Source organism: Ischnura elegans, chromosome 7, assembly GCF_921293095.1.
Source record: "Ischnura elegans chromosome 7, ioIscEleg1.1, whole genome shotgun sequence".
Classification (NCBI taxonomy): Eukaryota; Metazoa; Arthropoda; class Insecta; order Odonata; family Coenagrionidae; genus Ischnura; species Ischnura elegans.
In genome coordinates this window covers 26387440-26459528 of record NC_060252.1, presented here as the reverse complement: position 1 = coordinate 26459528, position 72089 = coordinate 26387440, and the positions used below count along the sequence as shown (strand labels likewise).

General features: G+C 37.8%; 1 protein-coding gene across 2 annotated transcripts; it reads left to right on the top strand.

Annotated features, from left to right (window-relative positions):
- Positions 1-53083: 53083 nt before the first annotated feature.
- LOC124162239 (ETS homologous factor-like) lies at positions 53084-70877 on the top strand. Of its 2 annotated transcripts, none has more exons than XM_046538703.1 (7): positions 53084-53922; positions 64720-64933; positions 65448-65759; positions 66255-66380; positions 66764-66883; positions 68831-69026; positions 70219-70877. In XM_046538703.1, exons 1-7 carry the CDS (start codon positions 53863-53865, stop codon positions 70349-70351), a joined length of 1161 nt encoding a protein of 386 aa, XP_046394659.1. In that variant the 5' UTR covers positions 53084-53862; the 3' UTR covers positions 70352-70877. The 2 variants fall into 2 exon arrangements, with proteins under 2 accessions (XP_046394659.1, XP_046394660.1); XM_046538704.1 differs by having other exon boundaries at positions 53085-53536.
- The last annotated feature ends 1212 nt before the right edge of the window (positions 70878-72089 follow it).

Below are 72089 nucleotides of genomic sequence, written 5' to 3'. Positions count from 1 at the left end.
TCCACCAATTTTTGATAACAGTCGAGAAAATTATTGGCTTGTTAATCACTACCATGGAATTGACCATGGGTTGGGAAATGTACCATATTATTATTTAAATGATATTATCGAGAATGAAACAATGAAATATAATTTAATCTTTGCCAAAGGATTAGAAAAATCAGTTGCGATATCCACGCTCATTAATCGCCCCGTTATAGAGCTGGAAAGATTTATTAACGTGCCTAGCCTCAAAACGCTTCCAGAAGCAGAAGGGGTAATGTGTAGTCTCCGTGTTCATCAGACAAAAAAGTATGCGTGTGCAGTAAAAAATTGTGAAAAATTACAGAGATGGATTAACGAAAATATTGGTGTTAGAAAATTGGATAAATTGTTGCAGGAGATGAAAATCCATGTATCATCAGTATCACCCATGAATTGTAAAAGAAAATTAGTATTAGATGGTGATTGTTGTTAATTTATGTATAGTGTCACTGTTTGTAAACTTGCATGCATGAAATAAAAAACAAAAAAAATTATCTAACACCTCTATCTCTTTCATTTGACGAATTATTTCCTATCGGACCCAGAACCTCCATCGATTAAGGGGAGGGGGGACGATGATGGGGGGTGGAGGGGAAGCAACTTGGGGAAAGAAAATGACGGTCGAAAATCTTGTGATATTGGGAAAACAAACGAGAAGTGGAGGGGTAAATAATTGAATAGCGAAAATAGATAAAAGACAAAAGAGAAACAAGTTAAGATCAATAAAACAAGTGCCAGTCTATATATTAGGAAAATAAACGAAAGGAGAAATAGTAAATAACGTCAGAGAGAGCAAATGATAAGCGAAAATAGATGAATAACGATACGAATACGAAAGGGAAACAAATGACGATCAATAAAACAAGTGACGGTCGATTAAAAAGTCACGTGATAGCGTAATTAAAGATGGTGGAGCGTAATTAAAAATGGCAGGTGCTGCAGGACGCTTTTTTTCACCCTACTCGCGTGATTGTTGCCCTCGACTGCACGCATCCACATCACGTCTCGGTTTAACCTCTCTTCAACTTGTCTCCCTTCGAACTATTGCAGTGTACCTCGCTGCACGTCAATTGCATCGCCAAGGCACTGTTAATTTAGTAGGAGTGCCTCGGTAAAGTAACAAGAGTTTTACGAAACTTTGGTCACACAATAATTTGAAATACTTTCAATGATCCAAAGGAAGAAGGATTCCAATGTGCCGTTTTTTTTAGGTATTTGACGGTAAAATTAGGATAACTTAACATGGGCTCTTATGAAGAAAGGCAATTTTTTCGACCTAACAAGGCTGGTTGTAACAAGAAGTCGTTGAGACCAAAGGCGCAGCGAGAAGGGGGTTTCGGGGGATAAACCCTTCCCCCCCGGAACTCAGAGAAATTTTAAAATTTAATTCATTTTACTGAATGGGATAAATATTACTTATAGAATAGTGTAAGGGTTAATAAAATATCCCTCAGAAAGCCGTGGAACTCACCATTTTGATCCATTTATCATTAAAAAATTTCTGATACATACACCTCCCGTATTCCATACCCCCCATAGTTGCTCCTAAAACACCCCCTAGCGTTAATTCCTAGCTGTGCGCCTGGTTGAGACGGCGCACAATAGAAGCAGAATTTTGTAAATCTAAACATGTACGGGAAATTGTATGTCCATGATAAAGTAAGAAAGATATTTGCGAAACACTGTCTGAAACCGGCAAGGCGGCTGGGAATCTCCGGTACCAGCTTCGCAAAACGAAAAAAACCACTGAGCCAATTTCGCCTAAATTACGCAAATATATTTGGTTTCTCGGCTTTTACATACGTCTTGCATATATTTATAAATAAATATATTTATTTAGGATTTACCACTGAGGTTGTGAATATTTTGTCGAAAGCGTCGTCAACAGTTTAGTGTGCGAAGGTTGTAAGCAGTGTTGGAATTAGTCAAGTTGACTACTGTAAATACCTTACGACGTTTGCATTGTGCTGAGGTGCAAAATTGCACTCATATTTCATTTCAAATTGTTTCCTTTTTTTAATTTTTTTGGCGAAATAGGTAGCACTAGTGCATCACTTGACTTCAACCGGTGTCGCTCTAACTGCCTTAATCCTAAATCACACGATATTTTTTTTCCATTCCTTCGGAGGGACAGCTCCAGCGATCGCTTCAATGATGACAGAAAAAATGGTCGTTTCACGCGGTAATTTTTCGCGATGATTCGAGGAATGAGATTTCCATTCAACAGTGTTTTATAATTTAATTTGGATTTTCTAATGTAAAAGTCTGTGTTTAATGACTTTGGACGACCATTTTTCAATATATTTGGAATAGATATATCCATCCTCAGGGGATTACTACCATTCAGGATAAGTACATGAATTTGTTGTTGTTGTTATGAAAAACAAATATTTTACTATATTCATAGTACAGGGTGGCCAAAAATTTCTATCCATAATCAAATCTTAATTTTAATATAATCTACATTTTTAATGCATTTACTACACAACTCAGAAAATTATCCTGAAATTAAAAATAAAACCTTTTTCTTCAAAATTACAGCTCGATAAATTAGATCCAGATAGTATGCTGTTGACTTGAAAGAGGCTACCAGTAGAATAGTATCCACGAGAAAAGTTTGTCCTGAAGCAAGACTATCCTATAACGTGAGCCATGGAACTGTAACCATGCATAAAGAATATTAATTTAAACTCAGAATGGATTTTTTTCACTGTGTGATCGTGAGAATGCATTGCTCGCAAAGAATTACGAAACTTGGTCAAGCTTGTCAAAAAATCCTTTATTTTTCAGGAATGTGTGGTGTGATCGAGTAAAAGGTTAATTCTGGAATTTTCATAAGATTGGTATTCAGTTCTTGTAATATCTGCTTTCTTATCGGATGATTTAGCTTTATAAAAATAATCATTTCTCCTCACGCATTGACTAAAACAGATAAATTGGTCGATAAAGAACATTCTTGGAGATATCGAACTCTGCCAGAGTTGAGGCATGTATTTTTGTGATGATGTCTCAAGAAGTCACAAATAAGCACTTTACACAAATAAATATCTGGAAACTCAGCCAAAGCTCATGAATATATCATCAATATATCATGATCATTTATATGCATGGAAAAATTGTAGGTAGCCTATTTTGTAGGGATGACGCCTATTTTTTTATAATTAGGCAGTTGGCGTGGAATACCCCAATTTCAACCTTAAGGTAGTCATAATGTAGCATGAGTTTTGAGTAGAACCTAGCATATCGACTGCTAGCTGCTCTTTGGTTTTCCTTGGTAATTTTTCCCATGTATGCCTTTGACTCCTTTCTATTTCCCAGGTAACTCTTTCTCTGCCTACCAGTCCCTCGTGACGCAAGCGAAATTAGCCTTGGGGCGTTTCCCCAAATAACCATTCCATCCTTTCCCGTATGTCCACGGTAATTACCAAAAACGTTACCGCTAAGAGGTGTAGCCGTGAAGGAGTCCTCCGGGGCTGAAGGTAGTTGGTCGATCGGGCACTTGCTATTCAGTTCCACACTTCATCGTTTGCTGTCCCGTTTTCCCTGCAATCGTGGAGGCAAACATGGCCAATGGACATGCGTCACCACAAGCTGTAACTCAAAAGAATGGGACTCCGGGCCGCACTCTCAACAGATAGTCACCGAGCAGTGAAAATCAGGTGGCCACTACGTTCCCTGATTTTAGTTTCCACTAAGGTTCCCGAATCTGCAATGACGTTAATAAATGTGTTCAATCAGTCCATAATAAGGCCTTCCGTCCATACCCTCTCCCATCTATAACGTTATCAGTGCAAAATCGTCGTAGGTTTTACCTTGTATCATAGCACTTCTATCAAAATCTAAATCTACATAATACCCTGCGAGCCACCTCTAGGGTGTTTGGCAGGGGGTGATCAATCACCAGCATGCAGCATGCATTTGGACTCCCACATGCACACCACACCGTCCAAAAAACGTTCCGTATACTAACAAACTATACTACTATATGCTGTTAGAAATAATAATTGAATTAAGAAATATGCATTAATTTCTATATATGTTAGTAGGCTAAACTACAAGTCAGGCAATCTATTTACGAGTTCTATTGCTGCCGTTATAATCTCTTATTGATCGTGGAAAAAATGACATTCTGAATCTGTCTGTTCTACAATCTATCTCTCTTATTTTATTTATATGATCTGATCTTCCGTAGTATGTTGGCGTCCGTAAGATATGGTTAACTTCGTCAGAAAAGACACTGCTCTTGAATTTATCTAAAAGGTTCAGTCTATTTTTCAATCTAATGTCCGACAGAGATTCCCATCCGAGTTTATCTAAGAGGTCAGTTGCACTAACAAGACTATGAAACGACCTTTCACATACCTGGCAGCTCTTCTTTGCACGCGTTCTAACTCTGTTATTAAGCCTTTTTCATTTCACTTCCGCATTATCAGGACATTTTCTTACTATCCATCCTGGTATGACTATTTTGGCCACTGCATTATTACTGAAAGGTACATGGACGCTACGTCATCTGTTGAACATGTAAATATTTTCAACTCCTAGTACGGTTGGTAATCGTCGGTGGATATTATATGAGTGGGTTGGAAGCCAAGGGGTACAAGTGATTTCTTTTTTCTATTCACAGTTAAGTATAGAAGTTAGGTATAGAAAACAAACGAGATCAATAAGATATTTTGTCGTGCTTTTGATTTTCCACTCGATGTCAGTATAGAACTGATACTCACTCGTATCCTTGGGCAAACAATTTTTGTGTATTTCTTCTAATAATTAACTTTACCTAACTCTGTTTCGAAAGAAGTTAGTTATAATAAATGATAAAAATAGCTTCTTGGACATACTGGTGTTGTGTTTATTGACTAAAAATGAATGATTACGAGGTTAAAATACATTAATAATTATTATTAAAAATTATTTTACTATCAGTAATTTTTGTGCTAAAAGGTATTGGTATTTCCAGAAATAAATCGTTCAATATCACTGAAAATACTCGGTTTTCTAGCCATATTATTTTATATATTTTTATGGAAAATTATGAATAACTTGCTAAAGCCAGGTGTTTGATTTTGAGGTTCCAGAGAGCCATGCACCGTAAATACCGAATTCATTATTGATTTAACATGAATAATTTATGCACCATGAAGAAAACAGTACAGTCAGTGTTTTAGAGTGATTTCTAGCTGTTTTCTAGCTTGTATTAGATGGCCCGCCGCTCTACACCAGCGTTGCTATTAAAATTCGCTTTTTGCTTTCTTTTTATCCTCTTCAATGGCATAAGTAGCCCTCGTTGTTTACTTGACAGAAGTCAGTTTAAAATATGCACACGTCGTATTGCAAATTAAATGTTTTCTTTGGCACAAAGGTGATCGCGGTCGTCTCCAAATCATTTATCCTCTTTACTTCCTTATCGTGAAACCGATCACGGAAAAGGATCTTTATCTTTGGAGACAATTCGCTGACGCATGATTGAACTCATATCCAACTCTTTTTCGGTCATTATTGATTATTCAATTTTTCCATTCGTCTTCGCGTTTAATTTTTATCGTTTCTTCTCGGAGTATACAGTAAGATTTTTAGACAAAATTTTGAAATCTATATTGCCTTCAAATAAGCTAAAATGTTTAAAAATCTGGACTCATTTCTCCGAAAATCTATGTACTGAAAGGATTTTTTTCTACAAAAATTCTCCAGTATCATCCAAATATTATCCAAAAATTCCACCCCTGCGAAAATATTGTGACTGCTAACGCCACTAACCAAAATTTTCTTTCATTCGACCTTTTTTAATGTGGCAAACTTACTCAGTGGATTCAAGTAATTCGTATTCCCTCTCTTTCGTAATTTACGTTTTATAATCTGCTGAAATTGATATTACATTACGTGAGTTGTCAGCTGTACACCCTAAAACAATAAACTGTAGCTTTAAATTATCTCGCCACCGAACGGGTTGGGTGAAATTGGCCGCATGAGGAAGTGGCTACTGAATTGGGGTGAAGAATATAAGGTTTTCAAGAATTAATTGCTCCTAAGTGAGACGCCAAGTAACTTTCTACCACAAACTGGCATGATTATCTAGCCAGATCATCTAAAATTTAAATTTTATTCATTGATGCCATTATAAGTATGTGGTGTAAATTTTGGCAATGGCCCATCCGGTAAAATTCTCCTTCCTTAATTAAGTTCGTCCTTAACATCTTGTTAAAATGTTCTTACTTCCCACTCTTCATAAACTTACTTATCTTCTTTATGCAGATAAGTTTCTCGGGTTTTCCACCGGTTGATGTTTTCCATGTCTCCTCATGGAAGACATGAAACCATTCTGCACCTGATACGCCGGGAAAACCTAAGATCGTATATCTTCTTTGTGTTTGAATTCGATCGTAAAATGATATTTTGCAATCTTATTCCATTCATTTTACATTTTTTTTATTTAACCTGCGTTTGAATATGAAAATTTCTAAGAAAAATAAAATCAGTCGAATTCTAAATGATAACCCTAGGATAATTTTGAAATTGATTACCCAAATTTTTGTAAATTTTTAACATCTCGAAGGGAATAAGCAGGCCGTATTGGGAATTGAAAAGGGTAGTACCATTTCAGCGGGAAGATATGCCGGCATGGCTCAGAAAAGGGTCCATGTAAACTTACCTTCACGGGTAAATTACTTTAATAATAATTAACAGTGTATAAAAGTATCTATATCAAGAAAGATTTGGTGCTTTCCCGGCGAATTTACTACGAGAAGAGTTCTCGTGATGGCCACTGGGTCAGGAGCAAAAAGCTGGCCAAAACCTCAAACACGGTTTTTTTGAGCTAGGAAATCGAAACTTCGCATACATATTATCTAATAAATTGTGCATGACTTGCCAGATTATTTCTTTCCTGAGCATTCGAATTAACAATATATATTTGAGGTCAAAGTTGAACAAATTTAGTGGAAAACAACCGCCCTAGCTTTTTTCTGAAAATAGCCAACTTTACCGTCGTGCAGTGTTTCATCGGTCAATTAAACTATTCATGAAACCACTGCACGAGGGTAAAGTTGGTTATTTTCAGAAAAAATCTAGGACGGTCGTGTTTCCCTAATTTTTTTCAACTTTGAACTAAAATATGTTGTCAACTTGAAGGCACAGAAAAAAATAATCTGGCAAGTAATGCACAATTTATTTGAAAATATGTATGCGAAGTTTCGACTTCCTAGCTCAAAAAATCGTGTTTGAGGTTTTGGCCAGCTTTTTTCGATTCTAGCGCACTTTGAACTGTGTGACGTTTCGATGCCCGACCAGGCCACCTTCCTCAGCGCTTTGAGTATCATTTCATAACCAGATACTCTTGGTCCTGAAGACGATAGTCGAGTCGTACATCGGGCAGAAATGCAATTCATGACCTGGTGGCGATCCCGAAAAGTCTTCACGTAGCGTATCTATATATTTTTTCTGTGATTCAAACTCGATTTTCATTTGGCCTGGTCGAATAAAATTTGGAAAATGTGCGAGATACGCTGTTTCGAAAAAAAAATTACTTTGGATTACAAATAAATGAATACCTACTTGTAATTTTCCGTGATTATAACATTTATTGCGACCTGCGCTATTAGATAAAGTAGTAGCATTGTCATCTAAGGCGTAATAAATTTTATAATAGGGGAAAATCGCAAATATTTATTTCAGTATCGAAAAATTCCAGTTCATCGCACTTAAGTCTTCGAATTTTATTGTAAATGAAAACCTGCGATACGCATCGCACAATTCGCAGGTTACTGTGTGGATGTATACTGGCGTATTTCATCGAGTCAGGATGAGTTATGCAAAAAATAATATTTGCTTGCCGCCACCAGTTGCTACCGCGCGGGTCGCTCACCCCGACTGCTATGAATCGCACGCCCTCGAGCGAGCCGGGACTGACGCCTTTGGGTTTTGCCATCTACGCGCGCGCTGCCCAAGACGGATGAGGATGGAGGAGCAGAACTCGTCCCGGGGTAGAATAGGTGGTCGGCCGCCTGGGGATGGGTGACCCCCTTGCAAATCTTTCTCCCCGCTTCCCATTTGCATATTACGACCCACACGAGCTCGCGCAGGTTTTAGAGGTGTTGGTGACGTATGAAGACGTCATAAAACCTCCTCCGTTGGCTTTCTTTTCACGTTTGCCAGAGGCTTTCTCATATAGTGTTTCGTTTTGGCTTGCTGTACGGCTTTGATTTCGCACGGTGAATACACACCAGATCGCTATCCGGTATATTGATGGGTGAAAAAAAAACTTCGCGATGAATATGTGAAGGGATTGCGGAGTGTTTTTTGGTGCAGTCCATTGAAGGGCAATTACGAGGTTGTCGTGAGCTGGTTGAAACGCGGTAAGAAGTTTGTAGACACTAGGATTAGGCTATTGGAGTGTAGTAAAATAGTGGGACGCATGGCTGCTGACAGAAGGGTCTCTGGTTGAAATTCATTGAATCCTTTAGCCACGGGCAAATAAAACCTTGTTTGTGCGAGGTGGCCTAGTAATTGAAAAATCTATTCGATCAAAATCGCTATATAGTATCGCTATATATAATAGTGTATTAGTTATAATTTGTAATCGAAATGAAAAGCTCGACTTTTCAGCAAAAATCGAAATTATAACGAAACGATAATATCGATTAATCGAAAAAAATCGGCGCTCGACCTTTTTTTTTTTTTTTTTTTTTAAAAAATGCAGTTAGTACAAAAAAATTTATCGTTCATTTGAAAAAACTCGAAATACTCATTTGAGTTGCAGAAAAAATACAAAAAATCTACTCGGAGTACATGCCTGAATTATTAGTGGTAAACATTTACTAATTCACGCACATTAATGTTTTGGGATCACCGCTTGGAACAGTGCGGCTTCAATAAAAATTTTAAGTAAATACTTTCTTGCGTACCTTTCCAATTTTACCGGTCTTAGAGGAAAGTCTTTCACATGGAACGGATGAAGTTATCATAAGCCGGATGTGAGGCTGCTGAAATCAAACGAAATGGCCAAGATCGAAAATGAAAAATCGATTGATCGAGAATCGAAGATCATGACTCGATCTCAATTGCCTCGATCTTTGAATATTAAAACTCGATTTAAATATAAATCGATTTTTCCATCTCTAAGGTGGGTCTCGTAAATTAAGGAAGTGGCCTTCTACCCTGAATCTTTGATAATAAATTGTCTATGGTTTGATTCGGTGTGAGCTCTGACCTCACTTATCCAAACCAACCCTCTGGTTGAATCACTGAATGAGTAAGCTTGACAGGCGTACTTTCCTATATATTCCATCTTTATAGTAGAGTTATTCATTAAGTCACTTATGTGTTCTGCGTGGATGCTCGTTGAAATATTAGTTATGATTTTTATCGTAATGAAAGTAATTGTCTAACACTTTATTTCTACCTACCCAGGTTTCGGCACGTACTGCCATTTTCAAGTTATTTCTTTGAAAATGGCGTTATGGACTTCCTTGGAAATGGCATTGCGTGCCGAAACCTGGATCGGTAGAAATAAGGAAATGTGAAAATAGACAAGTACTCTCATTATGTTAAGCATCAAAGATTTCTACCAAATTACGCCAAAAAATCCTTGACATTAGTTATAAGCATCACCTTAAACTCATAGATTACTCATAGACGTGCAATATTTGTATTGATTGCATACCTGTGATTTTCCGTCGCTTTGCTTTTGAATATCTCCTTCGCCTGGAGTCCATCGTTGTTTCACTCCCCATCTGCTAGTTCTGAATTATCTGTTTATCTTTTACTGTTCGCAGGAATACTAATTTCACAGAAGTCACGTATTTGTTCGGAAAAATATCTCTTAATGATCGTTTCAGTCTAATCTGGAAATATAATGTGCTTCTAAGATGACGATCTGAAATATTTATTTTCTGATTTGCTTAAGCAATCGAAGATAGTTCGTAACCTGCCCAAAGTTGTGTAAAGAACTCTTTTTTCAGTGGATGTAATCATATTCACTATGAAGTAATTAGTCGTACATTCGACTTGAAAGCTAAATTAAAGTGACTGTAGCTCCTCTTCACTAGGTTTCCAACGAAATATCTTCCAAGCCATTCTATTCATCGTCTAAGATAGACGAAAAATACCACGATAGCTTATCGATGGGCTAAGTCCTAACAACACGTTTCTCAAAAATAGCAACTTTTCAGGAGAGCAAAAAACGTTTAATTTTTTAACTTGCACGCTGAAATTAAAAAACAAAAGTTCATAAAAATGAAAAATAAACCCTAATACAATACCTCAAATAAAACATTTAATTGACTTTTTTTAAAACCTGCCTTTCTCAGGAGAGAAACTTCACAGCCAATATATAAGTGCCAAAAAAAAGTGAAAAATTGTACAACAACTACCATAAAGCTAATAAAACTGTAGAAGAATTCATAAGTAATGCTCCAATTCAAAGCCTCCTGCAAAGCATAACAATAACGCTACAAACAGACGTTAAAAACATCAATCTCCGTAGCTTGCAACAAATCGAGATATTCTTGAATAAGCAGCTAAAACATGTAGAAAAAGCTAAAAATGAGGATACCACAAGAAATTTAGTCCCTCAAGAAATTCATTTCAAACAAAGAGTTGTTTTTTGCTTGCATTTTATTTTTTAATGTTATTACACTTGGTATAGGATACCTGTCCCAAACCGGCCGACTTTGAGATAAGTGTTGTTAGAACTTAGCCATCGTTATGCTTTATCGTTTCAATATTTTTTTTGAAAGTTGACCGTGAGATAGGATGGCTTCTCATTTAATCGATGCCTAAAACTAGTGGACTTGATCCCATTAATACAACTCTCACATTTGGTTAGGTCCTTCTGAACTTGGCTGTAATGGTGGTTTAATTAATCGAATTCGTGTTGATGGAAACTTTTAATGTTGATGACTGGCATCGACAATTTTTTATCGTGCGATAAGAAATTTACGATGGCCATTCGAATACAGATGATAAATTCACTGTCAATAGTGACTCGATTATCAATTTTCCGTCGATTAAACTAGTCCGTTGATAATTGACAACCTTCGTAACCCATTAATAGTAGAAAACCTCCAAGTCCCCGAAATATTCGCCTAATTCGAATGGTACATAATGTATTCGATCTCTCGTAAGTACTCCCATTATTCTTCCCTCCCACTTGTCAATGGGCACTTGGATTTATGATGTCCTGGAACCTGGGAACCACATTGTACTCTTAATATTCTGTCGTTCTTTTAGTGACACGCTTCTCGGAAGGTCTGGGCGAGGCGAAGCATGAAATGAGATGGGAAGGTCGAACAGGTTGTTGCAATAAACACGCGGGTGAGGTCGGCCAACGATTCGCCTCCCCGTGAACCCCCGGGAGGTGTTTCAGATGCGAAAAAGCATCTGCTATATTGTAAAGAGATCATAGTTCTTACCAGGATTTGGACATAATTGTCTTCACGATGAATCATCCCATATTGGTGTTATATCCCGCCCTCTGCCGTCATCATTGCCGCCTGTTTTCTTGATTTTTCTTCAAATTTCTCTTTCCTTCCATATGTATTATTATTGTGCGAATACCTGTTTGTTCCGACAGAGAAACTATGCCCATTGGATGAGACCTATGGCCGTGCTAATTTATCTTTTTCCTCTATATTTAAATGTCTGTATCTGACATTATCTGATTTACTGCACGGAAATTTCAGGGAAAGGAAACTCATTGAATTCGCAGGTGTCTCAAGAAGTTCAAAGTCTGGAATACCTACTGATGTTCCCTTTATTATTAAATTTTCCTTTTACTAGAAATAGAACCAATTATCGATATGCATTACATAGATGATATCTACTTGAAATATATCCTACTAAGTTATGTATTCCTTAACGCATGTTTATGAATTTTCTTAGGATTTCTAAATGCATTTTTTGTGTGTTCTAGCTTTATTGGCAGATTGCGTTCATGAGTAGTTCGCAAGTTTTGCCTTTGCATAAATGTGGAAGTATAATTTGTTAGTATTCGTTACAATTTTATGCCCGTGTGGTGTGCATGTGGGGATCCTCTTGCATGCTGGTGATTGATCACCCCCTGCCAAACACCATGGAGATGGCTTGCAGGGTATTATGTACACGTAGGTATACTCGTTAAAAATTGAATTTTGTCATGATTACTTTAATTAATAAGATATTTTCACGCCTGGAGCTTTAAGTAGTTTAGTTTTTTTACAAAAGAATCCACATCGGAGGAAAACTCCTTGGCTGGTGTACGCAGTAATGCAAGGGATACTGGTTGGAGTCAATTACATCCTCAAGAGAATTTTAGCACTCAGTGAACTCACATGTGTCTGTAAAATTTCAAAGATTTTAATACTGTTGTTTCCTGTATCATTAAGTGTCCTACAGCAACATGTCAAACATTGAAATATTTAAAACATAATGAAACAAAGTTAGCTCGAAAAAGGAGGATTTTAAGAAGAGGATTACGATTTAGCCTCTTACTGGCTTTTTGTACCTTGATCGGTTGTTTATAACGATATCTGAGGCGTCATTTCTAAAAGTAGCCTCACATTATCACCTGAATTGCATTGTTAATTATAAAAATATTATTTCCATTGCATTACTCATGCTAAAGAACTTCTCTTGTGATAATTTTGATCTCTCGTTCTTAGTACTTCGATTATATCAGGATTACACTCAGTGTATTTTTACCCTGCCATTCCGTGAACTGGTAAATTGTTCCTTATCATTTTATTCGGTTTTATGATAATTTATGATATAATAACCGCCGTTCGAAGAGTGCCCTCTCGAATTACTAGCTCTATGTTTTCGCTCTGATCGAGCTTAGATTATCCGTATCTAGTCCGTTGGCGAAAAAAATGCTCATTATAGCCCAAATCATGATGGTTTTTTAGCGATAGGCAGCACGGGTTATTCCAGGCGCTGCAATGTTACGCTATCGTTACGTTTACGCATTTATGATATTATGTGAGGGTGACGATTCACCTTCCCAGGTTTTTGGTTCTGTCACCATATCTAACTCTCATCATCTCCACCAAATGCCTGAAGGTCGGGGAAGCCATAAAACCGAGAAAGCCTTGGCAAATCGTGAAAACTCTTCGTGGAATACTTGAATAGATTTTCAAGCTGTTGTGTTGCGTTCAGTGATCCCAGCGAAATGAAATGCTGCCAAATATTACGCGAGCACTCAAATCACTGTGACCCAGTGTCGTGGCGCGGAAGAGGGGCTGAGTGAGCGAACCGCCTCATTCTCCGATTACAGAGAATACCCTCAAGTATTAGATTTCTTGAGTTTACTTTGTGAATGATATCGACAATAAATAAAAGCCAGGTTCCAATTTAGACCGCTATCTTGCCCCCAATCATGCTTCTTATGTTAGCCATGGGACTGGGTAGCATTTCGAAGTTAAGTATTTTAAAATACGTATTTGAAATACATTTGTAATTTGTATTTTGGTATTTCAAATACGCGACCGGAATGTGTCTTATACTTTGTATTTAAAACACAAATTTTTGGTTTTTTTCCCATTCTAATATAAAAAACAGAGCTGCTTCTAGAGTACTTTATAAATCTTAATTGGAAAATACCAACTATCTAGAGTATTTTACATTTCTAATGAAGTAGCTCTAATAACACTTCTGAAACTTTATGCTCCAGAGATTGCTTCTTTTTCGTTAGAATCGTCTTCTTCATGTTTGCGACTACCCATAACGCGCCAAGGCATGTTATATTTTTTTTAAGATCTCTTAATTTCCGCACAAATATATTTTGTATTTTAAAAGGCATTAAAATCCTATTTTTTAGTTTGTTTTTCAATAACCTAAGTCGAAAGTATTTTGTATTTCAAATATTCCTCGGGCTGTATTTTGCACAGCCCTGGTTAGCCACAGCTTTGAAATTTGATTTTGCTGTGCCAGGCTACTCGTGCCCCAGAATAGATGATAATGTCGTAGTATTTTGGAAAAATGACAACTGAAAGCACTCTTGGGTAACATTATTTTTTATAGGAATAGTTTACCTAGCATTCCTCTTAATTATGTTCTTTACGTGCTATTCATATTTTTATTTGTTAACCAATTATACGGAGTTAGAATTAGAATTCAACACTTGCGAGTGTTGAATATCTAATCCGTGTAAAAGTTATGCAACACACTGTTCGTTGCAATTTTTGACGAACATCGCCTCTTTCCATTATATTTTTCCGTGTAATTCACGGATTGAATTAGTCGAAGCCGTCTTATATCACGGCTTTCGATGACCACCGTCGAAAATCGCACATTGATATCCATGGAATATATTGCTAGTTACCTACTGTCAACATCGGAGCTCATAATTGAGTTGAAGCGCGAAAATTGCCCAAAAATATATTTTTACCTTTGACCGGGATTCGGATTCGCTCCTCCAGAACTCCCTTGACGGAAGACCCGGGATTCGAATCCCAGTGGATTCAAATGATTTATCCCGCGTTGGAATTTTCTTATTTAGACGTCAACTTGCGGACGACTTCGTAAAGGTACTCCGCTGTCTAGCCCGCGCACATATCCTTGAATAAACCCATAATTGAGTTTTGCGTTCGAATCTTGATGGCCAACGATGGTTTGAACGAGCTCACCCACAAGTGATTTCGAATAGCGACCGCCAATGTTTTGAGGCCTGCTAATTATTCATTCGTGGAACTAAGCGGGCGCATTCGGTCCGAGAATTTAGCGGCCTTACCCCCCCCCCCCCCACTCCCTCCCTCCCTCGCTTCCATTCCAGAAAGAAACCGCGGCTCGCTCTCAAACACTTCTTTATTTTTTAACCTGGGAGAGTTGCGAGAAAAACCTCACACCCTCCCCTAACTATCTCTTCTCAGGTAAAGCGAAGGTTATCTCGACCCTATAGTTCGGGTGTGAACGTTCCTCGTGCCATGAAAAAAAAAGTATGGGCTGAACGTCGTGGGGTCCGCGAATCGTTAGTGCAAACCGATACCTTCTCGTCAGATTGCAATCTTTCGGCCGGGTTTCTCCGAGAATAAAGACGTTATGCCAAATCACTGATTCCCAAAAACTCGGTGTGTGGGTCGAAACTAAACTGTTAGAAGGTGAAGTACTAGGTCCCTCCTGTGCGAAACTTTATCTACATTTCGTTTCGTCTCAGAGTTTTATTTTAGTTTCGATCTGAAGTAGTTTTGACTCCGATTTCGTTTCGACCCTGAGTTTATCTCCATTCCGTTTCATTTCTGCATTTCGCTCCTAGGAACGAAACTATTGAAAGTTTTACTGGTTTTAACTTTCGTTTAGTTTTTATTGCCATCCCTGGTTAGGACAACCGGTGTTTTGTGATGCCCTCATGCCTAACATCTATTCGCTCAAAAAAATCAAAGGATCGTATCGTTTCTCTATTTTCTTAGCTTTGAGGGCGCATTAATGATGGTTACGGATTTAGAAAATGAAAACGTGGCCGAGGCTTAACTTAGATTTGATTTCTTCGCGCTTAGGTCCCCTTCGGACCCATGTTTTGGGATAGGAGTGGGGTTGTGCTTGTGGTGTTTTTGCCTTTTGGTGTCTTGATGAATGCTTTGAGGTACTGTGAGGTCTTAAACAAATTTTACCTTGCAATAGGGTAGTTTCCTTCATCAAAGAAAACGAAAGGCATTGATTGCGATTCGTTACCCACCATTAGTGTATTCATAATACACAAATTATTTGGTTTTTGAAATACCGGTTTAGACGAATGGCAAGGGTCAAATTTTATCCTCATTTGAAAAAGGCCAGATTGGCGCCCATACGATTCCACTCCGCATGACGTCACAGGGACCTAGTTTCTACACGAGAGGATAGGAGTTATACATCGTCTGAGGTTACCAATGCATGCATGAGGCACAGAGCTCAGGGAAACATGTCTTAATAATCACCTATTAAAACTGGCTAAGTTCGGAAAGTTTTCTTCGTTTGATAAGGTATTAATAAACCTTTTTTAAGCCAAGCGCTACCATTCAGCAAGGTACTCAGCTATCCGCTAGCATCCTGCGACGTATCAGCGCTAAGCCTCGCCTCAAGGTCACCTCACCGGGCGGGAGGGGGAACCAGAAATACGACGTACGGAGATATTTCCCGGCATTCATACTTAAGCGTCGCGTTTTCGCGCGCTTGAAAATTTTCACTTTTCATTTAATCGCGAAAAATAGATGCTGTCATTTAAAAATCTAAAAGCGTGAAATACGTACTCCAGGAGTAATAATCTTTCGATTAAAGCAATAAAAAAATAATAGGAAACCACCCTATTCAGAACAAAAGACGAGGAATGCTGCATGTCAGTATCAGTCCACATGCATCCAATCGAACTCTAAGATCTCATTGCATCATTGGTTGGGAACAATTTTATCATCCTCCATACAGTCCCGACCTGGCACCAAGTGGCTACCGCATTTTTTTTAATCTGAAGAAACGACCAGGAGGTCAGCGCCATAATGACGATGAAAGCGTAAAAACAACACTTTTGCAGAAGGCGGCAATTTTCGATTACGACGGTTTAAAAAACCTTGTTGTTCGATACGCTAAGTGCTTTCATATTGAAGGCAAATATGTGTAAAGGTAGTTAAAAGTGAGGGCGGTAATGTAACAAAAATAGTTTTCAAAGTTTGCTGTTTTTTTTAATATTTCAAAGCGGTACGTACTTAAAAAACGCGCCTAGCGTTATTATAAAATAAGGTAATATCAGAATCATTTTATAGCATTAATTTAAGTGCGCCAACGCTCAAATTATTGACTGAAGGAATATTTTCCGAATTCAATTCTTAAATTTGTTCAGGATGTTGTGTACATGGCTGGAGTATTTTCAAACAATTATTTTGGGGGAGAGTAATGCGTTGAGCTACTGACCTAAGGGTCCCGGTTTCAAATCTCGGGTGAAGCCTTCGGACACCGCTTAGGTGGCATTCATGAATTACGTGAGGCGTTTAATGGTTGAGGGGGTCAATCCGATTCTCACGCAATCCCACGTGGGGGAGAGAGGGGCTTGTGGCGAGTATCACATATTTTTTTCCGAAAGAAACAGTGTAAAATTGCGGTATCAGTAATTTAAAATACTAGTCTTGACCAATGTTAAATGAAAATAATCAAACAAAATATTTTTTTAGGAATCCAAAGTAATGAATCATTGATTGATGCGTGAAATTTCCAAAAATGTAGTTACTCTGAAAATACGCATTTTGAACAATCTCCCGTGAGATTAGAGGGGGAGGATAAAATCGATGGGGTCGAGCCAAATCTCGCGATATCTCACAAAGGAGGGAGCAGGGGTCTAAAAATCGCCAAAAATTAACGGATTAATTAATTATGGACGTCCCATTATAAAAAATCTACTCATAGTGCGATGTGGCTCATGTGAAGTAACTGGCCCCCTTCCGTAAATGCGTGACATTCGCTCGCCTGTGGCTTATTCTGGGGTTAGCTCTTCCCTCATCAATCCAAACCAACCTAACGGTTGAATCACTGTGCTAGTAAGGGTTGATTTCTACGCAATAATTAGGTCATTCATTCGATTTTGTTCGCTTTACAGGAAATATTGTAGGAAGTCATCGTGCTGGACTAATTTATGCAGGAAGCGCGTGGGTGAATTTTTCTCGGGAAAACCGAGTCGCCGAGAGTCGCCATTTGACGTTGCAAATGCGTGTGGCAGAGTTTTTTTTTTTTTGTAAGTCGGTGATAAATTGCAATTTAGTTTCCTCGTTTGGCTTCGAATTTCAAATTCCTCTGATAGATTACGTGAACATTCTTCCTCATAGCGACGTAATAATGAATGTATGATGAACTATTTTGATAATGCCTAGTCATTTATTTAATAATTGTAGAGCAAGTGCCCTGATTCTCGTGGTAATAGACTATATTAACGGCATGAAATAAAACTGTAATTCATTAGTGCAACCAAACCATCTTGCTGCCAAAAATGTTTCGAAACAAGGATTAACACTTTAAATATCACACTAGCTTCTTTAAAAAGAAATGCGTTCATAATGATTGTACGTTGATTTTGTAATGAGCTGAGGATCACTTTCGAATGAAAGAAAAGTTTATTTTTCTATGGGTCGGAGTCCCGCTGAACATAATAATACACAATAAAAGTCCCTTTTAATATATTATACAAAAAAAATTTAGCATAAACAGTTGTTGGAAAAATAATAAAATGTGTAATAGCTAATATAAAAATGGATGAAGATAAATGTAATTAAAAATCATTACTAGGCAAGCAAGCTGCTAAGTCAAAGTGACTAATTGGTTGATTAAAATGGAGAGAGCTGTCTCTATATTGTATTGGTTAATCTCAAGTATCATCTACGTTGTAGAAATAAATTTAAAGTCATTGTTCCACCCTTATATACTCCTCTAAATAATGCTGCGATCCGCCGTAAGGTTAGTACCTCGGTTGATTTTCTATATTTGCAAAAATAAATTCAGACTTTCTCTTCTCTTTTTTCGAAAGAAGCACTTTTTTCCAGACTTTTTCTCTGTGATGCATCATCTAGCATTAATTTTCATCCGCCATCAGGCCATAGATTGATTAATTTAGAAAATATTTTTTCGTTATTTTTATCGTTAAAAGTATAAATGATTTTTTATCAATCTGCATATCTCTTGGTAAATGGCATGTCTTGTGGACGACAGCCCTCGAAATTTGGGGAAATTAAAATTTTTAACTTGTCATGTTATGATATGGAAACGATACCATTCCTTAATTTCGAATATCATAGTTGTGCTCTTGGTAGAGTCAATTAAGGATCTACAGGTTTAAGTCCCAGAGATATGACGCTGCTTTCAAGACCTTTTGGATTGTGCTCAATAGGAATTTTGTCACAAAACCAAGGCGTGTGCCAATGAGACACGACTACATATTCTCAGGCACTGCTGCTAGCACAAAAACTCCAATTTATTGCTATTTATTTGCAAGCCGGGAATGAAAATCTACACTTAGGTGCCACCATCACACTATCTCAATTCTATTATTGAAATGATTAAATCAGCAAAAATATATCCATTACGGAAAATGAATCGACGACTTCGAAAAATGGTTGAAAAAGTCAGCGCAATCTCAAAATTTAGGATGATTAGTAAATAAACCATTGCAGATTCTAATTACTCAAAATGCGTCCATTATTAGTTGTATTTTCTGATATATATTTACTGAGGAGAAATACTTTTTCGTCATTTCTTCCATTTATTAAATGGATTAAAATGTGGTAAAAATGTTATGTAGAAATATATTTTGTAAAATGGTCCATGGATGTTTACTTATAGACCATTTACTATCCTGAGGTGATTTTTTTAAATCCAAGTATTGGACCTTAAGTGATCATCATAGATCTAATATAAATGAGATGTGATGCTCAATAAATATATTTTAATGACTAAAACCGTATATGTTAAATTTTTTCAATAATAATGGTATGATTAATTGTTCTTGGACTTGTCCATTGAGAACAGAATGGGGTTTTGCAATACAAAAGAGCCCATAGCAGACAAATAACAAAAATTTGTATGGCGAAATATATAAGGATAAAAGAGAAGAAGTAACTACAGAATTTATGGTCTTTTTAATTATAGATACTCGTTGTGAATTGTTTTAATGATTTGTTTCGTTCCGCTATCGCTCATCTCCTGCCCGAACTTGCGATGGGTCAACTCGCCTCGATGTTACCAGCCCGGGCCGCCGATGAGTATGTGTTTTTTTTATCGCTCCGCGTGCACTTGATGGAGAAAAAACTAGGCAAACAGGTTAGAAAGTATTGCAGACTCCTCCGATTTGGAATTATACACTTTATTAAATTGTATATGACGGCTACGATGGCGTGAAGCCAGTATCTCAACCGAGTTGGAGTTGGGCAGGTGAGCGGAGTGGAATAAGCACCCATGCATGTGTGTGCAGGGCACACCCGTCATTATCGCTCGAGGATAAGCATTGAAGAGCGAAGAAAAGACCTCGCAGAAGCCGTGCACGTCTCCCGAGAACTGGAGAGGAAAAAACCCTCACACTCGTAGCGGCATGCGGTGGCGGTTACCTTGTGAGCTCGCATCTAGAGGCTGGGCGAAAGGAAATGTCTCCATAGAGGAAAGCAAGTCCGCGATGAGGAAATGTTTTGAAAGAGTTGATAATGCAACGGTATATTTTCCGAAATATCCAGTTTGATATCACTCAAGTTCTTTGGTCTTCACACATGGTGCATCCTTTCTTATGGCGTCTTTTTCTAACAGCAGTGGTTTTCATTTTTTATCGTAAATAAAATATTTTGTTTCCATCAAATACAGAACGATTGATCAGTACCATGAATTGTAAACGTAATCATCGTAAACAAATGGCATTTTCCTTGGGTGGACTTAATTTTGAATTTGGGAATAATTATAACTCCTACATATTTTTTATAGGCCATAGACGAGGAAACACGTATGTCATTACTAGAATCATACTGGGGGGTGAAATATAGGCATAATGATGGGAGAAGAACTGAAAAGAATGAATAAAATAATTTATTATAAATTTATTTCCAAATTCCCCGCAAACAGCACACAACGGCCTTTCCAACATTATCAAAGCACGACACAAACATCAATATCCCGAGTAGGGAGCACCTACCCTGGCGGGACTCGAATGCACTCCGGTGCAGAAAGACTTGACCTTCGAACTGAGTAAAATACAACAGAAGGCTGCGCGGTTCGTCAAAACCGCTACGGGCTTGCAGACAGCATTATCCAGATCTTAAGCGAATTAGGCTGGGAGCCGCTGGAGCCTTGGAGGCTGCGCGCTAGGCTTAGATTACTTGAACAATTAAGAATGGTTATCTTTAAGAGCGACACGGAGAACATAATATTAGAGCCGCAATATATTTCCAGGTCCGACAGAAGCGATAAATTAAGAGTGATGTATTGCCGAATTGATTGATATGGGAATTCATTTTTCCCCCGAACCAAAAAGGACTTAAATAATGCTAGTCCTAATTTCCTTAGAGAACTTCCTTTTTATGTAAAAACGGCTGGTGTCCAAACACCCCCAGCCAAACACCTTTTTAGGATGCTTGCTGGGTATTATGTAGATGTAAATGAATCTCCGCCCTCGGATTTGGCAGGCAAGGACTTTTCCCCACCGCCACCGGGGCCGGCGATCGGATGATTGGGTGCGAAAAATAGAGATAAAAGTCGTAACATGGATTGGAAATATAACCTTTGATGTAATGCTTGTCCGAATCATAGTGAATTGGTATAAAATTATACTGGTTTAGCAGGAAGGATGTCATGAAGTATGTGGATTTACCGAAGGTGGCGTCTATGAATTTGGAAAGAACTCATGAGGATGTATAGGCGTTTAAAGAAGAGGCGATGGTACAAATTGATTGGAAATGATGCACTTTACGATGCGTTTTACGATGTGTGGCTTTAGATGGAACAGATACTATGCGAGAAGAGATTTTGAATATTATTAATAGCTTTAAAAGTTTTGGATTAAATTGTAAATGTCAATGTTTTACACATGTGGGTGAGTGTGATTCACAAAATTTTCAAAATGCCAAATGTTTTCAAACTATGGTGGACTACCTCGAGAATTTTTTTTGATTTAAGTGCCCCTCCCCTCTAAATTAGGTAGATTTGTTGGTAGAACTAGTGAAAATATGTATAGATTAAACCTTTTCTTAATGCTTCCCTAACTCATCATTCGTGAAGCCTAACAAAAAATATATAAATTCATTTTATGGATAAAATACCTTATGCTAGTTCTCCTACTCCGTGTATTAGTCGTTGGAGTTGAGGAAGATCAACGTGCAATTAGGAATTCAAGGCACGCCCGTCCATGGACGTCAAAAAGACGTGTGATGATTCAGTGGTGTAACTACTCCTTACAATGCATTCGGAGAATATAAATATTGTGAGACTGGAATTGGAGGTATTCGAGACGAGATGTCATTGAACCTATTCTGCGCCGCACGCAAGCGTCGGTTATTTTTCCTTTTCATGCCTAAAGCTCGCTGTAGCGTAGTGATGGAAAATGAATGGAAATCGAGATCGAGCCATGATCTTAGAGTTTCGACCAAAACTCAATTTCTCTACTTCGATCTTGACCGTTTAGTTTGATCTAAGTCAGCGTCACCATCAACCTATCATAACGTCCTCCGTCCCGAGTGAAATACTTTTCTCTAAGGGCGGTAAAATTGGAAAGGCACGCCCTCGATCTCCAAGAAAGTATCTAAATCGGTTGATTTTTCTTAAAAAAATTGTGAAGGCGACTATTTACGCGATAATCCCAAAACTTTAATGTGCGTGCATTTGTAAATTTTTACTACGAATTATTCAATCATGTGTTCTGAGTAGATTTCTTCTACTGCTCAAAAGTGTATTTTGAGTGTTGTTCGAATGAATGATGAACGTCTCTTTGAACGACCTTTTTCCTTAAACAGCCATAAATTTTTTCGATCAATCTAACTTCCGGTTCTAATTTCGATTTTTGTTGAAAAGTTGATCACTTCATTTCGATTGAAAATCGGTTTTTCGAAAAGTCAATTTCGACCAACATTTTACCATCGTTAGTGTGGGGCTAACGGGGAGAGACTTCTGAGTGTGAATTACATTTTGAACCTCTTTTGAAGGTATTTAGACCGTGGTAGCAAAGCTGAAAAGGTATTCTCTCAGCATATGTGTTCTGGTAGTGAACGAAATGGTTTGAAGAGAGAAAACGTGTTTGTAAAATAACTCACCGAAGTGAATTTATTAACAAGAATCCTACCAATTATATAAGTAAATAGAATATCGGTAATATCGGGGATACTGTAGACCTGAAAACTTCCGAATCCTTGCGAATAATTTAAACAAATGTTAATCGTAATTCCTCGTTTAAAACCTTTCGTATCCAGTGTAAGTTATGAGATTAAAATACATATCTCTTTTCGTTGTCGCCAATGGGGTGTTGGGATTTATTTAACGGGAATTGGAATGTATTCCACGAAAAAGCATCTAAAATCATTTGAAAAACACTGGACACCATTAGCTTTTTTTAAATCATGAGTTATTTAGTTTTACCTCTGATTTTTCAGTCTAAAGGTAGGGTAGACTCTTTTTGCAGATCATTTATAATTTTTTTATGTTTCTCTCCTTGCACTAAGCCTTATATCACGATATGCGTTCTTACCTGACTCTACCAGCTTTAGCTATTTGGAAGCAAAAGTGAATTTTATACGGTTATTTTCTTTGCTAAACGTTTCCGACTCCACTTTGTTAAACTACGGTATAGGATAAGAAAATTCGCTTGTACGTTTCTCGCTGATACTATTACCAAATATGGTTTTCACACTCTTATGATATTGTCAATTTAAATGGTTTCGATGATATGTGGTTATGCTTTCGTGGAGAACGTACAAAGTGAATTTTCTTTCCATTTACGGCGACATAAATATCAAATAATATTTAGCTATAGTCATGGGAAAAAATATTTCTTATTAAGTTGAGTAACAAACTTGTTTTCAAATGTTGTATTTGACCGTTATGCAACTATAAATTACTGAAGTTGTTCATGTGACGCTAAAAAACACCACTCGGAATTTAAGTGATTCTAAGTAGGCTATAATTACTTGTACCAGAGCGGATTAATCAGAGTTATCTGCATAATTCACAGTGTCCGGCGATATCTGGTGGAAATGTTTTATATCCATGAGAATAAAATAAAATAGTAAATTTCCACACAATTTTATTTACAAAATACCAACCCGGTTTCGACACGTACACACCTTGATAATGACACTACGTGTCGAAACCGGGTCGGTATTTTGTAAATAAAATTGTGTGGAAATTTACCATTTTATTTTATTCTCATAGAGTTATCTGCATTCAACCGGTTTGGATTCATTTTAAGGTACAAAATAAATTCCTCGAGTGGACACCTAAATAGACAGATCGCTCCACCCCCCTAACGTATGCGATATTTCCATTGATTTACAGTGTTTAAATTTTAAGTGCAAGTTTATTCCAGGCATAGAAACCACGACGTCCATAGCGAGTTTTTTCATGCCACGATTATTAATTAATATGAGAAATTACCTGAGAATTTATTTATGACCCTCATATTAATTTCGAATTAATATCAATATTTTATGCACAAAAAATTGAAATATAATGAAGTTTTTTCATGCTTTAGACACTCAATAATTTAATATTCATTCACATTAAATTTTGGAACGGCCTTCGGTAGTTTTTGCTCCTACACCGTGGGCCGTAAAATCGGCTCCAAGGCACTAAAAAAGGAAAATTGTGATTGTGACTGTGCAACATATTTGGAGAGGGGTTTTATTTTTCACCCTTCTTCCTAATTTATTATGCATTAACCATGCGAGTCAGTGGTAAAGACTTTTTCATCAACGAATAACTTTTTTTGCTCGTCACCTCCTATCCGACTTATAATCCTCGCGTCACACAGTAGCGGATATAGAGAAAACTCAAGAAGTGGGGGGCGCAAAATACATCTTGAGCTAACTTTGCTTTTATCGTTAAGAAAAATTATAAAGTTTAAGAAAGTTTTATTAAAACTGATTATACACTTATACAAGGCGATACCATCTTATCATATAAAAAGTTACTATGACATGGGAGCCCCAATTTTAAGATCGGAATTTGATGCGGCTGTAAGAGACCTCAGGATAAATAAAGCGTCTGGCATTGATGCCATTCCTGCAGAACTAATTAAAAATTCAGGAGAGAAGACGTTGAACCAGCTATACAATATCATTAGTGAAATGTATACGACAGGTGAGATACCAAAGGATTTCGAGGGGAACATTATAATCCCTATTCCTAAGAAGAAAAGAGCGGAGAAGTGCGAAGATTTTAGGACCATAAGCCTTAATACACATGCGTCAAAGATACTGACAAGGATCATCTATAGAAGAATAGAACGAAAAGCAGAAGAGTACTTGGATGAGGACCAATTTGGAATCAGAAAAAACAAAGGCACAAGGGAAGCAATATTGGCCCTAAGACTGCTCATAGAGAAGAGAATGGAAAAGAACAAGCCAACATTCGTTGCGTTTGTGGACCTGGAGAAAGCATTTGACAACGTGGATTGGAGCACAATGCTTGGAATCCTAAAGGAAATTGGGATTCTTTATAATGACAGAAGAATCATCCACAGTTTATACAAAAACCAAGTAGCCGTGATAAAATCAGGGCCCAGCTGTAAAGAAGCAAGACTTAAGAAAGGAGTGCGACAGGGCTATACATAGTCACCCGTAATTTTCAACGTTTACATTGAAAAAGCCATTAATGAAATCAAAGAAAAGGAATTGGGAGTGAATATCCATGGAGAAAAAATTTGCATGCTAAGATTTGCCGATGACAAAGCCGTTATAGCAGAAACAGAGAAGGATTTGAAAAATATTCTGGTTAATATGGGCAGGGTAATGAGTAGATATCAACTGAAAATAAGCACGAAGAAAACCAAGATCTTAGTATGCAGCAGAAGAGAAGAAGTCAAGACCAACATTAAAATAGGGAGGCAAAAACTGATAGAGGTGGATGAATTCTGTTATTTGGGAAGCAAGATAACTAGTGACGGGAGAAGAAAGAAAGAAATTATCATCAGAATAGCCCAGGCGAAGAGATCATTCCACCAAAAGAGAGACCTGCTTACAGCGGGAAACTTAAATATGGAAGTAAAGAAACAATTTATAAGAACCTACATCTGGAGTATGCTCCTATACGGAAGTGAGGCATGGACAATGACTGCAGCGGAGAAAGCAAGGATAGAGGCCTTTGAAATGTGGTGCTACAGAAGAATGATGAAAATCGAATGGATCGACCGAGTTAGTAACGAGGAAGTCCTAAGAAGGGTAGGAGAGAAGAGAAGCCTCATGAAAACCTTAATAAGAAGACGGAACAACCTTATAGGCCACATCTTGAGACATGAAGACCTGATGAAGACAATCGTCGAAGGACAAGTGGAAGGCAAGAATGGAAAAGGAAGACCCCGAACAAAATATATGGAACAAGTAAAGAGAGATGTGAAAGAGAAGAAATACGTAGGTGTGAAAAGATTAGCTTATAGGAGAGCTGAGTGGAGAGCTGCGTCAAACCAATCCTAGGATTGTTGACCAGTGATGATGATGATGATATTGTTTCTGCAATGTTAGGCAATGCGGACGGCCCCCACAAGGGGGGGCGCATGACCCCCGCGCCCTCCCTCTGTATCCGACACTGGCGTCCCATGCCAGGCATCTTACATACGATGAATTTTCATTACTGAAAGTGATTTTGCAGGTGGAAATCGAATCGTGTCGATTATCTTTTCTTCGATCTATAAGTATTCAAGGTGGGGAAAATTTTTTCCTCCGAGTTTTAACCCTGGATAGTTGATGCCAGTAGGAAAAATTATCAGTGATGTTTACGTAAAAAACGCATCATTTATAAACCTCAGAGACGTTGAGCCCAGCGTTTCGATTGGGCGCGAATTGCCCTGTTGCCGAAAGCCATCGACAACTCATGACTTTGAATGCTTTGTCTGCCAAAGATCGCGATGTATCTAAGGCATTCGGCAGCAGGGCAAACCTGCGGGCAACCGGAGTGCTTGTCTCTAAGTTTCTGTAGTTTAAAAATTGTGCGTTTTCGATGTGAGCATCATTCGTAAATTTGGTTCCGACTGGCATCAGCTATCCAGTATGAAAATTTCGTGACACAAATTATTCTCTACCCTGTATAAAAAATCGATCCAAAAGAGATGAAATTTAGTATTGCGCTGAAACAGGCCACCGCCATGTTGGTGGTGAGGAGTAACGTCACAAGGCGGTATTTCTGTCTTTTTCACTTTCCTCTCTGTGTTGAGAGCGTTGAGAGATCGCGATTATCATCGATCTGACAATGTATCTTCCATTGAAAATGCACCGAAAAATGTATCAATGGAGACAGAAGAGAATTATGGGTTTTATCTACATATTTTCTAATTGACCGAAACTTGGCATGAGCTTTAAAATTTCTTTCATTTATGATGGAACGGTTCCACCACAACTCACCTGAAGTAATCTGCTTTATATTATCAGTTGTTCAGATTTATTTGGAATGAATGTGCACAGAATTGAAGGGCAAATTCGTGACCCATAATTGGATTTTTCACTATTTATAAACTGTTTATCGTGGTATAGTTTGAGGACTATAAAGATTCGAATTTTTTGGTTTTTTGATCCGTCGCCGACTTCTCGTAATTAAGTCGAAATCGGAAGCAATATTGTGGTGGAAGGGCTCCATAATAGCAATGAAGACACTTCGTGACTTCCACTGTTTAATAATTATCAAAGAACAACCGGTTTTGGTTGTCAAGTGGCTGAATGAAATATACTGTTTCGGAATGTACTTGAAAATGGCTTGATAGCCGAAACCGGTATTTCTTGTAAACTTTAGAAGTCACTAAGTCTCTTCATTGGTTACAATCCTCGTAATCTTTTGTGGGGGGGAGGGTGAGATCCTTGTATGTTCCGTCCTGCGAAAGGTTACGCCTTCAAACGCGTGGAACAGCGGGGGTGGAATGTTTTGGATGGGTTAGGAAAAGGAACAGCGAAGAAAGTGAATCCATGGTGGGCTGATTGGGCAACTTGTTACTTTCTCAAGGTAGAAAAGAGATTTCGGGGCGCATCGAACAACTTGACTCCACATGGATCATGCTCACAGCTAACTCGTAAAAAGGAAGAGACTCAATTCTCCTCCATAACCAACGGCGGCTGATTGCTGTTGGAATTCAAATTCATTTAGGACATATAACATATGCATTTCATGTCGGCAATTTAAATCGTAAACATTAGTCCGTCAATGCTACCCTTCCATCCACGAAATCCGGTCTCTATAAAATAGATTCATCCTTTCTCTAAAAACTTTCCCTTAAGAACCATAGCAGGATACAAAGGGTGGGAAAAAGTTGTTTCAAGAAATTTTAACTGGATAGCTGATACCAGTATAACCAAATTTACTAAATAAGTTTAGATCTAAAACGAACCATTTTTAACTACAGAAACTTTTAGACAAGCGCTCCGATTGGCCGTGAGTTTGCCATATTGCGAGATGCCTTGTATACATCGCTATCTCCGGCAGGCAAAGCATTCCAAGTCATGAGTTGTCCATAGCATTCGGCAACAGGGCCGCAACTCGCGACCAATCGGAGCGCTTGTCTCAAAGTTTCTGTAGTTTAAAAATGGTGCGTTTTCGGTCTAAATATCATCAGTAGAGATGAGTGAAAATCGCAAATGCGATAGATGCGATATAGATGCGATGTGCACAAATAAATGCGACATAGATGCGATGACTGGAATTTTATGATATTTATACACAAATTTGCCTTTTCGACGGAAAAATTCGTACATTTTGTGCCGAGCGCAGTTTAAATGCTCCGCCGACACTCACCGCTTAAAGCATGTGAGCGATTGGCCAGCTGCTAGTTGGCTGGGACTCTACGTGGCCGCGAACTACAAGAGGTCGCGGGCAAGCTACACCTCCGCCACTATATGTCTTATTCCTTAACATAGTATCGTTCTACAACATAATTATTTAAAATGTTCTATATTTTGTCATATAACTGCGTTTCACTTCATTTTATCGTCATCTACCTCATTATAAAAATAAAAAATTGACGCTACAAAATGCGATAAACTGTTATTGAAAGTGCGATAAAATAAACATGAAAGTGCGATATTCACTTATCTCCAATCATCAGTAATTTAGATTTTTACTGGAATCAGTCATCCACGGTTAAAATTTAGTGACAAAAATTTTCTCCTTGTATATGTTTTCATCAGGACAGAAATTCAGCGCGACAGAAACTATGAATCATGGAAAATTCAACTAGCAACTATTCGCTTTCGGGGTGTTTGCCTATTTCGCTGGAATTTTGATCCACAGTGATCTTTTCTGATTCTTATTGAGACATTAACATTTTTTTTCAAGGCGTGGCATTCGCCATTCTTATCTTCTTGCACATGAAAATATCACGTCTGGAGGTTTCCGAGGGCTTACGGGTTCTTTGAAGTTAAGATGTGTGTCCTCTTTGCAAACTTCTCGAATTTACAATGATTCGTTGAAGTTCGTTGTAAGCGCGCCATGAGTGCCTTTCAGTGTCCATTGAATAGCTCGCGTTCAGTCTTAGTGAAGAAAAAAACTTACCATTCCTGGAGATTGCAACGCTTACGATTTTTTTTGTCGATGAAGCGAACCTAAGTTATCGCTTTGAGCCAATAGTGTAGGTGCTTGCTTTCCCCCTCTCTTTAAAGCGAAGTCTCTAGTGTTTACAAGATCTTTTACTCAGTTGAACTAAACTACTTTTGTCTGTCAATAAATCTAATCTTTTCCCGTTTTCATTGTGCTTCGTTTATTTATAGCCACTTTCAATCTCTTAGATTCTGCGCCCCAAAGACTATCTCGAGTTTACTTTGCCTATCTTTTGCACGAAAGAGTTATTTCCCGGAAATGGTTCGACCTACAACATTAAAAAACATTCCATCAGGAAATTTAACGGGTGTATATAGTGTAATTGACCATTTTCCATGCCTATACTGCAAATAGCTTCACTCTCTCAGCAGTGGGAAGCCTTACTTATTTGGTATCTCTTACGGAGGAGACAGGAGGTATGGATGGAGCGAGTACTTAGCGCGGATGGGATGTTGAAAACAGTGTTAGAGGGAAGAATGTTAGGTAAACCAGGGAGGGGAAGGAAAAGAATAGGATTTTTAGATAGAATGAAAGGTAATAGGTCTTATTGTGCACTGAAGAGGGAAGTGCATGATGTAAGGGGAGGCTCCCGGAATTCTTCTTAAGCATTCCATGGAAACCTACCTTAATCGGTAGAATACTTTAATAATAATAATGAGAGATAAGGTAATATTCCACAATTGACGATATAAATAATGCAAAATGACAATTGAATAAGGAGTGCATCGATTAAAATAATCTTTTCACCAAGCCTTCAAAATTCTACCACAATATTTACTTCTTAAATATTATTTTTCTTCTGCGTTGTCAAATAAAATGCTTAACTCGATATTTTTGTGTCTAAAAAAATGTATTTTTTCATATTTCTGATAATATTGAAGATTCAATGCTACCCAAAAGCGTATCATTATCGATAAAGCATCGAATAGGATATACCTTTGAAAAATCATCGCTATAGTTATAAGGCATGGATGCTGATTTACAGTTGAAGTCGGTGCCCGTAGTAGGAATTGTTCTAACAAACCTCTAGAGATCTAAGACATACCGTTATCCGAATACTATCACCCAAAGAATCTGCAATAACTGCAATCAATAGCAATCACGAGCGATACCATCACATCACTTAGCTAATCCCCAATATCCACGATTGCCTTTTATCTCAAAAACTGCGACAGAGATACAGTGAGCCTTACATTATAAATTTTAATGCACGCATGTGTTATTTAATGTAATGTGCATCAGTACCTCATTTGTACAGTTGGATATTTTAATTTATGAACACGTTCTAAAGTTCCTGGTTAACCTTCGCATCCCACGGCTTGTCTACAGAAATAGGATAATTTGATCAGGAAGTTCGAAGTTACTGTGGCGGTAGATGATAAAGAATAGCTGGAAAAAGTAAAAATAAAGTTCATATGAGGAGATTATTTTTTTACTGTATTTTAGCTGTAAATACTGCATGGCATCGTCTTCTTTCATGGTGCAGTAATTAGATTAGGTCCCTCTAGCATCATAGTCATTTAGGTAACTGATTCATTTACATAAGCATATTCGTACGCTGTTGCTAGGGTATTCCAAATCTTGCGATGTGGCCAACCTTCCAGAGGCCCAGCTGTCGCTACGCCATTGATGAATGAAGACCTGCTTTGCGTCTGTTATATTCTCTCCCGGAGCCAACCCATCCACCGGACCGCCTCGGAGAGTTTTCGCTTCTTTATTTTTTCCTCTTCAAGGTCCTCCTACTCCTAAGCGCTGGTCGCCCGAAAAACCTTCGGAATTTCTAGAACCTACTAGCTTCATCCTCTTCTCTGTGGCTAGGTGTTCGGCAAAGCCTAAAAAGAGGATAGCGAGGAGATGGGAAGTCTGCAATTATCCGGTGTCCGGTACACTTTCTGAAATTGTAGAGGAGTACATTCATACTTTGTATTATAAGATCACCTCTTCTGTCGTGATAAGGTATTGACGATACTAGGACTGTCGTCTGGAAACAAATACGAAATCCATACGAAACATGAATTGAAGCGTAAATTTTGACAAAAATTAATAAACTATAGCTAGGAGACAAACCGCACATGAACTCTTTTCTTTGCAGTTATGGATGGGAGTACACCACCCTTCTTTGACACTTTACTTGTGTATAGTCGTAACATAATGATATTCAGAGGGAGGGATTAAAAAAATATTTTCTCCACTCTGTTACTAATTAAATCGAAACTTGAAGCTTGTAGGTGGTGGAAATGCTTCATGTAATAAACTGATACTAACGTAAGGTTTACCTTAATCAGAATCAACTTTCTGGACGTAATCACCTCAATCTACTCTTTTTTATTGCTCCTTCAAACTAATATGAAGTAATTTCTTTTATTAATGTGTTAATCTAAAGGTGAAAGTTTAAAAAATCAAGTGATTTCAATAGAAATTTCTGAGAACTGGGTTTTCGGTTTAAACTGTCTCCTCCCGGCGGAAATTAGTTAGGATTCATTCATTCAAGTATTCTACTGATTGAGGTAGGTGTCCATGGAATACTTAAGAAGCTCTCTGACAGCCTCCTTATGTACTATCCTCTTCAAGTTACAATGAGGCCGACTCCCTTTCATTCTGTCAAAGAATCCTTTTCTCATCCTTCCTCTCCCTCGTTTACCCGACTTTCTACACTCTAACACTGTTTTCAACATCCCCTCTCCACTAAGCACTCGCTCCATACACACCGTATCTCATCTAAAAGCTACCTCTCCTCACCCACCATGTCCAGCACTTCGTCTTTGCTCCTCCTCTCCGTCCACTTCACCTTCTCCATTCTTCTCCACACCCACATCTCGAACGCTTACAGTCTTCTCTCGTCGTCCTGCCTAAGTGTCCACATTTCTTAATGGTAAAGCGCTACACTCCAGATCAGAATTTTCACTAACCTTTATTATTAAATATCTTAGTTATCAATCCTTTCATGGGATGGATGGTTATGTACTTTCTGTTCCTTTCAGACGCGAATGACCTTGCGCTATTTTTTTTCCTTCGCTCATTATCTTTCGGTTTTCTTGAACGAGTGAAAGGAGAGTATCTTCAAAAATTGTGTTTTTTTTTTGGGAAAAACTACCATTTGTAGTAAATCATGAATTTCTGCAAGAACAAAATATTAAATTTTATATGAATAATAGTTAACTAATTGCAAAATACATCTACATTTCAGGTAGAGAGAAGGCAAATGAGACCAGTGGCGCTAGAACAATTACAATTTTCCTACCTCCTTGGAAGTCATCATCTTGAGATTTGAGAAACCTTAGTCTATTTCGTTCCATTCACCTGCATTTGATAATTATTCTACGGTAAGTTATCAATCGATTGTCCTTTTATTCTGCCTGTAGTCCTAATTTTTGTTGACTTGTCTCGAGCTTCATTATTGTCCTCCTGACATCCGTGCGATCAAATTAAGCGTGTAATTTGCATTTTTTCAAGTGTTCACTAGTAAATATTTTTGATCCTCCATATTTATCATTTATGTATCATTATTCCTTTCTTTTTTACATTGGAGTATTACCCTTCATTTGTTTGGTACTTTATCCCATAGTTTCTAATGATCTTCTTGTTGAGTCTGGTCAAATTCCAACCATGTACTCTGATTAAATGGCACTTTTATGTATCTAAGATATGGTTTCTACACGGTGTATTTGTTTTTCCATATAATCTCACTTTAGCATTCAATCTTCACCTGTTTTCTTACTTCGAATTTTAGATTACCTTTGCATACATACTTTTATGACGATAAAAGCTGGTCCACGAAAGAAAGAGAACATTAGCTATGAAGACTTTTTCTCATATGTCCATGGCCTACACACATCCTTTGCATCCTCTTCATATCGCTGCAACTAACCTCTCCATACTCGCTATATCTTGCTCTTTCCCCTACCTTCCCTAGTCCATCCACACTTCGAATGCCTGAAGTCTATGCAAAAGAGCTGTATTTTTATCCTGCAGCACACGCAACCCGTCTTACCCTCTGCCAGATCATAGAGGCATCATTTTTTAGGTCGAAGATTTTCCGTGAATTTTTGTCTTTGGAGCACGCTCAAGCGAGAAATTCCAGTTATTTTCTTAATTAGGGTCTAGGTTTATTTTTTGTCTCGAGTTAAAAAAAATTACTATACATATCACACATTCAGGGTCGGGGGCCCTGGACCATCTCACATTACGAGGATATTTATTGGTGTTGTCCGAGGGATTCTTTTGAAATTTGAACCTGGGTAGCCGAAAACTCAACCAGCCTCAACACCACTACTGCGCATATATAATAATCAGGCATTAATGTGCATATACAGGGTGGTATCCAAAAGTAGTAGGACTGATTTTTTTTAAATTTATTTATTGAACATTTTGATACATCGACTCAATACTCTTCAAAATTGGCCCCTTGGGCATCCACACACTTCTTGTAGCGAGTCTTCCAGGTCATGAAGGCCTTCCGGAAGTCGTTCTCCGGGATGCTGTTCAGCGCCCTCGTCGTCGCCGCTTGGACCGCTTCCACCTCATCAAAACGATGCCCCTTGAGGTGCCTCTTGATCCTGGGGAACAGGAAGAAGTCCTGTGGTGCTACATCAGGGATGTAGGGGGGCTGAGGCAACGTAGAAACGCCGAATTTGACCAGGAGATCCCTCGCAATCCACGCGACGTGGCACGGTGCATTGTCGTGGTGGAGCTTCCAATTCTCCACCAGGTCTGGTCGCACGCGTGTGATCCGATTTCGCAGCCATGTGAGCACTTCCACGTAAAATCTTGCATTTACAGTATGTCTAGGGGGTACAAACTCCTTATGGACAATTCCACGACGGTCAAAAAATGCAATCAACATCGATTTCAATTTCGATTTTGAGATTGAGGAATGCCCAGCGCGTTGGTCGTCCTCGACGACCTCTCTGCCCTCCCGAAACAACTTGTGCCACTCAAATGTGGAGGATCGGCTCATGGTATCCTCCGTGTAGGCCTGCGTAAGCATTTTCTTGGTTTCAGTTGCCGAGTTTGTAGCAAAACTTGATGACGTACCGCTGCTCTAAATTTTGTTCCAACGCAACCAACGACGAGGCGTCCAAACAGGAGGTCACGAAAACAGTAGTCCACACTCAACTAATGCACACAGGTGAATGCCACACATCAAAATCTGTTCCCAAGGCTCCCCCCCCACAACATCCGGTCTTGCAGACCCCCCTCAATCTTTCTGCCCGTGCGGAAAAAAAAACAGTCCTGCTACTTCTGGATACCACCCTGTATTTTTTAATTAACCTGAAAAAAAGAGGAAGTATTTTTTCCGTCGTTGGGACGGTAAAGGTTTAGACCTCACAATTACCATTTGGTAACGATAGGCATAGCAATATATTTATTAGAGATCTTGGTTTCCGACCGCAGGGCCCAGGGTCAAAGTTCGGGTGAAGCCTTTCGATATCCCCAAAAAATCCTTTTAGAGCATCCCAGGGAAAGGAACAGCCTCCCTGACTATGTGAAAATGAATGAAAAGCCTGTGGCTTTGTCTGACGTGAGCTCTACCTTCACTTCTCCGAATACCTGCTCACTGTACCGTCCATTTTGGTTCATAATGTTTTGCTAATAATTTGATAGAAAAGAGAACCTCCACTACACCAGGAAATCTGAGGATTTGCATTCTATGCAACAGAATTTTAAATCGCATTCCCAGGTTCCCAAAGTCGTGAGGATAAAATTATCTAATGTTATCTCATGCCATGTTAAAAAAGAGACAACTTTGAATGCCTTCAAAACACTATTACTTACATAACTTTCTCCTTGAGAAATGTCTCTAGTTTTGAAAGATGAGGACTTATATATTTGTAAATATATTTTTAATTGATCTCATCATATTTTTTGAAATATGGTGTGTGCCATAAATTTCTTGTAATGCCTCTGGAACAAATAAAAAAATAACCTTAGAGTTAAACACCGAATAATTGCACCGAAGAACCCTTGGTTAGTCGTCTGGTAAAGCCATTAGGTTTATTTTCCACTCATCTTTCCCTCAATAAATGTTCATACTTCTCTCTTCCAACTGGCCCGTAGTAAATTTGGCAAATTATTGTAGTTGTCGGTCGCTTTCTCGAATGTCCCGCCTACCTCGCCTCTCCCCCTCCGAATTCATTCCGCTCTATCTTACTTTAAAACCCCCTCCCGCGTTCGACCGAGGACGTACCCCGTAACCCTGCGGTACCCCTCCGTCAGTCAGACACGATCCCCGCTTAGCACTTTCTCCCAGGTTGATTTCCATCTCTCATTTTATAGATATGCTTATTGTACTCATACCTTTAAACACTTTCTGATCAAAAAAGCGTGATCCAGTCAATGTTGCCGCATTTTCTTGTAATTTTTGAAAGCCTAAAAAACATACGGAAGATATTCTTCATTTCAGAAACCCTCGATACTTCTTGAATATAAGCAGATTTGGTATTTCATCTTGTTTTCTACCTTTTTTTCCTTTGCCGTGTAAAATTACGAGCTTCAATTACACAAAACTTAGAGATACATGCAAATGGAAAGTTGCTTGCATAGAGTAAGTACTCCGTAAGTACTTTTAACTTTCTAAGGATAATAATTATGCAAAATTATTTCCTGAGGTATCAAGCTTAACAATTCATGGATAATCCGCAATTAAAATTATGTAATAGATATTATTTTATACTTTCTTATATATTTATTACAGTGAAAATGGTTCTACCAATTAAATTGGGAAATGGAAAAGTACGAGTAGCGCTCACTTTTTTTATCTTATTGTAATGAATCTCCGATGTTACAATTTGATTGATTTTTTTTTCTGAGAAAAATATTTTTCTTTGAGCTTGATTCTGTTATTTATCATTTGAGTTTAGATTTAACGAGCAATTATACCTGCCTACCTACAGATATTATAATTCATTCTAGATGTTAAGCAATCTTCTTTTAAAATTTTATCGTGAAAATTCCTCGAATCTTTCAGGGAAGTAATTTAAAAAATGCATAATATTCTCCTCGTCTATGATTTTATGTCACACTTTTACCTTTGAAAGTTTATAGTACAGAGTCATATGCTGGAACTCTAGACGATAGTATGTAAATATTTCAACCTTATTTTCTTATTATTTGATCACGGAAAAGGTAAGGTCAAATAGTCATTAAACATAATTTTGAAAATCTACCAAATAGTACCAGCCTATTAGTCCATCACATTGATAAAATGCTTAGATAATCTGAAAATGACTGGAAAAGGGCTTTGTTGTTTTTATTTACATAACTACTCCTTTATTTTGTGTCTCATTTACCATCTGTTGAAAATCCGCTATAGCCGCCGCGTGAATTACTCAAGGTTGTATCAATAAATTAATCGCTCTCGTCTCCGTGGGTTAAAATTCCTGGGCGATTTAAGTTGAAATGATTGTTATAGAAGGAGGCTATTTATGTACGAATTTCCGTATGTTCATAATTTTATTTCACTCCCTGAATAATTCCAACGGGTAAGTGTAGCTAGTTCCTCATAAAAAGTTGAAAAACCTATGAGCCTACAATTTTTTTTCCGAAGAATATTTTTATGAATCTCTGAATTCAAAACTTAACTAATTCATTCGTTTGAAAAAGAAATATGTTCGTAATTGTAAGCCCTCAGAAATAGAATTCTTATAAAACGTAAAAGAGGTTAAATCGAAGCCAAATTTCCGAATAGCCAAAGTAGTGAGTAGTATAGTTAGGAAGGATTCGGTGAAATAAGACCTTGGGAGAGTAATCAAATTAGCGTGGATTAGGGATAAATGAATAGATGCAGCAATCTAATCCTTTCCAGGATTACAGCACAGTTAAAAATAAATGCAAATCACTTGAATTTCGTGATCCTTGAATTATTAAATTCTTAAAATATAAAATTTAGGACGTTCCTCAATGTTGAAATTTGAGATACCTTGCTCCAGCCGCAATTACATAGCCATCACGCTTGTAACATTGTTTCCTTGCAGAAGCTCTCAGCTCATTTTAAAGCCTTCCCCCCTCTCCATGTCTCCTTTCTCTCCCATAGTCCCCTACCCCCTCGATTCTCCCACCCCTCTACTCCCACCACCCGACCCCTTCCCTTCATCCCTCCTCCCCTCGCGGGAGCCAATCAGGAACGAGAATCATTCTAGCCGACTTTCATCGAGCAGGAAAACAACTATGCGGAAAACTTTCTCGTCAATCATTGGTCGTCGAAGCCCCACGGATAATTGAACTCCCGCACATCTTCGCCGAGCAGAAAATCCATAAATGAGTTGCACAATCGACACTTGCATTCTCTGCTCTCCCCCCTTCCTCCGCCTAGTATGTATTCTTGATAATGCGGAAAATTTGCGCAAGGGAATAATTGCGTTTTTTAAATTCAATTTACCATTTTTCAAAGGTTATTTTTTCGGGAATATTATCGTGGATCGATATCAATTGTGATACTCAACGCATGCCGTGGTTTATTGAGGTAGGTGGTTTTGTCTCATCCAATAGATACATTAATTTGTGCAGTGTTTTTTTTAATTAGCTTAAAATATTGATTTTAGAAAATTAGCTCACCCTCCACGGAGAAAATTTGAGGTCATAAGTGGATTATCCACTTCGGCACTATAATTTCTCATCAGCATGAAGTAGTTTCTGTGCTATAATATTTCTTCCTAATTTTTCTATTAATTTAATTAGTATTTAATCTCCTTCGTAAGTAGATCCTGAAGTATTACAAGTTGAACTATCTTTTATGTCTCAATTATAATAATAGTTTTTTTGAAAATAAGTGTGGACAAGTTTTTATTTTACCAGGAACTGTCATGGATATTTGGAATCCACTTAATATTTTTTTGAATGTCTCAATTTAATGAAGGTCTTTTTTATTTGTAATTGTTTTTCGCGACAGTCCTGTAAATTATTGGATTGAATTGCAAGATCGATACGGAATAAGTTGTCTTATATCGTTTTGCCTTTGTGTGTTGTGATTGGTTATCCGCTTTCTCAAATTTCACTGCAATTCACTGAAGAAACTCCTTTTACCTCACATATTGATTAATTTATTGATAATTACTTATAATCTATATGTTTCTTGCCTGCAGTGATCCTTATACCTGAACCATTGTGAAAATTTGATGAGATTATTTCATACATGCCGCAAGAACGGCGTTGAAACTTACATGAACGGCCTCGCACTGACTTATACCGGGATAGAGCATTAGAGAGAGAAAACACGGATATATTGCTCTGTTAATTAATTGCTGGACTCTAAACACTACTAAGGATCAGCGTTAATTTTACGGTGGTTCGTGACACTAGCATTTCGGGAATTATGCTGGAGAAAAACGGATTCTGCAATATGAGTCTGATGTCTAGCGTAACGTTACATCGATCGGAAACGTGGGAGTGGAGGATGGAGTATTGGAGTAAACTTGAAGTGTAAGACATGTGGGCGTTGAAGAACGGTGTGATTGACGGAGAGGAAAAAGAACGAGGAGGTGTTGGAGGAAGTGGTTGCTATGGTGATTAGGAAGAGGAAACGGCTCCTTCTCCATTCTTTTAATTATCGTCCGTTGTGATGGAGTTTGAAAAATAAGAGACCCGTATCTTTCCGATTGTGGATCTGTCGCCTATTTTAGAACTATTCGCCGCGAAAAATTGGATATAAGTTGATAACGTCATCAGATCATAACTACCAGATGATCTCATCAGGTTTTCAAAACGATTTGGGTATTAGGATCACCGCGTTCGGGAAGAATCATGTGAGTAATAAATCAATGATCAATAAATTAATATATATGTGGGGTAAAAGGAGTTTCTTGATTGAATTGCATTGAAAGGTGGGAGCATGATAGCCAATTGCAACACGAACGCAAGTAAAATGATGTAAGATAATTAATTTCGTATCGATCTTACAATTTAATGCAATAATTTAGTGGGTTATAAGGAAACACTTTTACGGACAATATAACACTTAATTAAATGGAGACATTCAGGAAAATTTTAATTGGATTACAAATATCCATGGCAGTTTCAGGTAAAAAAACTTGACCATGCTAATTTTTAAAAACAATTAAAATATATGAGACAGAGAAAGATGGTTCAACTTCTAATGCTTCGGTATCTCCCTACAAAGGAGAATGAATCTCAGTTACATTAATAGAGCCTACCACGTGTCAGCTACTCGTAGGCTTCGCGCATCAGTCTCACCTGGCTTGTTATTGTTTACACTCTTGTGAGCAATTCATTCCCTTAATCGGCGGTGATGAACGAATTAAGAAGCCGAAAGTCTTCATGGCTTTATCAACTAAGTAAAAGTAGGCGGTAACTCTGGACTTTTTAGTTCAAAATTATAATAATTCGTCTTTGTTGGGCGATATTGCGACTAGAAAGTCCCATCTTCCATCCAACCCCTCGTCATACTTTCCAGTTTTTGCAGAGGAGCACATTGTCAAGTAAATCTTGAAATCAAATGAAGTCAAATGAGAACAGAAGAGACGTGGAATTACGCTTGTAAAAACAAAAAAATGCAAAGTGAACAAATTTATATTCACCAAGTGTAAAAATATGTGAACAAGCGTGGAAAAAACCTTAGGATATTAACTTTCGTCCTTGTTAGAAAAAACCCACTGCAGGAAATAAGCCCACACAAGAAGGGGGGCAAGTAAATCATACCCACTACCTGAAAAGGAAAAAAAAATATGATGAAGCAGCAGGAGATAAGTATTGAATCATTCTTACTGCTCCCATGATGTTACGCGTCTCCTCGTTGTTCTTGGAGAAGTTTTATGTGTAGTGCCCTTTCGAAGGAGGCGAGTGATGATAATTTATGTAGCGGTAAGTCAATGTTGTTCCACTCGCGGAATGCGGTCACAATTAATGATTTATTGCAAATGATTTATTGATCATGAGAGAATGGCTGAATGAAGAAGATTTTTTTTCGTCATCACCCATTTTTCCATTCCATTTACCGATTCTTTTACTTAAATGCGATTTCGGATGTATGTGAACGACCGAATTACTGAATTAGATTAAGAGGATTCCTAGAGCGTGTTTTTTAATAGGCTTAGGAGCGAGGGGGTTCTTGAAATCTTGATTGAGGTGATAATTCTTGGAGAAAGGAGAAAATTGACAGATGTAGACAGAGAGATGGTGAGCGAGTGTTGCGGTAAAAGCAGAAAGAAATAGCGTAACGGCGGAGGGTAAGGAGGAAATCTGGAATCCACTTTAGGAATTTGGAAAGGAGGAAGTGACATTCTGGAGAGTCGTCTGCCATGCAATTATACCATAATCCGAAGAATACCTCAAAAAAGTGATGTTAAGTACCTAATTTTTGCCCTTATGTCAATGAAGTATGGGAATGCACCAAGGATGAGGGCTTCAAGGAATCAACACTGTGCTCATCCTAATGTCGGAGACGGAGCTGCACTTAGATGTAAACGTGATAGCTCTTTCTTGGTCAGGCCATTGTGCCCCCCTGAAAAATTCTGGATCCGTCCTTAACCCTGTATGCTCTATGCACTGTCCATTGGACGTTTTTATCTAGTTTATCTTTGTCGATAACGATAAGATTCACTCTCACTGTATTCGTACCTTTCAAGCGTCTGAGAAAGTTTTGTTTCATATTCCTAATATACATTTTTTCTCTGCTAACAAAGAAAATGAATTATTAATATAATGCTCCTCTTCGCCAAAAATTATCAAATTGCACACGAAGAGGTGTAAAACGTTCACACTGCCCCTTTATCTGTGCCAAAAATCGTTGGCTGAGATCAACTAAGCGCTCACTCTCCCAATTAGGTATAGTTCTGTGTTCCAAACGATCTGACTTCTGAGTGTACTTTGTCTGAAGGTATTAAAAAGATTTGGTTGGTAATGGAACGAATTTTGCCCAAAATTTTCCTTTGAAGTTACTTTTTTTATGATCAAGTTGCCGAAATAGCAATCTCTTATCATCCCTTAGAAGGGTTCTCCATTCGTTTGACGAAGCGTTGGAAATTATGAATAAAAAATTAATGTATTTGTATATTAATAGAGTGCGGATATAAATAATTGTGGCCTGAGTGAACTTAAATGTATGTCCACATCAATACTTGCAATTCTTTTTTTGCTATTTATGAAAAAAAATTGTAGAAGAATGTACTCTCTTACTTGTTATTTAAATTTATTACAGTTAAAATATTGTCAAATAAATGGAACCTAAAAAGAGTCTTAATGATACAATCTTTGTAATCCTTTATGAGCAAATATTTCGAATATAAGGGACCTACGAAGTAGCGTAAGGACGAATTTACGGCAAAAAATACGAAAGTGCGAGATACACCAGTCCATGACTGTTACGCAGTTAAACCTAACACATAAATCGATCCATAATAGCCATCACGAAAAATTGGGAAAGGCATGATTTACTGCAATGACCTAAGCTTGGAGTAATTGAGTAATGTAAAAGTGTGTTCAAGTTATCTTTCTTCAAAGTGTTTTCCAAGCAAACTCCATTAAAAAATTTGTGAAAGTATATTCGCCTTTGATAACGTATAAATCTTCTAACACCCTATCCATTCTTGACGTCAATGTAACTTTCTTCCCATGATTATGATCGTTAAACACAGACAACACTCTAAGTGTCACATTTAATTTAAAATATTTTGATACAGACTCTATATCTGCGCTGACTTCGATGGGGTATAAATGGTACTCTCGAAGAGATACGATCAGGTCACGAGAGTATGACCTTTGTGCAAAGGCATCCGTTACGTTTCGCATGGAGGGGAAATGTACGTATGTGCATACAACGCCCCCCTCACAGAGGCAAAGCGTATGCTCTCCCCTCCCACGATCAATTATTTCCGATTGGAGTAAAGTTCAAGTGAAGCGTCATGAAATGTAAACGTCCCCAAAACCTTGAGTAAAAGTTAATTGAGGGGATATGCGCGAAGTCTCCCTCGTTGCCGAGTTGAAATCAACGGTGTGAGGCGAGATATTGTGGAACATAACGGTGTAAAACGAAATGTGGAAATAATTTTGTGTGTAAAATCAATGATTCACGAGTTCACTTCGCGGAATGGTGACATGACAGATTAAAAAAATAAACCTTGTCATATTCCACACAGTATTTATTAAAAACTTTACCGGTTTCGAGCTTTTGATTCCGTTACCTCTTGATAATGACAAAAGGTCGAAACCGGTTGTTTATTAAATAAATTATGTGTGCTATATTATTAGTTTTTTAGTATATTATAGTATCATAGGTACTATATTATAGTATTCTAACGATAAAGGTAGGTTTCCATGGAGCACTTAATACACATTGTGGAAGCCTCCCTTTCCTTAAAGCACTTCCCTCTTCCATTCACAATAAGGCCTACTCCTTATTATTCTATCTAAAAATCCTATTCTTTTCCTTCCTCTCCTTCGTTTACCTAACATTCTACCCTCTAACACCGTTTTCAACATCCCCTCCCCACTAAAATAACTAACTATAAATAACTAACTAATAAATATTAACACTAATAAATTACTATTACACTAATTATTAATAATAATAATTATAATTATGATAATTATAATTATTACACTAATAAATAACTAACTATCTTTTCCTTGTCTCCTCCGTATCACATCTAAAAGCTGCCTCTCCTCACCCACCACGTCCAGCTCTGCGTCGTTTCTCCTCCCCTCCGTCCACTTCACCATCTGCATTCTTCACCACACCCACATCTCGAATGCCTCCAGTCTTTTCTCGTTTTCATCCTTGTGAGTCCACGTTTCCTCACCTTAAAGAGCTACACTCCTGATCAAACTCTTCTCTAACCTTTTCTTTAAACTCTTACATAATGTGTTCTACATAACGAAGTTATTTTTGAATCTATGCTTTAGTATGCCTACGTCTACTTTAATGTTGACTCGTACAACTAGTTCTGACGCTCTCCTGGGTCATCTTTGAGTAATCCAAGTGGTAGTGTAGTGGGGAGTACCATAAGATGACGCATGGATGCGTCGTAGCAACTAACTACTATACTATAAGTAGTTGTAAGAGTCAACATGAAAGGGGAAATGTACTACAGCCCTGCATATTTCATTTTTATTCTGTGTTAATTCCTCTGGAATTCCAGCGTGCATGTTCGCGTTCTCGCAACAGTCTCCCATCGGCCTTGTTTGCTCAACCTCCCATCAATGAAATTACGAAACTGTTATCCAATTGTAGTTGTATTCTGTTTGCGATCACTGGCGTCTTGAAAAAAATTGCCTCGGGGAAAAAACGGAAAAAATCTCGTGAATGATGAAACGACTGAGAAAATTATTGTGTGGACTTGCTAGCGATGGCGTTCATCTGACTTAATACCTTGCTCTATCAGACAAGCTCTTCTCGGCGCATGGATCAATTTATGAAAACTAATAAACTACTACAATGACGGCGATAACATTGTCTTAATTTTCTTCTAGAAGAAATTATTATCTGCACCGGGATTTGACTAGTGGTCAAATGTGGTTAGAAAACCAAAAAGAAACCTGGTTAAATTCCTTGCCCGTATTATATTTTGCATGAAAATTTATTTGAATGTCACAGTCCATTGAATCTTTGATCAATTTTCATGCTACGTTCTTATAATTCTATGTGTTTCACATTCAACCACATTCGCGGCTGATCACTGAATTCGTTGAATCCACCCCTTGGAAGTGGGAAGAACTCCTTTTTAAAGCCTCTGAAGGAGAAGAAAGAGAAGATAATACCATGGAAGAATAAAATACTATGGGAGTATGACAAATTCGCACTTTTTCGCGTTAAATCTTCACGTGGTAGAGATAAGTTTTTAACCAGCGGCACACCCAGAACTTCCGCCATTTGCGGAGCTCATCGGGTGATATAATCAGCCATTTTTTGCAAGTGGTGCAATGTAATTTATAATCGAAAAAACTTATTGGAATTAAAACTGCGTGTTACTTTCAGCATTAAACATACCATTAAAAGCAAATTAGGATTTAAAAAATCCGCATTTTTGGGTTTACTTAGTTCGCGTATTAATCCTAATATGAAGTGCTAAATAATAAAGAGGAATAGCATAGACATGCACTTGTAGAAAATTTTCATTTTTAATTTTAAATTACGATTGCGAGTACTGAAAGGACACGATGGATTATATGATGAGATTGTTTAGAAATCCAAAACAAATGCTATCGAGTAAAATTTGAACGTGTGGAGATAACCAATTTACAGTTAGAAGAAAAATAAAAGCGTAAATATCAAACATGAACGGTTTTTCCTTGTCTTGTTGAAGCAATTACTTCACCGAAACTCAAGGCCGTAGCCAGAAATAATTTCTGAGAGTGGTGAAGGGGTTATTTTGGAAGGGGGTAGATTTTGGGAAAGGTTTGTGTGGAGGGGGTTCATTTAACATCGTATCATTAAAACCATTCAAATTATTCCGATGGAATTTCAACAAACTAAAAAATTCGTTATATGATAATGAAAATTTAACATAAACATAATGAGAAAACCTAAGGAAGGATAGAAAGAATAAAATTATGACAGCTATTCTAAGAATTCTATGAGCCTTGATCACAGCACGAGTTTCCACGTAGAAGTCAGATAAATTTGGTAATGCTTTTAAAATGCCGATAAAATCTAAGCTTAATCCATCAGTTTCTTTTCTATTCTTACATCTTGGCAGACGGACGGAAATTTTTTCGCACAATTTTTACATCAACGACTCAAGGTGTTTCCATTTTTTAATCACCGACGGCATCACAATAATACATAGATGTTTCCTTGATTTTGTTGGAAACAGGGATATCCAGCACGTGTCCAGGGATTTAATGAGAGAGGGTCAGAGGTGATGGAAAAAGGCGAGATGAATCCTCAAATTTGGTTCTTTGGATTTAATTTTTATGCTTTCGAGTGAAACTTTTCACAGAAGCATTTATCGATACTTTTTGAAAATAGCGTGCTAAATGAATCACTTGTTAATGTTCCGAAAAAAACTTTTATTGTTCCGACGGTTCCGACCCAGGGTTTCGACTTCTGTCGGCGTCAAACTGATGTGCCGCTGTACTCGGCAAATTTATATCTGGACTTCAGTGCTTGCCATAATAATGATTAATACGCAATTTTAAAGTAAATTTTATTCCCACTTCTGATTAATTTTTTGTTTTATGAAAAATGTAGACACGCGAGAGCAATAAATGACTCCGCGCACCATAAAATTTGCCGTTTTTTCATGTTCATGAACTTTGTAACTCAACCTAGGGAAAACTACTACATCTACAACATTCATCTACCACTATAAGTTGCAAACAATAATGTAGATTAATAAAATGGCTTTTGCGTATTTTTAAAACGCATATTTTGTTGTATAATATCAAAAATGTTTAAACACTATCTTGACCTTCAGTTTACCCCGAAAGAAAAAATAAAATTGATGGGAACACTTCTTAATTTACTTACTATTTTTCTATGATCCATAATCTATAAAAATATAGATATTTGTGAATGTCAATAATTTCTATTAATGTCAAGTTGCCAAACGGGGCCGCGCCGGGCCAGTGCCAGTTATCCCCGTTCACACTACCCGTCCCCGTTCACACTCCATCATTGTCAACCAGCGTAAATGTGACGTCAGAACCAGCGTGCGTTCGCACATACCATGGTTAGACACTGGCGACATCTAATGAGTGGTAAAGTAAGTCCAAGTGAAAAATGAATTGACAAGAGCGAATTACCTGTTGGAAGGAAATTGAGAATGTGCAGGAAAAAGTTCTTTTGTTAATTGCAATGATTGTCAACGTATATGCATATTATGAGCTGTTTATTAATTAAATAATTGCATTCCAGCGTCGTCGAGCATTGTTCCTTGCTATGTAGAAGTTAACTCAGATGTGTTCGTCTAACTTATCATTTCGTCGATACCGTGGTTTGCATTTTTCTACTGCTCTATTGAATCCGAACTAAAGTGACTATTAGTAATAATTTGGTTGATATCAATAACATATAATACTCCTTGCCCTTGATGCGGATGTATTGACAAATCATTGATGTAGGCGAAGAGAAGAGGACCTAATCTTGAGCCTTAAGCGTCAGTTGAGGCACACATTCGGTGATTTGGAATTGGAGGTACACTTGTCGCTGCATTGCGGTCTTAGCAATTATTGTTTTCTGATTTAGACAAAGGACATGATCCAATCTGATGCTATACCATAATTAAAACTATTTTACTTCAATTCAATGGAGGACGAATAACTTGCAGAAATGTGACTTGAATGTTGTTGAAATTAAACTTATGAAATAAGAGAAGGAACATGGTATTTTTTGTGATATTTAGTATCACTCGACGTTTCTAACTTTATATTCTATATTTATATCGAACTAGCAGTTAGCCTGATGTTTTATATTGGTATGGGAGGAAGTTTTGTTCAAGGATGAACATAAGTGATCTTTTTTAAACTAGGACAAAAGACTCTTAACAAAACATTAACCTACGTAATTAACATTACGTTGACCTGCACTCGAAGAAATATTTTAACATGAAGTAAACGAGGTCAAGAGAAGGAAAAAAATAATTATCAAAACATTAAAATCATTGTTGCCATCAGATTTTCATTAAGGTAGTTTCGCACATTTAACATTATTCAAGCAAAATGTTTATAGAGTTAATTAAATATGTCCGTAACAATACAATGCGAGCCAAAGGCTAATTCACTAAGAACTAAGGCATATCGCATAACTTACATCAGGTTTAAAATTTATTAATATTCAACCAATTACGGAATGAATCTATAGCACTTTCCTTTGAATTAATTCTGACGAATATAGTTAAACAGAACATTCTGTAGAATATAGTTATAGAGAAGATTGGAGGCATTCATGTGGGTATGGAGAAGAATGGAGAGGGTGAAATGGACGGAGAGGAAAAGGAACGACGAAGTGCTGGATATGGTTGGCGAGGAGAGGCAGCTTTTAGATGAGATACGCAGGAGACAGAAGGTTTGGATGGAGTTAGTGCTTAGCGGTGAGGGGATGTTGAAAATGGTGTTGAAGGGTAGAGTGTTGGGGAAAAGAGGGAGGGGAAGGAAAAGAATAGGATTTTTAGATAGATTGAAAGAGAGTAGGCCTTACAGTGAATTAAAGAAGGCAATGCTGGAAGGAAAGGGAGGCTCCCAGATCACCTCTTTAGTACTCCATGGAAACCTACCTTAATCGGTAGAATACTATAATACTAATAGTTAAACAAGAACGGCTTGCTCCTCTTCGAATGCTTTACTTTCTGTTTTCTTTCCTCCTATTCCACCTTATTGCTGCTTCGACTTCTTCTTTTTCTAATCAGCTTTTAACCAACTTGCGTTCACACACGCATAAACTACCGCCAACCATGTTCGGAAAACGGTGGTCAGAATCCCAACCACAGTTAACGATAACTTGCGTTCACACCTCATTTTGTAACCATGGTTGGGGCTAACCGGCGTAAAAAGAGCGTAGTGTGAACGGGGCATTACAGGGAAGCAAAGTTTCGCGCGCAAGACGTGGCAACGCAGCATTTGTTCGCTCCGGTCTATTTTTTCAATGCCCATATATAATCTATACTCCTAAAAATCATATATTTTCGGATCATGGAAAATTTTTAAATAAATTAAGAAGTTAATTAATTAATCATTTAGACGCCGACAGTAGTGTATAGTCATTATCAAGGTATCAGATAATGACTATTTACCAGTCAAAACCCTGGATCGGAGCAATCAAAGTTTTCGTGGAACATTACTAAGTGATTCATTTAGCACATTAACTATGTGGTTCTACCACAAATTAAGAAGTGTTTTTATCAATTTAATTTTTTCTTTCGGGGTAAACTGTCTAGATAGTGTTTAAACATTTTTGTTATTTTACAACAAAATATGCGTTTTAAAAATACACAAAAGCCATTTTATTAATCTACATTAATGTTTGTTCAAACTTTATACTTCACGACCCCTTATTATATATATATATTTTTTTTTAATATCACGAGATGTGGGTGGGATGTGGTGTTTTTTTTTTACCCACATCTCGTGATATAAAAAAAATATATATATTAATGTTTGTAACTTATAGTGGTAGATGAATGTTGTAGATGTAGTAGTTTTCCCTAGGTTGAGTTACAAAGTTCATGAACATGACAAAACGGCTAATTTTATGGTGCGCGGAGTCATTTATTGCTCTCGCGTGTCTACATATTTCATTTTCCATAAAACAAAAAATTAATCAGAAGTGAGAATAAAATTTCCTTTAAAATGGCGTACTAGTCATTATTACGGCAAGCAATGAAGTCCAGATATAAATTTGCAAAGTACAGCGGCACATCATTTAGACGCCGACAGTAGTGTATAGTCATTATCAAGGTATCAGATAATGACTATTTACCAGTCAAAACCCTGGATCGGAGCAATCAAAGTTTTCGTGGAACATTACTAAGTGATTCATTTAGCACATTAACTATGTGGTTCTACCAACTGAAGCCTAAGCACGTCATATATATCCCTTTTGAAGGTGTTTTATTCCCATGATTCCATTATTTTACCAATTTTTACTTCAAGAAAGGTCAACCTTTACCTTCACTTAATCTTCGCATCTCCCTCAGTGCAATTCCTATTATGCTAGTTATGTGAAGATGCTATGAAAATTGTCTGCAGAACTAACCGCTGAACGTAGTCATTTTTCTCTAAGAATGTATCCGTTTAAAATATATAGTATCTGATTAGAGGTGAAATTAATTCCGTGCACGCTAAATACCGTGTCCTACCACCTAAGCTATGAATTGCTTCCTTTTGCACCAAACAATTATATAATCTAGAAACTAAACTCCCGTGAATTAATACAATTTTCAACTTATATCGGACTTTTTTTTGTTAATATTGGCCCAAGTAAATTAAACAAATTGTTCTACTAACCCGTTGTAACCCAATATTGCTGTTAAGTAACATCAAAAATGTATACATTTTCAGCCCAATTTAGAAAAGATTTTAACTAAGTGTTATTTTTTGCTGTAAAGTTTAATGGAGAAATATTTAGCAGCCTCAATAATTATGATTGAGTAGAAAATTTTCACATTTTTATTATGAGAAGTCTAGAAATTAATTTCTCCCAGAAGCAGCTCTGGGTTAGAAAGAGTTAAGCTTTGTTATTGTGGAAGGCGTGCCTCTAATGGATAGACTCACACCATTCGATACTTTTAAAAATGTCAGAAATGGATACAATATAAAAAATTGAAATTATTTACTTGACGAAAAAATTATTTCTTATATTTTTCTTTTTAATGGTTGATTTTTGTCGTTTAATTGCGGGCATATTTAATAGCCATGTAATTTCTCAATTGAAATGACCTGCATTTACGAAATAGTTCCCCTTGTTAAATATAATCTTTCGGTGGCGTATTCGCTCTAGAAAGGGTGGAGATTGGATCCTACAACTCTACATGAAGTATTCAGTTTTACACGTTTTAGTTTCGCCGCTGCGGAGCAACGTCAGGTAGGGTGATACTATTTTGACTCTAAACCTGAGCATATGTACAGCACTGGGGATTGTGTAGGGAGAGCTCGCTGACGGGACTAAGGCGGCTAAAGATCAGAGTACGATTTCTTATCGTTGAGCGCAGTGAATCCGTAAGATTTTTTTGTCTTTGGCAAACCGCGCTTTTCCGCATACCTACTCTCAAGTTATCTAAGTCTACAAGAATTAGTTAAATGAGACATTACAACAATTTTAAATGAGACATTATTATGTCGTTGTGGCAACGAAACGCGTCGTATTCGAATAAATATTATGGAAAATTGCAATATCTCATTTCTCTAATATTTAGAACTTCCACCATCACGTGCCGTAAAAAAATCTGTAGAAGTATTCCTGAAGCCGGAATTCGAACCTGGGCCCTATTCGCGGTGAACTGAAGCCTCGTCGCTAGTCCGATCGTAAGAATGTAATGTTTAGCGGGCGTATAAGTGCTTTCATCGTTTCGTATCCGTAATCTTGACCCAGCTTGGACGGGGAGAAATACTTTTATGTGACCCAATGTGACTGTCGCGCCTTCGAACAGCTGTCGTTTATCGATCCAAGCTAAGGTTTTATTTCATCGAGACGCGGCCCTATCACTCTCAGTAACTCTTCGCACTTTATCAACGAGATATTTTGTAGAATTTTCTTGCAAATGAGGAAAAATGTGGTGTACTGGTCTTCTGTTTAGGTCTCCTGATAGCTAGCTTTTATTAATGCGAGACGTATGGACTCTCAAACGAATTTCTCTTCGAGGTTTCATGTCCGTTTATGAACATTTTTTACCCCATGATACTGAATTTTATTTTTATAAGATAATATTACTAATAAATACTTTCTAATACGTAATTTTCTCAATTTAAGTGACTTTATATTGATTTTTGAAGTGAAAAAAGGTATTTCATGTACACGCGTTGCATTCCAATGAAGAGCATTATGGTCGTCGTTTTGTGGAGTGGAGGGAAATCTGCTAATGACTTTACGCGGCACCTTGGTGGTATGCAGAATGCAATAGCGATAATGCGTCTGATATCTGATATGAGTAGACAAGTGGCTTTTTTATTATTCGGTTATTTTTAACCACTGCTTGTTTATCTAGTGAAAATAAAAAAAATCATTGGAGATCCACCGTAAAGATTAATTCATCATTGAAGAAAATTCAAGAGCTTGGAAAGAAGGAGAAGAGTATTAAAGGCCTAAAAGAACTTTTGAGTAGACACTAACTATATGTGAGGCAAACCGAAATATTTGCTGGAAATATTTGCTTTTTGATGTCTTCAACCGAAACTTTTGAGATGATGTCGAAAGAACGTGAGATTGCCTCCATGAATTGATTTCCTTTACTTAATGTATCATGGTGAAGATATTCTCAGTGAATCGCCAGCATTCATCATTGCGATTTAATCAATATAGGAACATTCTTTTTCGCCATTAACTATTTTCGTTCATGAATTGCATTTCTCATGGACTTAATAGCCTGCAAAAATTATTTTGTTTCAATTTATATTTTTTATTCGATATAATTTTAATTTCATTATGAAATAAAAAATATGCCGAAGCATCATGTCATAGTTCTGTTCGTGGCAACATTACTTCTCTTACGATAGTCCGGATGTTAGTTCAGTTGATCGATTTGGCCTATATTCTCCCTCTTCATGTGCGACTTTAGTCGTAATGAATTTGAATTGTACTTCATTTTTTGTTGTACTTTGTATAATTTGCTATTATATTTTACTGTAATGTGAACTTATTATTTCTTTAACATTTTGGTGTTAAACCGCATTTTAAAGAAACAACTGAAACCGCCTAGAACGATCAGGTAGCCTTATCATCGGCTGGCTGTGACGAAGCAAGTGCTCGAAGTACATTGGTCTCATTCATATTATCAAAATGCGCTAAGTCTGACGAATAGATATCCCCATTGGATGGTTCAAATGAACGGTTAAATTTGTGGAAACTGTTCTCGTGGCTCTTGTTTGTTTTGCAGTGGACCCGTTTGGAATCACTTTCGCTTTTTTGCCTCATCACACCACGGGCAGATGTTTTGAGTGGGAAGAATCCGTCTGCACTTGACCGGATTCAATTTTTTCTCTGCCACCATCCGTGTTTCCCTCACCAGAGATGACCGCTGGTTACCTCTCCCTGTGCCATATATTTTTCCTCATCTGACCGTCTCTCGAGACCGCTATTATATTTTTCCTCTCTTTCTGTTCTGGATGCTGGCGAGGAAACGGGACGCTGTCTTAACCTTCCCGGGTTCGCAACTCATTCTCAAAAGCGCGTAGGCGATGCGTTGGTTTTTTTGGAGTGAGAAGTCGAGAACGTAAGCATGGTCGAGGCTCGGCCAGGCGACTGGGGAATCCGGGGGATGATTCCGAAAGGGAATAGTCGGGTTGGGGAGAGGGTAGGGTGGGAGAGATACGAGGAAAAAGCGAGAGAGAAAGAGAGAGAAGTTTATAGAAGCGCCGGCCAATCAGAGCGCAGGAAAGCGTCAAGTTTTCCTTGTTCCCCTACCGCGCCCATTCCACCGCCGGAACTCCCCTACATCGCCCGACCTCCCTCCCCTTCCGAGCATCCACGCGCCAAGGTCGCCGACTCAAAACATCGAACACAGGCGTTCCTCTCTCGGGGGGATGGGGGCGTAGGGGAATGGGGAGGGATGTGGAGGAGTAGGAGAAATAATACGCGGGGAGAAAAAGAGAAGAAAATAAAATATACACGCACACGCACAGGGCGGTAGCTCAGGGTACCTCCCGGAGCTACCCGACCAACTCCCCAGGCGGGATAACGGGTCGACTGGAGTGGTATGAGGGAGCCGTGCATTTGTGTCGCGTCCGTGGGACGGGAGGGCTTTCCTCCTCCTGGAGGGGCATTGCGTAAATACGTTGACGTCAGGTCGGTTGCTATGGCTCGGCGTCGTAGTCGCCTCTCATTGGCCACCGCCTCCTATGGGGAAGTCCCGGCACTCTCTCTTGCACGGCACGCAGCACTCGGCCGTTCAACACGTTTGCAACGTCTTTTATTCGGCGGGGGAGACCTCTGTCAAGCAATCCGCGAAGCTGAAAACCACCCCTTATCCCACAAGTACATCTGAGATCATTGCGAACCCCCCAACCCTCCTCCTTGATTTTTTAATCGGCGGTTTTTCGCGGACCTTCGGCAGCATGTTAGGCTGGGTGGTGGTTCTCACGCACACAAGCCTCGCAATCAGCGGAACGCGCGTACCTCCTCCTTCTCTCGAGGCATATCCACGCCCTACTCTTCCGAATTCGAGGAAAATGAGTCAAGAGTGCTTGCCTTTTGGGTGGGGTGGGGCGGTGGGGGAGTTGGGGAGGGGGTCTCGAGACTAGGGAGGGGAGGGGAACAGAGGGGAAACGTAAGACACCCAGAGGAGGTTCGCGATCGAGTTCAGTATCCCACAGAACGTTGAGCAGTGCGGAGCGTACAAGTGGCTGGCGGGTGTCTTATGTTCCCTGACAAGTGCGCGGATTGTTTTCTTTGCAGCGGGGAAATCTTCGGTGGTCTCAAAGGATCATCTTCCTTGTCGCCGCCAATAAATCTGTGATTCGCATCCAGTTGGATTTTATCGAAACGTGCCTCTTTGGCGCGTGCGATAACAATAACAGTGTCCTGCACCCCGCGCGGTGTTATACGCGAGGGACCTGGTTCGACTCTCCGAGCTACGCAGGTGTGGACTGTTTTGACTGGACTGTATTTTTCCGTCATCAGTGATTCTTTGCAAGAGGAGTGAAGAAAACTTGTGGAAACCAAAACATTCTTTTCAGTGAAGTTATCTTGCCTTGAGGAAAGGGAAAGAAAAATTCTTGGATAATTATCGGCAAAGTAAGACTTCCTGATTTCATCCTCTAGTCCAGATAAACGCAAAACTTATCCTCCTGCTTCATGCGCGTCTTTTGTGCAATTCTTCCTTCGTTTTGTGTCCTGTGAGTCCGTGTCAATAGTTTTGTTGAACGTTAATAAGGAAGAATCATTGTGCTTTGTTGGCTGTTCGTTTCACGAAATCGTTTTCCCAAGGATTTGTTTTCAAATCTCACAGGGGAATCCTTGAAGACTGAACTTTTAGTGTGTGGACTCGAAGTAAAAGACTTGTTGTCCCCTCTAATTACTTTTTCTTTAGTTTTGTACCGTGAGCGCAATAAACGGACGATATGCCTCAAGAAGATTACAACTATAACTCATCCTATTACCGTCCGAGCCCAGATCAAGATGTAAGTATAGTTCTGTGTTCTTGATGTTATTCTATTTTTCATCCATCGGAAAAGTTGTGATTTCCCTTTAAACTTCTTATTAACACAAGATGTCATATTCGGAATGGAAAGAAACAGTCCTCGGCAATAGTCAGTTGTCATTAAATTTTAAATTGTGAAAATCCTTGGAAAAATTGGTTAGCATGCTTCGCGGCGGTAAAGCTTTGCTGACAAATGTTTTTAGCGAGTCCATTCCAAATTCATCCCGTTTCCTGGTGGTTTTCGGGTGGTAAATTCGAGCCATTCAGTTCCGTGCACTGTATACCCCGCTGGGCCATGGTCACATGTTGTCCGACGTCTCGGGACTTGGGTAGTGGTCGCGGGAATTTGTTAGCGGAGCGAAGCGGCTAACTCAAACCTGGTAGCCCACTTTTCCCCTCTGATCGCGAATCTTTGTCTACGCTCTTCGCGTACCGCGGGGTACAGAACCTTGAGTGCATGCGCGGTGGCGGAGCGTTCAAAAGACTGATGTTGCATCATGTATGTTTTACGGTCGTAAAAATTCAATGTGGAATGTTTTTGTCCGTTTATTACATCTTTTATCATCTGATGGCCAGCAGACCAACTGCGTTTTTTTTCTACTTACTTTCTCCGCCCTGGGAAAGCAGAATAATGATTTTCTTTGTGCATTAGACTTCTTTGCATCATTGCTGTATTTGTGTTATCTTTTTTTTCGCCCTAACCATCTTCATTGTACCCTGTGATATGCTTGACTTTTGTGTAAATGTCTTCTTTCCTCTAAGGTCCGCTTTATTGTAAGGGCAAGTTCGCTAAAGCATGCTTGTAATTCCCGAGCTTCCAACTTTTGGTGATATCATGGATATTTTGTTTTAACTGTTTAATGATACGGTTGATAAAGGTGTGCCCCGTAGGATGTAGCTCTAGGAGTACTATTTTTTTAGGGCAAATTTAGTTAAGCCGTAGGCACAATGGCAATACTGAAAAGTGTGACACCGTTGTCATTGCGAGTAACGATCGCATTGTTTCATTTTATGGAGTTCATTGTTTTAGTCTCAACAGAAGGCTTTACATTATCCGTACTTCCCTTAATTTAGTTTTAATGTTATTTTTCTTTATTTTAGCATCCTTTTTTATTATTATCTCGTAATAAACCTGTTTGGCGATATTAGCCATGACCTCCTGCTTTGGTTATAATGTTTAGTTTTTTTTATCGGCACTGACCGTTATTTTCAATGCTTATCAGAATTCATTTCGTGGTCATTATACAAATAGATGAATGCTTGGGTAAATATTTGATGTCGCCATGGTCTAGATGGTACGCGCTTGATTGCTGGCCTCCGAAGATTCTTAGTTCTTGGCATATGCGCTTTTGTGTGTTTGGAATAGCTTTCGAACGTCAGAAACTAACTCTAATGCGTAGCTTTAAGGCCTCCGATATGCAATCTAGGCTGGTATCACTTTTGAGTTTCGGCCCCGGTGTCTTCATTACGTATTTTCAGACTAGTGTGGCTCGATCGGTAATTGCATGTGTTTTTTTTGCTCCTCAATAGATCGCTGAATACTTAATAGTATGCTTTGGAACATTTTTTTCTACCTGCTGGAAATTCGTTATATTTCCGCGTGCCGTAAGTGTTACCGGAAACTTTATCGGGGAGGTTGGGGTGCGGGCTTTCCTGTATCGATCGAAAAGACAGGGGTCGACTTGGTCCACAATGCTGCCACGTGCCGCTACCGGCGCCCGTGTCTCTCCGGAATAAATGCATATCCCAACCGGTGGCTTGTACTTATACATTCCAGTGCCTCTCTCTTGCAGTTCGAATTCATTCGCTTTTTAGATCGCTGTCCATTCAGTTAGTTATGTAAGTCATTCTCTATTTAAAGCGAAAAGGAAAAAGGTGTGTAGGCCTTGGGTTTAAGGGTTTAAAATAATTTCATCGCCACCTCCCCTCTTTCCTAGGTTCTAGCGAATCTCGATTGGTGTAAACATTTCTTACTTTTGTCGAATTTTTATTATCCACAAGGCACCACTGGTGGTTTTTCTGGGGGTGGTTTCATCATCCTTCTCTTCCAGTAAGTATGGGCCATCTATGCAGTAGCAACCTCTGGCTAGAATTCTAACGAAGCTATTCGCTGGTTATGTGCCCCTAAACGTTAATGAGTGTTCTTGCTCCGTAACTCCTCACGCTCTGTCGAAAGAATTTTAGGTATCTCAGATATTAAAAAAACTGTACGGCAATCTGATGCCGTAGGGAAGTTTTATAAACCATTAAAAAAATTATTATTTGCACGGTGCAAGCCTTGAGCTTAACATAGCCTTGAACATCAATAGCCTTGCGTTCATATCTGCTTTTTCATATATATTAAAAAAGTATCGTGTAGAATTATTTTTTCGTCTATTTAGGCTAGAAGTGAAAATAATTTCGTATGCAATGAAAACTATTCTATATTAATAATAAATCAGTTGTGTTCACTTTTGACCCTGCTGAAGGTTATAAAATGCTTCAGAAACTTTTTTTTCAGGGAAGGGCCAAATTTTGTATCCTATTCAGCTGTCTGTTTTCAACTACTTCTAGCTATTCTCTTCACGTTTCTCTTATCTATTGAAAATGGTAATACTTGTCTGTGATGACTTAGCTTTCGTTTACTTAAGTTATTTTATGACACTCGTTGTCTCTCCTGATACCTCGTAATGGTGGTATTTCAAAACTTTCTGATCCATGCCAACACGACATCATGTCGATAAATATTTCTATGCCATTTACTTCATTTCATTAGTTTCAAGCGTCATCAAAAGTTAATTTACTTTTTATTAAGTGACCTCTTTGAGTCCCTTAGTTATACTTGCGAGTTTAGGCAGAGGAAATTTGTCCGTGGGAAATAGTGACTCACCGCAATCAGTTCCTAACTTTTGAGAGTGCGAATCGCGATCTTCCTCCGATGTGGGTGTGTCCTCGGAGCCGTAACTCAGTCCCAGGTAATGTGGCGGCGCGGCGCTTCTTATACGACGCCATGCGCATTGACTCGATGTCTTGCACTAGTTACTCTCTGCTTTTTCGACGCGCGGAATTGTATTTCAGGGGGTAAGAAGGATGTTTAAACTATCCTTTTTATCGTCGGGGCTCGTCGATAAGTGACCTGAGCCTTATAGTTACAAAAGTCTCGATTATGAACTTCATAGCAGCGTTTGAGTCACTGTCGTGTATTTCGATGACTTTGGAAGTTCAGTTGTGGCTATTTTTTTAATTTTATATTTCTTATGTCCGTGTAGCGTGTGAGTAGTTTTTTATTCTTTTCCCGTCGGGTTTAATCGACGAGTAATAACACGATATTTATATTTGATTCACGAACTATAACCAATTATAGGGGGGCTTAGAGGTGAATTCTTCTTTGTGAAGATAAAACTTTGATCGAGGTGTTAACTTGAAAAAATAATACCAGCTTAACGATTGTTTATTCAGGAAGCAATGAGATTTTTCTTGAGTGATATTTTTTTCGAAGCTAAACAAAAAATAGATCGTCAATTTTTGTCAATTTCATGTTCATTTAAACGATAATTTATTTTTATTTTTTAATATTTCTAATTACTCTCTGTGGTTAGTAATTACGTCTAGATTCTGATGAGTTTTGTGTCATCTCCATCTGGTGTCACATTTTGGAACGGGAACTTCGAAAAAAAATATGGCGCCATTGTTGCGAAACTCGTGCATTTCGAAATTATCATATAGCAACTAAGCAACAAAGGATTTCAGAACAATTTGCGTTAAAGTTTCTAAAAGTAAGATTTAATTCGTGAACTTCCTATCTACTTCTAAATAACATTATTTTTTCAAAGCTTTGTATGCGATACTTTGTATCTGATGACGTGGAAACATGATCGCCGCAGTCAATAGCCTTTGATACACCTGCACTCCGATGGATGGGTGCCAAGTCAAGCTATGATTTTTAATCATCAGCAGGTCTGATATTCGCCTATAATTCATAATTTCATGCCCTTGGAATAGCGAGCAAAACTTCACTAATTGGAAGTGGATTTTCTGCAGTTATGTCGGGTAACGTACGTACATTTCAACTCAATGCAAATTTTTAAATGGAACATAATATAATAATAATTGGGCAGTAATTTATGCCAAGATCTGTTTTGTTGAAGCACTTATAAATCAAGATTTTCTGAAGTATTTAATTAACATATTTTGATTAATTAGTAAAAGTTATATCATTCTATCACGATTTTATACTTGTTTTTTACTCCACGCATTGGTCTCGAGTTTACTGTCAGATCTTGTCCCGTACTGTTTATATGATTTCGGTAATTATTTGCACTTTTTCTGATTACTGTATATTTTTAAACATGGAGAGCCCAATCCCAGAATAATAAAATTACACTCTGGTTGCTTTTAAATTGCTGTTAAATTCATTTTTCCATTGATCATCAGCAGCAATCAAAAGGAGATAGCAGCGCAGAGGGAAATAGTAGTGAGACATTTTTCCCATATTTTTATGCTTTCCAAATATTTTTCATGGGGTTGAAAGTCTTCATACCTTCGGTCAGCTTTCTCGTAGTCCGCCATTTTGTTTAGAGATGATAAAAAATTTTGGAAATCCCCAAAACTATTTGGAATTATAGCTATTATTCTCTGTAAATTGATTTCATTTCCAATCATTGGTTAGCTGCAACACCCATGGTGCATATTAAGGATATATCCCTTATGGAACGAATTTATTTACCGTAATGTAGTCATATTTATCGATACCTACCTAAGAAATCGTTTACATTCGATGGAAACAAAGCGAAGTCCTCTAAACTAATTTAGCTTCTCAAAAAGTAATTAGCAGAAGGTTGTACCGAAATTTTGCCGGAAAAGTAAAAGCGAAGCATTTCCTAGAGAACTCTGAGAACGCATGAAATATTTTTTGCACAATGCTAAGATTGTTTTCTTAATTTATTGTAACTATTCAGTTGCAGAAAAAAATATTCGAAAGGAAGTGTGGATTAATTGCTCGTGAAATGACTTAGGTGAAAGAAACCATGGTACAAGAGAGGATTCTCAAAAAATGAAGTTTTTTAATAGGGCCTTCTAACCCCTAATTGGATTGATCAAATAGAGCCTATGAATCGTAATTAAATGATATTACCTTCTCTTAATTGGCAAATAATGGTCTTGATGTTTAATTTATAAATTAGGGAACATATCGCAGTCTTTCCAATTTGAAATTTGTATTTATCGTTCAGAAAAGAAATTCCTGCTCACTCAAAGAAATTTTCCGCTAGTTTGCAAGACAAGTTTCGATTTATCAATCATCTTCGAAAAATATAATTGTTAATTAGCGGGAGTTTTCTAATTATTGTTTATTGTGTTTACATTTCCAATTCATTAAACTTGATACTATCTAATATTTATAAATTTACTGATATTTTGGTTATTTATATGCAAATGTTGGGAGGATTTACTAAAATGTTTACTAGCAAGCAATCCTTAGTTGCTTGGTCGCTATCTGGCATCAGGGGCGCAGCTAGGAATCAAGGCTAGGGGGGGGTATAGGTGCAACTAATGCCGGTGTGTGTGGGGGTATGGAGTACCCTCCAGGATAAGGGGTAGGTGCGAGATTAATAAATTGCGGAAATTTAATAAAAATGATTCAAAATTGTGAGATTTACGGCTTTCTGGGGGATATTTAATTAATCCTTACACTATTCTAGTAATAATATCAATCCAATTAAGTAAAATGAATTAAACTTAAAAATTTCTGTGGGCTCTGGGGGGTTGATCCCCCAAAACCCCCCCTCGCTGCGCAACTGTCTGGCGTGGTAATAAGTTAAAATATTCTGTTCATTGACTTTAATGCATCGCAATCGTTTGGAAAAAAAGAGTCGCCAGGGAAGTTTAAATAGTATCACATGCGTTGGTGGATTTGGCCTTCCATTAACTCTTCAATACGCTACCAGAAAGGGGACTCCAATTTCGAATACCTGTGGCTGGAAGCGGTCATAAAAGCCATCCCGTAGCTTGAAAACAGATTTTATTGAGTCGGTCAATGAAATCATCAGAAAATTTTACGTATAAAGCTCTTGCTTGTTCTTTAATTGCTATGAAATTGAAGTGCTCGAATACACTTTCTCACGAGTATAACAGCTTGAAAGGTGGGATGCGCAGATGAAGCGAAGAGATATCTGGGTGCCACTCATCTAGGAAACGTTGAAAGTCATGAGATTTCATTGCGTCTGGAAAGTGGGAAAATAAAAAGAAATAATCTGCAAAAATTATGCATTGTGCAGGTTTCGGTGGTGGATGGGTGATTACTCGCTTGCCAAACTAAAAGTTGTTAATGTGTGCCTCTCCTGGCTAGAATACTTTTATCATCCTGAACAAGCGTGTTTTTGATCGAACATTGCTGTTTGTTGACTTCCTCCGATATAAGGCCGTAATGCATGAATGTAATATATAAATGGTGAAATTTCCTAATCCTCTTGATCATTGCATGCCTTCAAAATTTTAACATACCGATACCAGTATTTCACTCGGATGTTACTCCTTCACTATTTACATTCTTTCATTTCATACCTTAGGTTTTACTAACATTTTACTGCCTTTCAACGTATTTTTATCCCCTGTAAAGGTTCCGGAAAAAATGAACGAACTGTCGCAATAATTTCCAAAATAGTCCGGAGAGTCTGGGAAAGCCAGGGAATTTCAGTTTAATATTTTTGTGGTCAAACTGAATACATATGTAGAAAAAGGATAGTAAATTACCTATCGACGGTGACTAAAGTATGTTATGCTGTACGATCTTCTACTCTATGGCATCAAATATCTGCCCCGGTGACACCTGTCCGTCTTGAATCAGTGGCCTCTTCCTAATAGGGTAGTTTCCTTCAACAAAGAAAACGAAAGGCATTGATTGCGATTCGTTACCCACCATTAGTGTATTCATAATATACAAATTATTTGGTTTTAGAAATACCGGTTTAGACGAATGGCAATGGTAAATTTTTATCCTCATTTGAAAAAGGCCAGATTGGCGTCCATGCGATGCCACTCCACGTGACGTCAAAGGGACCTAGTTTCTATAAGAGTAGATAGGAGTTTTTCATTATGATACATGAGATTACCAATGCATGCATGAGGCACAGAGCTCAGGGAAACATGTCTTAATAATCACTTATTAAAACTGGCTAAGGTCGGAAAGTTTTCTTCGTTTGATAAGGTGTTAATAATCCTTATTTAAGCCAAGCGCTACCGGCTAGCAGGGTACTCTGCTACCTGCCAGCATCCTGCGTCGTATCAGCGCTCAAAGCCTCGCCCCGATTCGGTTTAACACGGCAGCAGTTGGAATTAAAATGACATCACACGGGCTTTTCCTAGCATTCATTCGTAGCCGTCGCGTTTTCGCGCGCCTGAAAATTTTCACATTTCATTTAATCGCGAAAAATAGATATCGTCATTTAAAAATCTAAATGCGTGAAATACGTACTCCAGGAGTAATAATCTTTCGATTTAGGCAATCAAAAAATAATAGGAAACCACCCTATTGCAGAAGCTCAATTTCTAAGCCAAAATATGATAATAACTGCATTACATCCACCATTCCACCAGTGCGTTCTGAATAAATTTTCAATATGGTTCTCTTACGTTAGGAAACGTATTTTAGAATCACCAATTACGTATGCAGCTGACTTTGAGGTCTTTTTGCTTACATTCTCTTACTTCACTCTCTAGTGTTTCCACGTGAAGTTTTTTTTAGATAGGTAAAGTTAGAGTTGTGATTTTCTCACATTTAGGATGGTCGCAGTCCATTTCCTTAGGGCGACATTGCCCTTAGAAGATTTTATTTTTCTGGTGTTAGAAGAGTTCACCCGGAATTCGAATCTTGAACCCTGGGATCGGTAGTCAAGCGCCCCTCTACCCACAAGGCTGCCAAGCTCCTATTTTTTTACTTTGTGGAGGCTATTACTTCTTGATAACCTTTTCCTTATATTGACTTATGATAATCCATACTTTCTGTATCACATAATCTCTTCCTAAATTTCGACCACAGATTTCCGGAAAAGGATATGGAAACGTTTACTTTAATTGCTTCTGGAAAATTTTTGTACCCTGGAAGACTTTTTCTAGATTTCGAGGAACGTTTATAATTCATATACGCATTGAAATGCTGTACTTTGAACATTTTCGTCGATATTTTTTTATCTCCGATTTTTTTTGTCCACTCTAAAGAAGATGAGGCCCATGGCTAAACTAACAATAAGTCTAGTAGGATAAAGGTAGATAGTAGGTCACTAAGGATAAAGTTCGCCACGAAAAAATATTTTGTCTTAGCCGGGAACCCAGTGTTAATAAAATATTTTCGTAAGATTTTTATGCTTATTTGATTTGATCTCTTTCGTATGCTAACAGCTAGGGAGGAGTCGAGTTCTATCGACCTTTTGAAAAATGGTCATATTTTGATAATTCTTTCTTTACTATCTCGGTAACATGCACGCCGTATCGTGTGTCAGTATGCCCATTGGTCGCTGCTTAAATCTTCCTGTAGTATTTTATACATTATATTATGTATCAAAGATTTTTAGAATCGTCCCCTGCGGTCCGCGTAGGCGTTAAAACACTTTGCTCCCGCAACTTTCTTACGAGAGAAATTCTTCTGGAGAGTAATAAAATTCATTTGTCGTGGAATAGTGTTTCAAGATGAAGCGCTGAGAATTGAAAATGTTGTGGGTCTCAAAGTTGCGCTCATTTAAGTATGATTTTTAATTTTCTCTCCGGTGAATTATCGTGCATCTTCACTTTTCCCTCACGCCTCAATCTTTCCCTGGATAAGTCTTTGGTGCGCATATTTGTTAATTGGGGTTCCCAAGAGGGGGGCTATCAATATGAGCACGCTGCAAAATGAAAGTTTGTAGGTGAGAAAACCATATTTGGAAGGTGAAAAATATTAATTTAATTGATAAAAAATATAAGTAAAACCATAAATGGACGGAGATTTTCACCCGCTGTAAATGAAGCCTATATAAATACGCATAGAGATGATTGCAAAAGGGGGTCCAGTCATCCTTTTTTTTGGGGGGGTTGAGGCGTACAGTCATGGGGGATGGCCCGTGGGAACCCCTGATATATCCACTCGTTTTAAGAAAATATTACCATTCGAGTTCAGTGTTGAGAAAGTAAAGAGAGAAAGGGAGGAGTACTCGAGGTGTCTACAGCAGTTACTTCGAATACTTTTGCGTAGCAATAGACATATTTTAGAGCTTCTCTTCGCTCTGAGTATCGCCATCTTCAAAACATCACATATCGCCTGAGGAACTGCATTAACACTTCTGAAATAGCGTATGTTGGGCACAGTAGCTAGTTCTTTCCAGTTTTCACACCTTATTTATTCTGTTAGCTCGCAAATTCCGACCGCGACACTTTCGGTAGGGCTGTCCAGAAGGGGGAGGCGTCACAGCTTGCCTCGGGCATCTTTGTGCCCGGGAGGGGCCAAGCAACGCATTCTTTGTGCTGTTAAACGTGTAGTTAGGGCTGGAAGAGGACCTTTAGGAAAATATTGTCTCTGGCTCCCCCACCTGGGGATTCAGTATCAAATTTGGGGGGTCATGGCCCTCAGGGAGAAAGGGACATTCTTCCGTGTAAAATTATTTTAAAAATACCCATTTTTTTAAAGCATTTTTGATCCTAAAGTTTCATTTTTTAACATTGGATGAAATTGAAAATTTTTAATCGTGTTACGACACCAAAACTATTGAGATAATCAAAATATTGGGGGGTCCTGACCACTGTGACCCGCCCTTACTCCACCCCAAGGTCTCCACCTCCTACCAAATCTTGCTACTTAAGATCCCTGGAAATAGATGATTCAAACATCTTTTGCATAACTATTTTTTATTGTAACATTAGGTAGGTTTACATGGGGCTTTTTGTGAATTGCTGTGGGCTATCTCCCCTCCCAAATAGGACTACCCTTTTTCAAATCACAATAAGTCCATTAAATCCATTCATTCTCTCCTCAAAACCTATTCTCATCCTCCCTTTTCTCCTCACGAAGAACATTCTTTTCTCCAATTCATATTTTGATATCCCTTTACTAGTAAATACTCATGCTATTCAAACCCTGTCTGCTCGGTATCTCATCTTAATGTTTCCTTTCCTCACCCACCATATCTAGCACTTCATCATTCCTCTTCCTCTCCACCCATGTCACCCACTCCATTCTTCTCCACACCCATATCTCATACTAAACTTATAACCATGGTATACTACTTTAGTTTCTTATTTGTATCATGTAACTCTCTTTTTTCGTTATACCTTAAATGTATGTTTCCAATCCCTAAATCATCCTTGAATATATACTCCCAACTTAGTGTTCAGAGGAAATTATATGTACTTTAATAACTGGTTTTGCTTGCCTGCTGCAGTTGATACTAACTTTTTGAGCTTCTCTAAACCTCTAGAAAAAGCATTATGTGCATGAAAGGTTCTGAGCTGGGCTAAAATCCGAACTGTGATTCCAAATTGAAATATTATTGACAAAGAACTGTCGATACAAACATTGATGCTTTCATGGGGGAAACGTTGCATTTGCTGTTATGATAGCATTCTTATGTGACAAAAGAGGCCCTTAAACAAAATACAAATGCTACGGTACAAAATGAAGGCTAAAATAGGAAATACATAACTCAATTTAAAAAAATGCCTTTGTATCCCTAGGCAAAGTTGTTAATCCCATTTGAAATTGGTCCTTGTATTTTTCTCTCCCTATTTGTGGTACGAATTTATCAATTTTTAATTAAAAATGTTTTTCTTCTAGTACTGGAGTGACTTTTATGGGAATGACGACTGCCTACTGTCTGCAACAGTACCTGTACCTCAACCTGTTGTTGGTATAGGTCTAAGTATGGCTGATGAGGAGAGTGAGAATTTAGACATGGAGTTACTTGGCTCTGCTAGTGTACATAATGGCACCTATACAGTTAACTCAACTATCATCACATCTGCATCCAACAAGTCCTCACATATGATGCGTAAGTGTTTGGAATTATTTATTATCCACTTGTTGTTTGGGCTTTTCATTGGCACACATACCTTGTTCTTGGGTCAGGTCTATATCCGTCTCTTCTTTTTGTTTCTCTCTCCATTTTTTGTCTTGACATTTGCTATTCTATCCAATTAATTATTTAATAGAATTTAAATAATTATTGTTTCTTGATATTTACTCAAATGTAACTAGAGCAAATCTAATTAGTTGTTTCAGGCATGACTTTATGTTATCTACTTAACATAATGAAGAGTGGAGAAAACTTTGTAATGCCTTATGTGGAATTACAAAGTTTTCTTTACTTCTCATTGTAGAGAAAATATCCCAAAAAGTATGTAAAACAGATAAAGTAGTATATTCAAAGGTACTCATCACCCTTATTTCTTACTTACACTCATGCATATTTTCCTCTTGATTCCTTTGTTTTCATAAAATTCCATTTTTGAAGCTACATTCTACTCTAAATGAAGCTAACACACCTTTCCTCCTTATTTTTGCAGTCGATGTTAAAGAGGAAGAATTCAACGAATGGCAGGAAAAGCCTGTCAAGCAGTGGACACGGGATGACATTATTAATTGGGTAACGTCAGTGGCCTCTGAAAATAGCATTCGTTACGAGAATATCAAGCTCTCTGGGTTCCGAGATGTTAATGATGGACTTAGACTGTGCCAACTTGGTCCGGAAGACTTTATAAGCATAGAACCAATTCATGGTCGTCTGTTCTATGACGCGCTACAAAAATTACTGGAACCTAATTCATGGTACCCTGAACACCATGTTATGTATGGGAGGCACGGATACGAAAATCCTCGTAAGTATTCAATTTTACGGCAAGAGTAGCCATTAAATACTTTATCCAGTGGTGTAGTTTTCATATGCAGTGATTTAAAGTTGTGATGTGAATTTCAAATAACGTTTTACAATGAAAACACCACATTAGATTTTTTAGTCGTTAGACCATTTTGGCATTAGATTTTACATGCCTCACCTATGCATGATTAAGTATGTATTAAGTTTTGAAGTGTATAAATAAAATTGTTTCCATGAAAAAAATTAAATTCAAGGAGTACAGGTTCAATGAATTCATTCCAGCATTTATACTTAAGTAAGACTTTTACACCTCTGCTTGCTGAGCTAGGTGAAGTACATATCTGAAAAATTTGCAACTCAGAAAATCAGTTTTGATTTCACTCACTTTGAATGCCAAGACAGCTTCTTCAAGGAGGCTTATATATCTGTGATATTTATAATACATAAATTTATATTTAAAACTCCATTATGACCCATGGTTCAAATTATTTTGCAGTGCCAGCATTCAATGCATCATTCCGCAGTGACATGGATAATCAATGTGCAGACCCTTTGGCATCATGGCCAGGGCATCAGTCAAACATCAACGGTGAAGATCTCAAATGTGAAAGGTCATGCTCAGGTGGGTTTGTGTTGCTGCTTGAAATATAATCATAGAAAAGGGTATATGAGAATTTATCTCATGCCATCTTTCTGTAAACAGATCAGCAGCTATTAATGAAAAATACATCAAATGAATTCTAGAGTCACTTACTTTGGGGTATTCCAGAAACTCCCTTACTACTTAAACAGTTGCATTATTAACACTCCTTTTAAATCACTACCTTTGCCTGTATTTCCTACCAAAATGCCTATGGTCAAACTGTAGGGTAATGTAATGATTTGTACAGTTATTGCAATTTTCTCTAGTTCCTTGATAAATCTGAACTCCTGCATGAACCATTCATATCATTTAACATAGAGATCCCAACATGTATCATATTGTCATCTGCTCTATTTTTACAGGTATTGATTCAGAAGGTGAATCACGAGACCTCAAGACCAAAGTAAAAAAGAAAGGTGTTGGCCGACCTCCTAGGGACCCAAAAGATCCAACCAATAGGACACGCACGCGAAGGAAGTCAGGTGAGAACCTTGACTGAATCCAATCCAAGACCATCTGTTATCCCTCTCCGATTTTAAATCACATTTGAGCCTTGGACATCCATCTTTCAATTAAGATTTCTTAAGATTATCCAAATACTCCTCTCAATGACATATATGCATACATCCTCATTTTGGGGGAAGCCCTGAGGCAGCTGTACCACTTTTATTACATACTCCGTTAGGAAGATGGTCGTTTCCACCTCTAATAATTGGTTTTACTCCATTGCCACAGTGGCGAGAGACAAATTGGATCTGTCAGGAAACATCAGGAAAATTTGAAAAATTCAATTAGGCAACAGGGTAGTTTCCTTCATCAAAGAAAACGAAAGGCATTGATTGCAATTCGTTACCCACAAATTATTTGGTTTCAGAAATCCCAGTTTAGACGAATGTTTACGGTCAATTTTAACCTCATTTGAAAAAGGCCAGATTGGCACCCATGCGATGCCACTCCACGTGATGTCACAGGGACCTAGATGCTGTATGAGTAGTCAGGAGTTTTTCATCATCTGAGATTACCAATGCATGCATGAGGCACAAAGCTCAGGGAAACATCTCTTAATAATCACTTATTAAAATGCCTATGGTCGGAAAGTTTCCTTCATTTGATAGGGTATTAACAATCCTTATTTAAGCCAAGCGCTACCTGTTAGCTGAGTACTCTGCTACCTGCTTGCATCGTAGCGGCGCTCATAGCCTCGCACCAAGTCAGTTTCACACGGCAGCAGTTGGAACCAGAATGACGTCACACGGGCTTTTACCAGCATTCATACTTAGCCATCACGTTTTTGCACGCTTGTAAATTTTCACTCTTTATTTCATCGCAAAAAATAGATGTCCTCATTTAAAAATCTGAAAGCATGAAATACGTACTTCAGGAGTATTAATTTTTAGATTTGTAAAAAAATAATTGGGAACCACCCTATTATGGCCCTTCATATTTTCCTCTCTCGCTATTTGTAATGTAGGTAATTACAATATGGGGGCTCAGATCAATGTAAGGTTATGGCAACTAATTTTAAATAAGGGCCCCCCCCCCCCCCGGTAGAAGGAAAAATTGCAAATGTCTTAAAGAAAATAGTATTTTTTCCAGCAAATAATTTTAAAAACTAATAAAGAGCTGTTACAGTTTCCTTAAAATGTTGACTTCATTCTCCTTTTCCATGCTTAAATCTTACCTACAACTTGAACAGCCATGGCTGGCCTCCCCCCTAGTTTTGATCCTGGGTACGCCCTTGCTATGATACTTCATTTTTTATTTATTTCCGTTATTTAAGGGCAACATGGACCCTCAGGGCTCCTCCCCTTATATAATGATGCCTCTGACTCCTCCACTCTTCCACCCTCACCTAATGTCCCTGTCTTACCCTTCCTCAAAAAATTAATTCAATGAGATAGGTGTAAAAAAAAGTGTGATGAAGTAACTAGAGAGAAAATTTCAAAGGAAATAATCATGAATGTTTAATCTGTCTTATATACATTTGCACCTTCCCCTCCTTTACGACTTATAATCAAAGTTCTACTGCAGTCTTAGTTGCCACAATAAATCTCATGATATAACAAAGAAGGTTAGACAAAGACTTCATAAATAAGTTTAACTGCAATATCAACCAATCCAATCTTTCTAAAATCAGAGTACTCAACAAAGTCTTGAAATTGAATCCCGTCAATGTCATGTTGTAAATATCTTAAGTATTAGTACTCAAAGAACTATTATTTTGCTAAAGCAGAAATAAGACGAAAATTTTTAATAGTTGGAACAATGCAATGGGAGAATACATTCTTATGGGAGAATCCATGAGTTCTAGTTTGTTTTAGGCCAGAGCTCCTCCCAAAAAGTTTTTTGGCTATGGCCTTGATTTGGTTGTGTTGAGATAAAGAGGCTTAAAATTTGTGGAAATTAAAATGATTTGATTGTCTTTACAGGCCAGAAGTGTGGACGCTTGTGGGAATTCATCCGAGACCTGCTCAAGAACCAGAAGTATTGCCCAGGTGATATATGTTGGGTGGACCACGATCAGGGAATGTTCAGATTTGTTCAAAGTGAGAGGGTGGCAAAGCTGTGGGGTGAAATCAAGAAGAATCCAAAAATGAACTATGAGAAGCTGAGCCGAGCGATGAGGTGAGATCATATCATAAGCTATGCTCTAAGTTAGGATGTATAAAAACAACTGTTTACTGCATATAGTGAGTTGGTTCTATCCAAGAAATAATGATATATTATATTGGTCCCAGGACATGTGGCTAACATCTATAGAACAAGTCGTACACAATAGAATGGGCCACGTAACCAATATCAAAGTGTAATGAAAGTCTATGCCAATATTCATATAAAAATTTCAAATATTATCACCAATTAGCCCCGATTTGATGACAAAAATGCACTGATAGAATAAAAAGGATTTCTAACCAGATATGGTCTCGTACAATTGAAATTTAAACCTAGAAAAAGGAAAAGTTTTTGTGGAAATCTGTTAAAAAGTTTCACAGCAACATGAAGTGTTTTTGCTGAACATGGTGCTCTAAATATGTATGTAGTCTCTCTAGCAAAAGTGTTCTAAAATCCTTGGAGATGCTAGTATTATGATTATGTGCATCATAAATAAAGTCCATACCAATGAAGATTCTATAACGACCAGATAGAATTACAGCTGAATAAATATATAGACATGGCAAACAGTGGCGTAGTGAGGATCCTCGAGGGGGATCCTGGGGGTCCAGACCCCCCAAAATATAAAAACACTGCTACATGAAAGAAAACAGAATATTTGAAAAATCATGAAATATTTATTTGGAAAATCATCAAAGAGACACATAGGCAGATTTTATGTATGGTCCAAGCTTTTGATCTAAAGGATATTTCCCTTGTAGGTATTAGTGTTGCTATGTCACGTTATTGTGATTGGGGCTTAAACCTTCCCAAAAACAAATCTAACCATATTAGCATTGTTGAATAACATTGAAAAAAATGATCCAGGTTGAATATGATAAAGTTAAGTCAAAATGTAGTAGCTATTTAGTTTTCAGAATACTTCCAATATTTTAAATGAAGTTAATTAATTATTCACAACTGTGAAGGCATTGGAATTTACAATCTAATCTGCATAGAAAACTAACAAGAGAATTTGTTTTCTGAGCCAGTATATTTTTAAAGAATAACAAGATGCTTTTCTTCATTAGTTAACCTAGGTGGTTTAGTTAATTTTTTATAACTTCACAGAGTGATTTTACATGACCCAGAGAATGTTTTCATGCCAATCAAAGCTTTCTAAATTGATAAATAGTTTTAAAATGATCAATTTCTTCCTTTCCAGATACTACTACAAGAGCAAAGTTCTCCTTCCAGTCCTGGGACGTCGTTTAGTGTACAGATTTGGACCAAATGCTACCAACTGGAGGTCAAATAATCCCAACTTCCTCTGTAAAATGACTCCATCTAACCACTGAATCATATAAAGACTTCTGAATTCCAATTCATCTTTACGAGTCAATCTTCTCTATTCCCAAGAGGATAGATAAAAGACATTAGACCCTGTCCACTGGAATGCTGGAACTCATTGATAGCCATGTCCTTTGACACGAAATGAACTGGAAAGAAGGACATGAAGATAATATGTGGTGCTGTGTGATGATGTAAATCCTATTGATGTGATTTCCTTCCGAAGAATGTGATGTTTTTTGTTGTTAAAAAATATCAGGGTAGGGATATATATATGTATGTATTTGGGGGTCATTATTTATTTGGTCAGGCTGGATTGTGAAGCAATCCAGGTTTGCCCCATGAACAATTCATCAGTGTGAATCTTGATGGGTTCTTGCCTGACACTCCTCAAGACTGTGCCCTTGTGTATGTAAATATTACCTCAATAAGTGATATGGTATTAGAATGCTGTGCAATTCATTTCATCTGTCTCATCTTTTTATTTTTCATCAACTCTTGATTTTTAAATAAATAATTTTATGTACATATGTATATTGGCTAGTGGTTCTTCCCAATAGTTACCAGACCCAAAAAAATCATAATTTTCTTCGTTTCATTAATTACACTGTTTATGAAGAGGTAAATTCTTATTTTACTCTCAATAACTATACAACAGGCAGTCACTTCTGAATAGAGTTGTGGATTTACTTCCCCTAACAATGTTAACGCATAATTAAAATACCATGCTAGACTTCGTTAATACCCAACTATCACACATATCAACACATGAATACCTGATGGTTAAAACTGCCCATCTATTGGAGTGTATGTAATAGATTCAGGTTTTGGTAATTCCATAATGCAAAAATTTTTTACTAAGTTTTCAATGAGATTACTGTGTTGACATTTCTCATTACTATCAATTCAAATTTTCTCGTCCATTTGGAGCCATAAGAGCAATGCAAGGGAGAAATAATTTAGGGTGGTCAAAATGTATCAATTTTAATTTGTAAGCGGTTGTCCCAAATGCTAGAGGAAAACAAATTCTATGCTTCAGATTTTATCATGATACCAGAGTTAGGTGTGGAAAAGTTGAGGAAGATGGAGAAATTTTCTCAGAGGAAAGTTCCGGGAGACTTCATTGAATTCTAAGAGAATTTGTGCAAAACCCCTTCGCATGTAACACCAGCAGTGGATAATCACGTAAATCAACAACGAATTATCAAGTATTGCCAGTCAACCCCAGAAATTGTGTATCACCTTTCACAGCTCCTTGGAATGCTCTTAATAGTAACAGAATTCAGCAAAGCAAATTTGTAAGCGAAAGCCCAAGCATGCCAAGTCACTGGAATACATCAATATTCAGCGGTTGACTGTGGAGGAAAGTGAGTGGTGGAGAACAGCTACACTAGGCTAACTTGAAGCTCAAGTATACACATTTATTCCAGCACCAGCTCGGTGAAAGATGGAGACTGGGGGGCACTTTGCAGGGCTCAAGTTGAGTACCATCTGACGCAAAGGAATATCACATGGTGATGTATCCTCCAAACCTGACAGAGGAATTGTGCAATTTTTTACCCCATGAATAAAATTAGGCTCAAAACCAGTCAATGAGATCTGTCGCATATCGTACTTATTAGCTCAATGCAACCCTTGAGAAATACTGAAAACACATAACTCCTTCTATACATAATTTATATTAGAAACATACCTAAATCACTAACTTAGGGTCGCACTTAAAAGTGATAAGGCGACGTAGTTTTA

Coding starts and splice junctions, on each gene's coding strand:
- LOC124162239 (XM_046538703.1), top strand. CDS start 53,863: ATGCCTCAAGAAGATTACAACTATAACTCATCCTATTACCGTCCGAGC. Junction 53,923..64,719: donor GTCCGAGCCCAGATCAAGAT/GTAAGTATAGTT, acceptor TTTTTCTTCTAG/TACTGGAGTGACTTTTATGG. Junction 64,934..65,447: donor CAAGTCCTCACATATGATGC/GTAAGTGTTTGG, acceptor TTATTTTTGCAG/TCGATGTTAAAGAGGAAGAA.